This window comes from Macaca fascicularis, chromosome 16 (genome assembly GCF_037993035.2).
Source record: "Macaca fascicularis isolate 582-1 chromosome 16, T2T-MFA8v1.1".
Lineage (NCBI taxonomy): Eukaryota > Metazoa > Chordata > Mammalia > Primates > Cercopithecidae > Macaca > Macaca fascicularis.
This window is the reverse complement of record NC_088390.1, coordinates 36,177,092-36,249,180: the sequence shown is the minus strand read 5'-3', so window position 1 is coordinate 36,249,180 and position 72,089 is coordinate 36,177,092. Positions and strand designations below refer to the sequence as shown.

The window sequence follows — 72,089 nt, the reverse complement described above, 5'->3', positions numbered from 1 at the left end:
GGCTTTGCTGGAGAAAGGCTTTTATTGGGTGTCATTAGTAATAACGTCAAAGGGGGCGGGGAGGCGGGGAGGCGGGGAAACATTCCCTTGTTAGGAATCAAATCAAGAAACCCTCTCTGGGGAATAATAGGAGCCATGTTCTTTCTAATGTGATATGAAAGCATTGAATATTTGCTATTGCTTTTACAGAAATGACTAATTCTCAATCTATGTCAGGGAGATTCTCAGCCCTGATTTTGAGATGATGGCATTGGGAAATAGGCATCACTGCATGAAGTCACCCCTTGTGCCGGCCTCCCTGGTGGCCTGTGTCTTTGTCGTGGGCTTCAACTACTAGATTGCAAACCCCACCCCACCCCCAGGTGTGATCAGGAGCTGGAAGGCAGGGTCCACAGGGCCGCTGTGGAGAGAGGTGCTGTGCAGCTGAAAAAGAATGAGCTCCAGGGAGGGCTGGAAAAGCAATGAGATCAGCTCAGGCAAATTCAGTCCAGCCACAGCTTTTAGCTGGAGAGCACCGACAAGCTGTCCCAGGATGAAAAGGGGGTTTTAGTGAAGATCATCACTTTGGTGAGAGGCTCACAGGAGTCCTGCAAGACAAGCTAAAGGATACACAGGAATTACAGCAAGCTGCAGCAGGATGGCCTCCAGTTTCAGAAGGGCCGGACCAACTTGGAAAGGAATGCATCTGACCCAGTGCGTTGACTGAACGAAGGAGGCGAAGGAGCCATGTGAGGAGCCCACAGAAGAGGTCACCAAAAAGGGAAATGAAGCTGTAGCTTCCAGACACCTGAGTGGAGAAAAAGACCAGTCAGCAGCTCCAAGCCCTCAGCGAGCCTCAGCCTGGATGGCAGGATGCCGGCTAAGGTGCCACCAGGGAAGGGAATTAGGCCTGGCAATAATGAGCCCCAGACACCCGTCCCCAGTTCCGAGGTGGCTTTAGATTTGAAGGGACAAAGTGAGAAAGAAGAAACCAGTGAGATTCAGGTGGTCACTGAGGAGGAGCCTTGGAGGGGCAGCCTGGCCAGGAGCAGGTGGTGGAAAACACACCTGTGGTGGGAGAGGCTTTGGGGAAGCTGCCGCCCTGGGCCACACCCCACGGGTGCCGGCTGCCCTGTTGGTAAGCCAGGAAGCTCAGGAGACTGGAGGCGATAAGCAGGACCAGCCTGTCCTCCCCAAAAGGCAGGAGGAGGAAGCTGCTGGGGAAGGGAGAAAACTGCAACCACTGGGAGGAGATGCTGCCTACAGCATGGATGGAAATGAGGCAGAATCGGAAGCAGAGGATCAGGCAGCCCTTACAGAGGACGATGAACACTTGCAGCTGTTAATGCCAGAGATCAGCAAAGAGACACCGAAAATCATGACCAGCTTTTCATGGTCAGCCTTTCACACGGAATCACACACTCTGAATCTAAATGGAGTCACGTATTTCACATCAGGACTGAACAGAGATCACTACCAAATATTCATGAGGGACTGAATACGCAAAACCAGGGATGGTACTAGGTAACATGTACGTATAGTGGAGTTGTAGTCTGTACTTTATTAGGAAAAAATGGAACTATCTTTAAGACAGTTTGTGGGGGATGCTTTTGAAGTGTCTAATAAGATGTCAAAATTGGTCAAAGTCTTTTGGTTGATAGGTATTTTGTGAGAAGATCAACACCAAAACTAGAACCCAAGCTCTCTTTCAAGTAAGGTGACAGTGGTGCTCATTTATCCTGGAGTATAATTTTTTGTGGAAAAAAGCAGCTGTAGGAAAAGTCCCTCTTCCGCTGTGAAGGAGAGGCTGGTTGCAGGTAGAGAACGCTGTCTGGGTTCCCTCTGGAGTTCTCCTCTTCTCCACACATGGGGCAGAGCGCTGTTTCCAGCCTGTTATTCCTGTTTCACTGGTACCCACTGAATGACTGGCATATGCACTGTGCACTCCCGACTCTGACAACCAATGGTCTAGAACAGCAGTCCCCAGCTCTCAGGCCACAGACTGGTACTGGTTGGTGACCGGTTAGGAACAGAGCCACACAGCAGGAGGTGAATGGCGGGTCAGCGAGAAGCTTCATTTGTGTTTACAGCCTCTCCCCATCGCTGACATTACTGCCTGAGCTCCGCCTCCTGTCAGGTCAGCCACAGCATTAGATTCTCGTACAAGTGCAAACCCTATTGTGAACTGGGCATGCAAGGGATCTAGGTTGCTCGCTGCTTATGAGAACCTAATGCCTGATGATCTGTGACTGTCTCCCATCACCCACAGATGAGACCACGTAGTTGCAGGAAAACAAGCTCAGGGCTCCCACTGATTCTACATTATGGTGAGTTGTGTAATTATTTCATTATATATTACAATGTAACAATAACAGAAATAAAGTGCCCAATAAATTTAATGCACTTGAATCATCCTGACACAATCCCCCACCCCTTAGTCTGTGGAAAAATTGTCTTCCATGAACCCAGTCCCTAGTGCCAAAAAGGTTGGGACCACTGGCCTAGAGCACTGACTGTTTTTTTATTTTTATTTTTATTTTTATTTCAATGGTTTTTCGGATACCAGCGGTTTTTTCTTACATGGATGAATTGCAGTGGCGAAATCTGAGATTGTAGTGCACCTGTCACCTGGGTAGTGTATCTTGTACCTAATGTGTAGTGTTTTATCCCTAGCCCCCTCTCAACCTCATCCTACTGAGTCTCTAAAGTGCACTGTATCACTCTGTTTGCCTTTGCATACTCATAGCTTAGCTCCCACTTACAAGTGAGAACATATGGTTTTTAGCTCTCCGCTCCTGTGTTACTTCATTTACAATAACGGCCTTCAGCTACACCCAACTTGCTACAAAAGACATTATTTTGTTCTTTTTTATGGCTGAGTAGTATTCCATGGTGTATATATACCACATTTTCTTTATCCACTCATTAGTCGATGGGCCCTTAGGTTGGTTCTACATGTTAGCAATTGTGAATTACAGAGCACTGTTAACACAGACATTATTAGCAACAGTTTTAAACAAGTGTAAATACAAAGCTCTTTGTGCAGATTTTTTTTTAAAAGGCTACTTGTATACTAACCCTTGTCATTTTTAGTGTACAAAACACTTAAGTGATTTGTAATTTGAACATTTCTGGTCTATACATACTTTGCTTCCTATGTGTGGGCAAAGCAAAATCTTCTCTATTAAGTACATATTGCCAAGAGAAGCCATGAGTGGATTAGGCTTTTGACAAAAATGGGCCAAAAATGGGCACACCTGCCACAGAGCACAGTGAGGGAGGCACAGCATCCTGAGATGGATTTTTGTGGAGAGATCTGTGCCTACTTTACTAATAGAGTGAAAGAAGGAAAGTTAATTGATGTTGATGATTTATATGCTATTACAAATCAGAATATTTAGAAAGGCAAGAGCAAGACAATAATTGTTTTTGTCATGGTTTACACATTTAGCTTGTGGTAAATGACTCACAAAACTGATTTAAAAGTAAGGTTGATGTTAAAGCATGGGCAAAAACTTCATGACTAAAACGCCAGAAGCAATTGCAACAAAAGCAAAAATTGACAAATGGGATCTAATTAAACTAAAGAGCTTCTGCACAGCAAACGAAACTAACATCAGAATGAACAAGCAACCTGCAAAATGGGAGAAAGTTTTTGCAATCTATCTATCTGACAAAGGTGTAATATTCAGAATCTGCAAAGAACTTAAACAAATTTACAAGAAAAACAAACAATCCCATCAAAATGTGGGCAAAGATATGAACAGACATGTCTCAAAAGCAGGCACTTATGTGGCCAACAAACACATGAAAAAATGCTCATCATCACTGGTCATTACAGAAATGCAAATCCAAACCACAATGAGATACTATCTCATGCCAGTTAGAATGGCTATCATTAAAAAGTCAGGAAACAACAGATGTTGCCATGGCTGTGGAGAAATAGGAACGACTTTACACTGTTGGTGGGAGTGTCAATTAGTTCAACCATTTGTGGAAAACAGTGTGACGATTCCTCAAGGATCTAGACCCAGAAATATCATTTGACCCATCAATCCCATTACTCGGTATATGCCCAAAGGATTATAAATCATTCTACTGTAAAGACATATGCAATTGCACGTTTATTGCAGCAATATTTACAGTAACAAAAACTTGGAACCAACCCAAATGCCCATCGATGATAGACTGGATAAAGAAAATGTGGCATGTATGCACCATGGAATACTACACAGTCATAAAAAAGAATGAGTTCATGTCCTTTGCAGGCACATAGATGAAGCTGGAAACCATCATCCTCAGCAAACTAACACAGGAACAGAAAACCAAACACAGCATGCTCTCACTCATATGTGGGAGTTGAACAATGAGAACACATGGACACAGGGAGGGGAATGTCACACACTGGGGCCTGTCAGAGGGTGGGAGGCAAGGGGAGGGAGAGCATCAGGACAAATACCTAATGCACGAAGGGCTTAAAACTTAGATGACAGGTTGATAGATGCAGCAAACCACTATGGCACATGTACACCTATGTAACAAACCTGCACATGTATCCCAGAACTTGAAGTAAAATTAAAAAAAAAAAAAAAAAGAGGCCGGGCGCGGTGGCTCACGCCTGTAATCCCAGCACTTTGGGAGGCCGAGGTGGGCGGATCACGAGGTCAGGAGATTGAGACCATCCTGGCTAACACGGTGAAATCCCGTCTCTACTAAAAATACAAAAACTTAGCCGGGCGAGGTGGCGGGCGCCTGTAGTCCCAGCTACTCGGGAGGCTGAGGCGGGAGAATGGCCTGAACTTGGGAGGCGGAGCTTGCAGTGAGCCGAGATTGCGCCACTGCACTCCAGCCTGGGTGACAAAGCGAGACTCCGTCTCAAAAAAAAAAAAAAAAAAAAAAAAAGAAAATGACTATTTAATCATAGTTCCCAATGATAACAATGGCATTCGGTTTGACTTGAGTTGGTTCCTAAGATTTACAGTAAATAGGCTCTTACCACTTGTGAATGACTGGCGAGGTTGCAGTAATGACCTTCTTCCAGTGACGCTCTCTACAGGAAAAGTGGAAGGATCCACACAGTTCGAGATGCAGGGGCCTCTTCAGAGAGGAAATGGAGCCCAGAGGAGTTAGGGAGAATCCAGCTGGTGAGCCGCGGCACCGGGACTCACCGCAGGCTGTGCCACCTCCCTGTGCCCTGAGACCACTGAGGGCAGGCCCTGTTTGCACGCATGTGGCTATCTCCAATTTCAGTGTTCTCCCTGTGTGATATCTTTTTACCTAGTCACTAAGATTTAATGTTTCCACTCAGAAAAGGCAACTGAAGAAGAGTGTATTAGTCAGGGTTTTCTAGAGAGACAGAACTAATGGAATAGCTATATATATAAAGGGGAGTTTATTAAATATTAACTCACACGATCACGTGGTCCCACAATAGGCCGTCTGCAGGCTGAGGAGCAAGGAGAACCAGTCTGAGTTCCGAAAGTGAAGAACTTGGAGTCTGATGTTCAAGGGCAGGAAGCATCCAGCATGGGAGAAAGATGTAGACTCGGAGGCTAGGCCGGTCTCTCTTTTCACATTTTCTGCCTGCTTATATTCTAGCCATGCGGGAGCTGATTAGATTGCACCCAGGTTAAGGGTGGGTCTGCCTTTCCCAGCCCACTGACTCAAATCTTAATCTCCTTTGGCAACACCCTCCCAGACACACCCAGGATCAATACTTTGTATCCTTCAATCCAATCAAGTTGACACTCAGTATTAACCATCACAAAGAGTATGAATGTGGCTCTATAAAATTTTCTCTAAGTCCTTTTCCAACCTCCCTTTGTGTCCCAGTCATGGGGATCATATGAATTCTGTCTTGCTTTCCAATTAATAACATTTCTATCCATCTCATGTTTAATTAGTGTGCATGGAGTTACTGAGAAATAAAATACGCTGTTAGTTCAACTTTTTTAAAAAAGGAAGTGGAAGAGTAAGAGAAGGCACCTTGTAGATGCCTGAAAATATTACCTGGCCCATGCTTTAAGTAATACAGAAATGCAAACAGCCCCACCTGTGTTGAGGAGACTTCCTTGGACAGATCTTTGCCATCTGACTTTTTAAATGTCACTGTCTCTGACCTAACTAAGTCTCATGCTGGGTGACACTACATCTTGGTGCTCATCCTCAGTTTCTCATGAAACAGGACAAAGATGTAATCTGATCAAGGTCTGGGTGTGCAGTTAGGCGTTGGAAGGATTTGACAGGAATAGGAAGTGATTCTCTGCAACATAAAATTCCAGGAAAAATAGAATTCCAGCATATTCAGGAGTCTAAATACAGAAGCCATTTCATGCCTAAGGTCTCACAAGCCAGCCTGAAAAAAAAGGAATAAAACTTTGATGGCTCCAGATATGAAGGATGAGGTGAGTGGACTGAGGACATCCAGGGATTCCCAACGTCCGCTCAGTCTTCTGTTAATTTTTATACCTGTGAGATGGCTGCTGTGGATACCTAGCCCATTCAAATGATCATCTGTTATGAGACTTTGCCAAATGCCCAAATTTGTGATTGTCACCAGAGCTCTAGAAATCTTTTAATGTGCACTTTTTTTTGTTTTTCACAAAGAAACAGAGCTTTTATGAAGTCGATAGAGCATCTGCTCATTCCGTATGCATGCACGGCATCTGGGAGCTTTACCCGAACCCCACCCTTGGAGATTCCACATCAGTGGGTCTGAGGTGGGCTTGAAGCATTTGCAAGGTGTGGACTTCCTTTGAGCTTCACTTTCCTCACTTGTGACATGGGGATTGCAACGGAAAGGACCCCACAGGCTGGCGGGGCTTCAGGGACATGATGGGTATAAGGGCAAGCTGGGGAGCTGACCTACAAGCACATGCTTAACAAAGGTCAACTGTTGTCCTTATCATTCCCTCCTCAGCAATCCTGCAGCTGAGGGATTGAAATGTGCACCTCAGCAAAGCTACCACAGGCCGTGAATAGCCTGTGCTGCCCACTGGAAACTGCAAATGCTGGAGAAGCAAACACCAGGTGCTTTTGTCTTACACAGTTTCTGCTAATTAATTTCTTTACCTAATTGTTGTGAGAGTTCTTTGCTCAATATTCTCAATTGGGGTAGGTCTCAAGCCTGCCTCCTTTTCCATGGGGAACAGGGAAGTAGCTACAAGAATACACAGCAAGAAATATTCCACTACAAATTTAACTTGGGAAAGCGAGGTAACAAATGTATTGGGTGAATGTGTGAGACATCGGTGTCTCCTTCACTGTGGGTGGAAGTGCAAGTTGATACAGTCTTTCTGGTGAAGAACTTGGCAATATCTTCCCACTGTACAGTATGTACATCCTTTGTATTTCCACATATAGCCATTCTGGGGAAATACTGATGTATATAGACAAAGAAGCAAGTACGAAATCACCAGTATAGTATTGTTTGTGATAGCAGAAAGACTAGAAGCCACCTCAATGTTCAAAAACTAGAGCTTGGATAAATAAAATATGGGCCATTCATATGATGTAATTTTAGATAACAAGTTGTTTTATTTTTGAGATGGGGGCTTGCGCTGTTGTTGGTCAGACTGGAGTGCAGTGGCATGATCATGGCTCACCATAGCCTCGACCTCCCAGACTCAAGTGATCCTCCCAGTTCAGCCTCCCAAGTAGTTGACAGGCATGCCAACATGCCCAGCTAATTTTTAAATTTTTTGTAGAGACGAGGTCTCACTGTGTTGCCTATGGCTGGTCTCGAACTTCTGGACTCAGACGGTCCTCCTGCCTTAGTTTCCCAAAGTGCTGGGATGATAGGCATGAGCCACCACACACAGCTGACACTTACTTTTTTAAAAAGAAAAAAAAAAAGACACTAACCTGTTCTCCAAGACATAAAATTAAGTATATAAAGCAAAATAATACGTATCACTTCATTTATGCAAAAAGGAAATATTTATATGAACACATGTGTATATTTAAAAGCATAGGAAAAGGCTTTAGAAAAACACACAGCAAACTACTAATATTGATGATCTCCCGGAAGGTCATTCTGCACATCTGTATTGTTTGAATTTTTCATCACACGAGTTCATTCACTCTGTAGCCCAGGCTGGAGTGCAGTGGCGTGATCTCGGCTCACTGCAAGCTCCACCTCGGGGTTCACACCATTCTCCTGCCTCAGCCTCCCAAGTAGCTGGAACTACAGGCACCTGCCACCACGCCTGGCTAATTTTTTTGTATTTTTATTTTTAGTAGAGATGGGATTTCATCATGTTAGCCAGGATGGTCTCGATCTCCTGACCTCGTGATCTGCCTGCCTCGGCCTCCCAAAGTGCTGGGATTACAGGCATGAGCCACTGTGCCCAACCAAAAATGAACTTTTAAAGATTATGTTACGTAAGTTAACATGGTCATATTTAGGTCACTTTTAGAGAGGGGCATGGGAGCCCTCCCCTTGCTGACAGTGCTCCAGAGGGTCCTCCTGCAGGCTCTTTGGGGCTGTCCTGCCTGGCCCCACTCCCTCACCAAGGCCAGGCTACTCATCAGCCTAGAATCCAAGCAGCCACTTTGGACTTGGATTTGGGCTTGCCCTTTGCTGTCCTCTGTGCTGCCTGGGGTCATTGCTCTCTGTCCTGTACTGTGTTGCTGACACAGGATTTTTCTCAGATCTGCTTCACTAGCTGGAGACCTCCATGGCTGGTGACACCCCTGCCAGGGCCTCACTTGGCCCTGGGCTCACTGCAGGAGCTACCTCACCCATCAGCCCAGCGGGCTGTGCTTGGCTTGTGCTCCTGCTCAGATCCTGTGCTCACCGTGGGATCCACACTTAGCCTGCAGCTGGATTGAGCATGCCAGGACCAGTTTCCACCCTGGGCACCAGTGTCTGGATAAGAGGAACGCAGCGGTGCATGAACAGGGATGCCAGCAAACCCGAAGCCCCCAGAGGGGGTGTTACAGCATGCTAACAGCTCTTTTAGTCCTGTAATCCCACTCCAGTCCATGGCTCCAGGGCTGGCCTGGCTCCACCGCTGCTTCCTGTCACATGGGGCGGCTGCCCTCCACCAGCAGAGAGCAGAGAACCACAGTGTCACAGCCTTTGTCGCACCTGCATTTGGCAGGTCCCAAGTTCTTGTCCCACATCCAAAAAGAACGAGGTTATGCTGACAACCAAAGGATAAGGAGAGCTTTATTGAGTGACAGCTCTCAGCAAAGAGGGGACCCAAGAGGGCAGCCTCCTCTCCAAAGTTGGATGGTCTCTTCCCAACTGAAGGAGGGCAGTCCCCCAGTGTGGCTGAGGCTGAGGCTTTTATGAGCTCAGAATGGGGAGTGCATGCTGATTAGTTTGTGAGTACGCAAAAAAGGCTAAAACAAAGGCACCACTCAAAGGTGGGCATGGCATTGTGAAAAATCAATTAGGAAAGTGTAGATATGTGTAAAATAGGTGAAGGGTGGGGATGAATTAGATGAAAGTGTGCCAAATGGGAAAAGAGGGTCCTAGTCTGGTCCATGGATTTATGAAGGCTTATAGCTTGGCTTTCAGGCTTTAAACTGTCTTTGGTTTGAGGATGGGGTTTCACTGGGGGCCCACCCCTGTCTGCCTAGGGATTTGTCTGCCTCCTGCAGCTATCACTGCTCCATCTCCTCCAGGTGCCCTGGTCCCTTCTTCAGACTGAGTCATCCTTCCTGGGTGCTTGCAACTTTAGCACCTCCAAAGATTGTGAGATGCCAACGTGAGCTAATTACCAGGGGTGCCCAGTCTGAGCCCTTCTCTTGGCTTGCCGAGTATTTCTGTGCTGCTAGGGAATCTCGTCCAGGCCCCCCGTGGGTGGTCATGAGTGCTTGTCCCAGCTCCAACCACCAAGGACAAAGCAGGCTTGGTATTCACCTCCCTATTTTATTGTATTATTATTATTATTATTATTATTATTTTGAGACAGAATCTCCCCTGTTGCCCAGGCTGGAGTGCAGTGGCGCCATGTCTGCTCACCACGACCTCTGCCTCCCATGCTCAAGTGATTCTCCTGCCTCAGCCTCCCAAGTAGCTGGGACTACAGGCACACACCACCATGCCTGGCTAATTTTTGTGTTTTTAGTAGAGAGGAAGTTTCACTATGTTGGCCAGGCTGGTCTCAAACTCCTGACATCAAGATCTGCCCGCCTTGGCCTCCTAAAGTGCTGAGATTACAGGCATGAGCCACCGCGCCCAGCCTCACCTCCTTCTTTGACTGTCATTGGGGTTTTACCTCCACATTTCTTTCACTGACATTCTGTAATTTGGGTAGGAGAGAGGACAAGCATCCTACTCAGGCTTGTATGGAACATTCAGTGTTCTTCTCTTGTTATTTCGTTCACTCTTTAGCTCACCCAAGCAGCCTTTTCTCTAGGAACCTCTTAGTACAGAGCAGAGGTCAGAGACTGCCAGGCATCAGGGCGGACCCTGTCTCTCGACCTTCTAGGCCCTCAGCCAACTTGCAACTTTTGAACACCCATCTTCTCAGGGAGTGACTTCACTGCCCACCTGCAGTTGAGCGGAGGCCCGAATTTCATACCTGCATAGAGAGCTCAGCTGGGGGGTTGGTCAGCGGCTCCCAAGCACACATTCACCATCTCTCCCAGAAGCTCTTCAAATCCTGTTGTCACCGAACCTCCAGGCGGCCCCAGATGGGCCCCAGCACACTACACCTGGCCTCATAGCTTACGCGTTCACTCTGAGGTTCTAAATGACACAGAGACAATTGATTTCTTTGGCCACTTTTCCTAAAGGTACCAGGAAAAGCCATGCCATGTTGGGATGAGCAAAGTGCTAAAAAGTGTTCTTGAATGTCTCATGTTTGGCGATTACATCTCCAGGAAAAACTACTGTAATTAGAGAGAAACCAGCTGTGAGATGGAACAGGAACTGACTCACCTGGGGGCACTCCCCGGAGACCTTGTATTTGTATATACTTCCTGCCCTACTGTCTGCTCTGCCTTCCTTTCTGGTGACATTGAGGGTACAAATTGTTCCATGTGTGTGCAGCACAGCAAAGGCTAACTGGAAGAAGGCACATCTTCATTTTGGTGACTTTTATCACCGTGAGGATGAGGTGACCTGTGCTCACAGTCCTCCTTTCAGGATCAAGTGTGCTGAGGGGCTCCAGCTGAAAGCAAAGAAGTGTCTGGGCCCAGCCGTAGGCCTGTGGATGGTCTGACACAGAGGCAGGCGGTGTGCCCACTGCATTCATCAGACCCACTTCCTTTGACCTACAGGAGTGATCACCCTGCACTTTCCATCCTTCTCATCAGATCGGGTTGGGTCTGATGGAAGTTGGATGTGGAGAGTAGGGTCACTCCTCTAGGTGGAGACGTGCCCTCCATGTGGGACTCCATGGGGGAGCAGCTCCGGGGTGAACACAGGTATGTGCGGGGTGGGGAGATGGCTGGCTGTGAACAGAGATTTTATAATATCTTCTTATGAGGTGGAAAGATGGCGGTTATGACAACGCAGATTTCATTCCTGCCAAGACTCTCCAGACTTCAGAGCAGAGAGAACATTCTCCCAAGGGCCAGACTGTGAAAATGGGGGACTTAGAGTGAGAGTGGAACTGAAGAAGCTGAGGGAAGAGCCCAGAAGCATGAAGGAAGAAATGGGGTCCTGCCGACAATGAGGGCTCCTCACCGGCCAGCAGATCCGCTCGCTGGTATTGCTGGTCTCTCCGGCCCACCGTGACGTTATCACATCATTCCCACCCTGCAGGACAGGCGCAGCTGCTGTCCTCCTTACAGCCACAGTCTTCCTGGAACTAAGTGAGGAAAGAACAGAGCACAACCAAAAAGCTTTCCGTCTTATAACCCAGTGGCCTATGTCTTGCTCTATTTGGTTCATTAAATCTGATTCATCCAGACTATCTTGTTAAATTTGTATCTTTCTTTGACATCAGTAATGATCCTCAGATGTCTTGGAAGCCCCCAGGAGCTCATGCTCCCCTGGAGATAGCAGCTTCTGTGGCTACTCACGTGTAATTTAGGGGAAAGGCTAAAACAAGTGAAGTCCTTACTGGTGCCCTTCCTGGCAATTTTCACAGGGGATGGGGCAAACCACAGAACAGCCCAGCCTCTGTCTGTGGTACCCCGAGGCTTTTCTGCTCCAGGCTTTAGTGCCCCTTCCCATGCCAAAGCGAACTTGCCAAGATTTCTCCCAAGGATTGCACACAATCTTTCCAGCCACTGTTCGGGGTTCCAGGGAGTATCCAAAGATGCTATGAGTGACCTCATGAAGATGGAAGTAGGCTGGCCCTGCTAACTGCTGACCTCCTTCCCCGGGAGGAATGGTAACACCTGCGGTTGACTCTAGGTTTAATGGCTGAGAGAATAAACACAGGCACACCTCATTTTATTGGTACCTCACTTTGTCACACTTCACGGATACTGCACTTTTTCACAAATTGAAGGTTTGTGGCTACCTTGCATTGAGCAAGTCCATCAGCACCATTTTTTCCCAACAGCATGTGTTTACTCTGTGTCTCTGGCAATTCTCCCAGTATTTCAAACTTTTCACTATTATAATGTGTTATGGTGATCTGGGCTCAGCGATCTTTGATGTTATTATTGTCATTGTTTTGAGGTATCACAAATCATGCTCATGTAAGACAGTGAACTTAACCCATAAATGTTGTGTGTGTTCTGACTGCTCCACACACCAGCTGTTCTCCCATCTCTCTCCTTCTCCTCAGACCTCTTTATTCCTTTAAACACAAAAATATTAAAATGAGGCCAATGAATAACCCTACAATGGCCTCTAAGTGTTTAAGTGAAAGGAAGAGTCTCACATCTCTCACTTTAAATCAAAAGTTCGCAAAGCGTAAGCTTAGTGAGGAAGGCATGTTGAAAGCTGAGGCAGGCTGAAAGCTAAGCCTCTTGCACCTGAGAGTCAAGTTGTGAATGCAAAGGAAAAGTTCTGGAAGGAAATTAAATGTGCTGCTCCAGTGAACATACGAATGATACAAAAGCAAAGCAGTCTTAACTGCTGATATGGAGAAAGTTTGAGTGTCCTGGATAGAAGATCAAACCAGCCACAACATTCCCTTAAGCCAAAACCTAATCAAGAGCAAAGCCCTAACTGTCTTCAACTCTGTCAAGGCTGACAGAAGTAAGGAGGTTGCAGAACACAAGTTTGAAGCTAGCAGAGATTGGCTCATGAGGTTTAAGGAAAGAAGATAGAGATGTATGAGTCGTCTCCATAACATAAAAGTGCAAGGTGAAACAGTAAGTGCTGATGGAGAAGCTGCAGCAAGTTATTCAGAAGATTTAGCTAAGATCATTGATGAAGGTGGCTAGAGCTGCCATAGATAGTGATTCCTCTGAGGGGTCTGGGCAAAGAAAATTGAAACCTTCTGGAAAGGATTCACCATTCTAGGTGCCATTAAGAACATCTGTGATTCATGGGATGAGATCAAAATGCCAACATTAAGAGGAGTTTGGAAGTTTATTCAAGCCCTAGAGGATGACTTCAGTGGAGGAAGTCACCGCAGATGTGGTAAAAATAGAAAGAGAACTAGAATTAGAATAAGATGTGACTGAATTGCTGCAATCTTATATAAAACTTGAATGAATAAGAAGTTGCTTCTTATGGATGAGCAAAGAAAGTGGTTTTTTGAGACGGAATCTACTCCTGGTGAAGATGCTGCAAACATTATTGGAATGACAAGAAAAGACTGAGATTATTACATAAGCTTAGTTGAGGAAGCAGCAGCAGGGTCTGTGAGAGGATTGACTCCAGTTTTGAAAGAAGTTCTGCTGGAGGCAAAATACTATCAAGCAGCAGTGTATGCTACAGATCAATCTTTCATCAAAGGAAGGGTCAATCAGTGTGGCAAACTTCATTGTTGTCTCACTTTAAGAAATCACCGACTGGGCCCAGTGGCTCACGCCTGGAATCCCAGCACTTTGGGAGGCCGAGGCGGGTGGATCACGAGGTCAGGAGACAGAGATCATCCTGGCTAACACAGTGAAACCCTGTCTCTACTAAAAACACAAAAAATTAGCTGGGCGTGGTGGCACGCACCTGTAATTCCCAGCTACTTCGGAGACTGAGGCAGAATTGCTTGAACTCGGAGGCAAAGGTCGCAGTGAGCTAAGATCACGCCACTACACTCCAGCCTGGGTGACAAAGTGATAATCTCTCAAAAAAAAAAAGAAAAGAAAAAGAAAAAAAGAAATCACCATAGCCAGCCACCTCAACCTTCAACAACCACCACCCTGATCAATCAACAATCATCAACTTGGAGGCAAGACCCTCCACCAGCAAAAAAAAAAAAAGAATTGCTGAAGGCTCAGATAATTGTTAGCAGTTTTAGCACTAAAGTATTTCTTAAATATAATACTATTGCACACTTAACAGACAACAATATAGTGTCAACATAACTTTTATATGCACTGGGAAACCAAAAAATATTCATGTGATTCACCTTATTGTGGTATTTGCTTTGTTGCAATGGTCTGCAACTGAATCACAATGTCTCCAAGGTATGCCTGTAGTTGGATAACTTCCCTCCCTATGTTTTCTTCCTATAACTTACTATAACTTACGTAATTGTAAATTACATAAGCCCCTTTCCTTCTTCCACCTGGCAGCTGGCTGACCACAAGAGCACACATTATTCCCTTCTCTTTCTCAAGCAACAGGCTCTGTTCGCCTCTCTTTCTCAAGGAACAGGATCCTGCCTTAGTCTAACACTGCTGAATGAGACTGTCTGCTTAATTCTGAGTCTTAATATTTGTAATCTAAATTTTCTGAAGGTATTAGCTATATCCTCCAAGTTAGATTTTTATCAATGATAAAGGTAATATTTTGTCCCTTCTCTGCTGACTCCTTTGTCTGGCTTCTCATTTGGTTCAAAACTCAGGCAGTGATAAAATGGTGTTATTATTGGGCCTTCTCAAAAACTGAAACAGTGATTTTAATTGGTTGGTAATTTTAATGACGGCTGCCCTTTAAGGTGTGTTCTCTTTACTAGAGCTAATAAATGCATCTCTTGGTATCTGGAATGCTGCCAGCTATACATCTGGATATTTGAATTTTTTTTTTTTTTTTTGACGGAGTCTCACTCCTTCGCCAGGCTGGAGTGCAGTGACACAATCTCAGCTCACTGCAATCTCCGCATCCAAGGTTCAAGCGATTTTCCTGCCTCAGCTTCCCAAGTAGCCGGGACTACAGGCCTGCGCCATCAGGCCCAGCTAACTTTTGTATTTTTAGTACAGACATGGTTTCACCATGTTTGTCAGGATGGTCTCGATCTCTTGAGCTTGTGATCCGCCCACCTGGTCCTCCCAAAGTGCTGGGATTACAGACGTGAGCCACGGCACCCAGCCTGGATATTTGAAATTTTAAGCAGAAACATCAGAAGCAGAAAGTGAAGTGCTTTCACCTCACAGGGCTGTCAGTGCACTTTTGCTTTCTTGCTTCACGGTCAGTTACCTCTGTGGCTCAATGACAGAATCTAGATTACAGTGATGTTAACCACTTCACCGTCCCATTGAATATCCTCTGACCCAGTACATTTATGGCATTGTGCTGGCAGGGCCTAGAGACAGATGAGGCAGATACCCTAGATGTTTTGGTAAGATACATTAATTTCTTGGGATGAAAGATAAATTTTCTAAAAATTCAGGGAATTACCACCTCATGGAGGTTCTCCATGGGAGATGAAGGATCCCTGTGGTCTAAAACGTAACAAAATGTTAGCTTTGAGTTATGCCAAGAAAAATCAATGTCTCTCTGGTTGACTCAGACTGACATTTGTGTAGCTGTGACTCTTGGCCCTCATAAACCAATAGATTTTTAATACACAAAATGTCTGGAGTTGCTCAGGAATGCTGTATAGAGCTGGAAAACCCTGATAGGAGAATCACAGTGAAAGCCCCTGGGGTTTTGGAGCAAATTCCTGTTCTCTCTGTGGAAAGTACCTACTCTGTTTTGTAGAACCAGCTACTAAACTCTAAAAAGACTGAATGCCCAACCGTTCATGTGTGACATTACCACCCATGTGAGCTGGGTGTTATCTGATCCACTTAGCCATGAAGTAGGGCATGTCCAGCAACACCCCATCAAATGGAAAAGCTAAAAGTGTGACTGGGCCTGAGCAGACCCCAAGGCAGAAATGATCTGCGGTTGCTCACACTTTCTGTGTATTTACTCCTGCCTCGATATTATCTCTTCCTCAACCCATACTAAGTCCTATGGTGAGAGCAGAACGCTGTCCAGTTACTCCCAGTATTAGTTGATTCTGGGGCAGGGAGGACTGTGAGAACGTAGCACCCTTTGAGCATTTGGAGGAGTTCACAGCTCTGGGAGCTAACCAGGCAAAAGATTTTTATGCAAATAACTGAAACTGACCTACTTACTAGAATATTAAGAGTAGCTTGGAAATTGATAGGAAGGTTTGATAGACAGCAAATAAAGGTGTCTGGCAGTAGAGAATATAGCTATGTCCATAGAGCAAGAAGACTCTGACATGTGCCAATGCTGTATTAATACCCTGCATACTCACCACCGCTGCTGGACTCTTGGCTGCATCAGCACGGCTGGGAATATTCTCGAACTCTACCTGCATATTTGTACATTCCCTTGGATTCAAACTCTACCTAATATAATGCAGGTACTGCTGCATATGCCCCTGTACTACTGAAAATCCACTCGTCTTGTCCCCAGAGGGAGACAGCCCAACACTTGCTGTTTTCATTCAGCTCCAAGTTCAGGATGTCCTGATAGTGCCCACTTCATCTCTTGTTCTTCTGTGATCCTGTGCTGGTATTGTATACCCCATGAAATACACTAAAACCACCACCGCTAACCCACCTGGTTATAATAGTGAGAAAATGGGAGAAGAAAGAGAAAAGAAGATTAAATAAACATATACCCAAAATAAAAATGAAATGTGGGTAGATTGAGAGTCTTTATTTCTGAAACTGGTTGTGAGGCTGCAGCTTATTATAACAAGTTCCTGCCTCCACTTATCCAATCCGTGTTCCCTTGGCCTTCAGTCACCCTCTCAACTGATTGGTGCTATTTTTTCTAGTAAGTGACTCAGATTTTTATTCTGGAGGAGATCTGAGCCCTTGATGACCCAACCTGTACAGAATTATAGACATCTTTCACCAGCTTATACACACTGACACAGCAAAGCAAGGAGAGACCCCAGGAATAATCTCAGTTCCATTCATACTGTTTTTCCACATTGTCTACATTGTACAGCAGCAGTGCTATTTTCTTTTATAGCTGGGAATAGTTGCTAAGTCAACAGAACAACCACTTTTTATACTGCTGGCAATTTTCCAGGCTTTAAGCATGCTCTGGTGAAATTGTAAGCAAGGATTTTTCTTGTCCTGGTCATGGCTACCTTTTGCAAATCCATCAGCTATTTTTCAGTTAACTTCGGTCTTCCTCTTGGGGGAATCAGATAATTAAGATGACCCTCCCGTGATACTTGGTGCTCATGGAGAATCGGAGAGCTGCCTCTGCCCTGCTCATGTTTAGGCACACTGCACCTCCAGTTTTGATATAGGGATGCCTCCTCTCCATGGTTAGACTGTGGAACTTTTCTATAAGACTTTCTATCATTGAGGGCCCTGCCTAGGTAAAAAACCTGGAATCTTCTACTCTAAGACTCCCAAACATGAAGGCATGGTCTAATTACTGCCCATTCCAGGACTCTGGCTGGGGGGACAAGAGTCAGGACACAGCACTCTTACAATCACTTCTCACTCTCTTGCTCCTGATTACATCTTCTTCCAAAATATTTGTCTTAAATTTGGATTTTTAGGCCAGGTGAGGTGGCTCATGCCTCTAATCCCAGTACTTTGGGAGGCCAAGGGGAGGCAGATCAACTGAGATCAGGAGTTCAAGACCAGCCTGGCCAGCATAGTGAAACCCTGTTTCTACTAAAAATGCAAAAAAAAAAAAAAAAAAAAATTAAGCCAGATGTGGTGGTACATGCCTAATCCCAGCTACTTGGTAGGCTGAGGCAGGAGTATTGCTGAACCCGGGAGGCAGAGGTTGCAGTGAGCTGAGATCATGCCACTGCACTCCAGTCTGGGTGACAGAGCGAGGCTCCATCTCAAAAAAAAAAAAAAATGGATTTTTAGGAGCTACACATTTGCCAACCTTATTCTTGGGTCCCACCCTAACCATATTCACCTCCACCAGGAAACATATGGTAGCCCCATATCTTATAGCCTGAATGGGGCCCTGACACAGAGGAAAGAGAATGTTTGAATTTTTACGCCTCCACAACTGGCCTGATAGTATTTGTGTCCCTGCAAAACATATTATCTCTGTTCTGAGGTTCTAACATCCGTCTTCATGGTCAGAGAATTACATACTTGTCTTGAGTCTGTGTCTCCAGAAGATCTCCTTCCCAGTGCATTGCTGTGTGAGGGTTGTGTCTGCAGCCCCAACTGCCTGCCCGAGGAAAAGGTGAGTACAATTCAGTCCCCATTCACTAGGGGCTCCTATTTAATCCCACAGCCTCTATATCCCAGGAAGCTGAATTAACCTGGAGGGAGGATCCTCTACCCACCTGGAATAGGTTGCAGGTGGATTTTACACAATGGAAATTGGTGCAGGCGGGGTTGGAACACAGCCCAAAGTGTTGGGGGATCACTCTATTGTGACCTGACACCAGTTCTATGCTCTGTCTCACAGCCTGAGAGAGAGAAGACAAATTTTAGTCCACTTTAGCCCAGCTGCATTGTCATCAAAGGAGACTTCACTCAGCAACTTGATATTGGGAGGGTGGGCGTCCTCTTCCTTTCAGCTCTCCCCACCCCCAGCACAGAGCTACAGGCTGCCAGGCTATCCTCTCACAACTCTCAGGGTGATTGGCAAGTTTAGGCAGCAACTGCCAGTTAATAGCAGAAAGAGAAACTAGGAAGAGGGAAGTCAGGGGCCCAGTGTACGTCGATGTGTGGGTGGGAGAAGGGTGCAAAGGTGATAAGAGAAGGAAAAGAGAAGAGTGGCATAAGGACTTAGGTCTGGCATCATTAAGACCTAGTGTGAACCTGACATGCAGAGATGGAGGGCCTCAAGAGGGTCCTTATCTTGGTGGGATGGTTCTCTGATCACCTGTCCACTCCATCAGTGAAGGACGGGTCCCCCGCTCTAAATAGTATGAGATGGCCGATCACATGACACCTGACACTGAACAGATGAGATGAGTAGCACATAGAATTAGTGTCACCTATACTCACAGCCTGAGGGAGGAGGATACTGCATGCCATGCAGTGACCCACAGGGGTTCCACTTGGGAGCAGAGTGAACCAGCAGAGGCTGTGGAAGGCAAGCTTTGTATTAGGATGGTGCAAGAGTAATTGTGGGTTTTGCCATCAAAAGTACTGTCAAAAATCGCAATTACTTTTGCACCAAGCTAATAGTAACAAGAGGGTGAAATGCCCCCTGACTCCCACAGGAAGATGTGATTAGCTTTTTTTGTGGGCTGGCAGGGACTTGAGACTCATAGGTTAAGAAGCGGGTGGGTGCAGCTGATCTGATAATAGAGGAAGTAGCCAGGTGGGGAGCCTCTCCCACTGTGTGGAGGGCACATCCAAAGAGCAGGAAAACTCAGGGTTAGACCTTTGGAGCCTGTGAGCACTTGAAAGCACTTCAAGGCATTTCTCGAAATTTTAAGCCTTAAATACAAATGGACCAAATGCCTTTGCCCAGCCTCTTTCTGTGGGAATCATCTTTCCCTTGTTGTCGGGATCCCTTGATTCATAGAAATCATAGGGCAACCAGCAGATTTTCATGCCTAATAGCTGCCCATGGTACACACTGAAGGCTGATTTGCTTCTAAACAATACTCCATTCAACCAACGCTCGTGTGGCAGGGCATTCATGAGTGCAGGGAGATTTCACACGTTAGGACCTGGTGGGTGGGTAGTAGTGGATGAAGTCACAATGTGGATGGAACTTGAACAGTATCCAATTTCATTCCTAAAACAACCTTTTGAAATAGGTGCCTTCCTGGACCTGCCAAAAGGAGCCTACGGTATTTGTATTAACATGTGCCCAGGAGACAAATCCTGTCCAGGGGAAAGAGATGCCAAAGCAATGGCTCTGGCCATGTGTGCACAGTTGTTCCTGAAACAAGTCAAAGCCAGCCCCTGAGATGCTCCCAGGGAAAATGACGCTTTGGTCTTCCTTAGGATAACCACAGGGGAGCAGGAATTGTTTTGACTATTCCAGGACTTCTGGCCACCTTCTCTGAGCTCTTCTGTTGTCCTGGCTTCCCTGAACCATGCTTAGAAGCACACTAAGCAGTTAAGAAGAGGTAGCTTGATCCTGGACACAGCCCAGTTGTCAATACAGCTGTCCAACTTCCGTGGACTTTTGGGCTTATTTCAGTCTGACAACAGGGTGGGTGGTTGGGGAGGAGAGAAAGAAAAGGGACCAGCAATCACAGGGCAGCTGCTATGTGTTACATGCCTAAATAACAAGAAGAATATGAAAAGGTCACCATCCTCAAGTGCTTTCAGTCTAGTTAGAGAGATAGAGCCATGAAACAAATTAAAAAGCATGTAACAAGGGAACAGAGATCTGAGGAAGCAGCGCAGAGCCAGCAACTTTACCAAGAAGAGTACTCAGAGAGGAAATAATAATCTGAGCTAGATCTTGACAAACAGCAAGAGTTAACAGAGAGAAGAGGACAAGCCAAGCAGAGGAAGCAACAGTCACATCACCCTGGATGAGCCAAAGCCATAAAGATTTAGAGCAGGGGAGGATGTGGCAAGAGACTCCCCGCAGGGTAGTGGCAGGGAGAAATCTGCAAAAGGAGGATCAAGACAGAGTCCGAAGCACCTTAAACACCCTACTTGGATTCAAATGGGACACCGTGGTAGGTGTTTAAGCAGGGAATGACTGATGATAAATTCTGTATTTTATATCAACAGCACTGATGACCGTGCAGGTGGAGGCACAGACCTTTATAAGAGTTGTCAGGTCACTTTTTCAGAAGATTCTTCACCCATCCCCAAGCCCTGGTTGTCCTTCATCCTCGGAACTGCAAACCTGGAAGCAATAGCCTTGTTTTAATTATTCAATTTTGGAAATTTCCACAGGACAACTTTTATCCAGAAAATCTTGATCCTAAAACCTCTTATCCAGAATAAACTGTTCTGCCATTATCAAATCTGAGTCTTTTTACTATGTAAGATCTCTAAGAGGCCTTTTCTGGACTAGTGGCATCATAAATAGCACAAAAGTAGCATAAAAATAATAAGGCCCATGCATGTGGAGGCCTGAAAGCAATTCTGGGGATTCTAAGAACACAGAATCCCTCAAGTACCTTCCTACATCTTTAGTGGCATCTGGATATAACTTCTGTCTGTCTAAGGGTGAGCAGGGCTGACCTTCTGCTTAGCCTCCATGAGAGGAGGAAGATTGTATTAGTTTGTTTCATGCTGCTAATAAAGACACACCTGAGACTGGGTAAATTATTTTAAAAAGGATGGCTGGGGAGGCCTCACAATTATGGTGGAAGGCGAAGGAAGAGCAAAGGCACATCTTACATGGTGGGAGGCAAGAGAGAACGAGAGCCGAGCAAAAGGAGTTTCCCCTTATAAACCCATCAGATCTCGTGAGATGTATTCACTAACAGTATGGGGGAAACCCCCACTATGATTCAATTATCTCCCACCGGGTCCCTCCTAAAACATGTGGGAATTATGGGAGCTAAAATTCAAGATGAGATTTGGGAGGGGACACAGCCAAACTGTATCAAAGATGTAGGGTAGACAGTAGGGTAGACTGAGGGAGCACCAAAAGTGGGTGTCAGAGCGGGGTCATAGAGAATGAATGAAGAAGTCGGCTGTGTGCAGTGGCTCACATCTGTAATCCCAGCACTTTGGGAAGCTGGGGCAGGCAGATCACTTCAGGTCAGTAGTTTGAGACCAGCCTGGCCAACATGGTGAAACCCAGTCTCTACTAAAAATACAAAAATTAGTTGGGCACGATGGCGCATGCCTGTAGTCCCAGCTACTCGGCGGGAAGCTAAGGCAGGAGAATTGCTTGAACTCTGGGAGGCATAGGTTGCAGCCAGCTGAGATCGTGCCACTGCACTCCAGCCTGGGTAACAAGCTGCCACCAGACCCAGCCTGAATACTGATTTTTATTAGCTTTCAGATAGTCGGGGAATCAGCAAACTACAGCCCACAGGCCAAATCCAGCCACCTCCTGGTTCTGCACATTCCATGAGTTAAACTGATCTTCACATTTTCAAATCTTTAAAATACAAACAGACACATAGACTAATAATATTTAGTGATATGTAAAATAATAATGGAATTCAAATTTTAGAGCTCATAAAGTTTCATTTGAACATAACTACACTCAGTAGTTTCCGTACAGTCCACGGCTGCTTTCTAGATACAATGTCAGAGTTAGGGAGTCACAACAACGACGACTGAATGGCCTGCAAAGCCTAAATTATCTACTCCTGCCCTTCACAGAAAAAGTTGACTGACCCCTAGTCTAGATCCAGAAAATGAAAAAAAGATACAATTTCAGAAAACTACAGTGTGTGATATAACACAAATAGAAAAATGGGTTTTCTACCTCCAGTAGCATTTTTTAATCTTCCCTTCCTCCCACAAAGAGATTTATAATTAAAAAGATAAAAAAAGTCACTCCGAAAACAAAATAAAAAAAAGTCAGTCAGAGATCAGAAAACAGCCCAAATATGTATCCCGAGTTTTTTTTTTTTGGTGGGGCGGAGGGGACAGAGTCTTGTTCTGTCACCAGGCTGGAGTGCACTGGCACATTCTCAGCTCACTGCAGCCTCCACCTCCCTGGTTCAAGTGATTCTCCTGCCTCAGCCTCCCCAGTAGCTGGGACTACAGGTATACACCACCACACCCGGCTAATTTTTGTATTTTTTAGTAGAGATGGGGTTTCACCATGTTGGCCAGGATGGTCTTGATCTCCTGATCTCATGATCCACTGGCCTCGGCCTTCCAAAGTGCTGGGATTACAGGCCTGGTCATATCATGACTTTAATTCAAATATGTATCATCACAAATATACATTATAAATGATCTTGACATTAACCCAAGCATTAAATTGAAATGTTATCAGAATATTCTCAGGACAAACACACATATAGAAAAATGTATATAACTACTGATCAGATGATTGATAGATAGATAGATAGATAGATAGATAGAAGTACAATATCTCTAGAAGAGAAATTGTAATTATAATAGTGGTTCTTCCTGGAGAGATAACAGGGTGGGAAGTATTGGAAGTTAGAATGGGGAGGAAAATTTCTTTTCTTTTTCTTTTTCCTTTTTTTTTCTTTTTTTTTGTTTTTGAGACCAGGTGTCACTCTGGTTGCCCAGGCTGGAGTGCAGTGGCACGACCTCAGCTCACTGCTGCCTCCATCTCCCAGGCTCAGGTGATTCTCCCAGGCTCAGGTGATTCTCCCAGCTTAGCCTCCCAGGTAGCTGGGACAATAAGCACACATCCCCAAGCCCAGCTTTTTAGTAGAGATGGGGTTTTGCCATGTTGCCCAGGCTGGTCTTGAACTCCTGGACTCAAGCAATCTGCCCACCTTGGCTCCCCAAAGTGCTGGGATTACAGGTGTGAGCCACTGCACCCAGCCATAAAATTATTACTTTTCACTGTAAACTTTTATTTATGTTTAAATTCATATATTTTTATTTTTTAAAATCACAAATAGAATCTATAGAGGTCCAAATCCACTTACACCAGGAAGGACATTATCAAGACAAATTGTGCATGCTACTTTTAAACCAGACAGAATAGTTGTTGTATTCGTATTCCATGTTGTGCAGAGATCTAAAACAGCATGTAAAAATCCATTAAATCACAGAGATAACTGAACAAGGTGTAACAGCCCTATCTCTACTGAGGATCAAGAGAAATCACAGCACCTTCAAAAATGAGACATCTCACAGAAATGGCCCCTTTGCTCTTGGAGTGGAAGGCATGAGGGGTGGAAAGCAAGAGGGTGGCCTGGAGGCGTTTTACAAAAACCCACATGGCTGATGCAACAATGGCTAGGAGGTCACCCCACACCCAGCCTCCCATCTCCCAGCCGTGCTCAAGATTGAGGTGATACATTCCACAAAGTCAGCCCACAAAACATGAATGCTCCCATCAATAGCAGTGCAAAAGGAAACAAAAGTCCTTTTGTAAGAGTTGGCTGAACAAGACTGTAAAGAACCAAAAGTAATTATGAAATATGAATTTTCAAGTTTAAAAATGTCCCTCCTATGAGTTAGTAACATGAATTGGGTGGGGAGAACCTTCCAGGAAGTCTGGGGTACCCCTGTCAGAGACAGAGGCAGGAGAAATGGAGGAAGCGGCTTTCTACCCGTCTTCTCCAGCCAATATCTCACAGGACTTCTGAGCCCTGTGAGGAGAGAAGCAGTCTCCCCATTGCTGTCCAGAACATGATGTGACCGATGCAGTGAAGACTAATGCGAACCCAGCACCATCCTGTCACTTAGACTCTCAGCTTCAGGGCCACCTGGAGAGACTGTCCTGCTGCACAGGGCGGCATTTCCATGAGGACACAGGCAATGGTGAAGCGGGGGCAGTGATGGGTCTCCGGACTCAAGTGGCTTTGCAGAGAGGCCATATGAGAAGGACTTGAGTGGGCTTGTTTGTGAGCACATGAATAAAACCTAAATAAATGGAGATTTATACCACAATGACAGACAGAAAGATTCAACAATATTAAATGTTCATTCTCCCCAAATTATAGATTCAACTTATCTCTATCAAAATTATAGTAATCTTTTTGGCCGGGCGCGGTGGCTCAAGCCTGTAATCCCAGCACTTTGGGAGGCCGAGACGGGCGGATCACGAGGTCGGGAGATCGAGACCATCCTGGCTAACACGGTGAAACCCCGTCTCTACTAAAAAAAATACAAAAAACTAGCCGGGCGAGGTGGTGGGCGCCTGTAGTCCCAGCTACTCGGGAGGCTGAGGCAGGAGAATGGCATGAACCCGGGAGGCGGAGCTTGCAGTGAGCTGAGATCCGGCCACTGCACTCCAGCCTGGGCGACAGAGCGAGACTCCGTCTCAAAAAAAAAAAAAAAAAAAAAATTATAGTAATCTTTTTTTAAAGACTGAGACTTATTCTAAAATGTTTGTGGAAATGAAAATGATCTAGAGTAGCTAAAACAATCTTAAAAAGGAAGAACAAAGTTAGATGATTCATATTATCTAATTTCAAGATCAACTGTAAAGCTACACTACTCAAGATACTGTGGTATTGTCATAAAGAGTGTAATGTTATTTCCTTTGTCCAGTGCCAAGTCCAAGGATGGACCTCTAGCATCCTGAGAAGGCAAGGCTTTCCACAGTCTTTCCTGCTGTTCTCTGCACCCTGGAACTACAACACTAGAACAAAAAGATCCACAACGGGACTAGGTTAAAGTCTGATTTCTGAAGATTTCAAGGGGAATGCTTAGACTGGCTGATTTCTAGAATATTTTTCCTGAATGAATTCTTGATATATCTTTAGACAGTCTGGGTCCTTCTTACTATTAAATGTGTGAGCTGCAATTCTGAAACAGCATCCTCCCAACCAGCGCCCACTCATTGACAATACAGACACCATAGACACCTGGCTCTGGACTAGTGCAGGTGCTATAGAGGGAAAGCAAGATTCCAGGAAACCACACCATAAAGATGGAAATCTGGGAGAGGTTATCTCTGCTGCTTGTATTTAAATGGCCACATTACCAGTGGAAAGTAGGATCCCGGGAGTCCAGGGCACAGATTGGCAAATAGATACTGAAATTATCACCTATAGTTGCTTTTGATGAAATGCCTTTTAAAGGGAAGTCTTTGGGAACCCAAGGAGCTCTTAAAATAGAACATTATGGTGGTTATACGGAGTGGGATGGTGCCTTCTAACTGCACTGGAGAGTCTACAGAAAACAAATAAGCTCAGGGCTTTCAATTCTTAGTTGAAGACAAGGTCAGAGAAACAGCTGACATCTATTCTGCCTTAAGGAAATCTGTTTCCATTATATCTGAGATCAGAACCAAATTTGACAGGGTGACTATGAATTACAAAGCAAGTTGAATCTCAGCTTTGCCAGGTCTGTCATATTTAAACTAAGACATGAAGAGGGGAAAGTGGGCCTTACAGATTGCAATGATTCTGACAAATATGAGCACCTTGACTTCCCAGAGTCCCACTGAGTCTCCCGACCAGCAGTCACAGCCCCAGCTCCCCTGAGGAAAATGCCGCCCCCTTGCCTGAAGTGTGTATAATAATTTCTACTGAATGTCTTGCAGAGCTACAGTCCATTGCCTCTCATTGCCTCCAGAATACTGGTAGTGCAAGAGTCATATCCCAGCTGCATTCCAAAGGTCAAGTTCAAAATCTGACCTGGGAGGAGATAGAACACGTGAAAATACTGAAATATTTTTGCCAATTTATATCAGCACTAATCTAGGGAATATGTGTATGTTTTTGGCAAGGGCTAACTAGGCATGGTGTTCTTAGGATGGAAGATATGGGCAACCTACTGAGGCCTTTGTGGATGTATGTGCGAGAAGGAAAGACAGAGAGGAAGGAGATGAGGAGGAGGAGGGAGGGGAGAGAGAGACAGGAAGAGAAAGAAAGTGAGAGAGCAAGAGAGTGCACACAACTTCTTGGTCTAGGGAACAGATACATGTTATGAACCACCATACTGGAAAGTAATGACTTCTCATCCCAAAACCCAAACTAACCAGTTTACAGACCAGAACCCCTTGAGTTAGGAGGAAGTCGGCTCCCGCTAAGAGAGGAACATGGGACACTGCCACAAGTGAGTGCTGTAAAGTTTCTTTTATAAAGGCCCCAATTCCATTCATGAGGTCTCTGCCTCTAATTCCTAATCACCTCCCAAAGGGCCCAGCTCCCAGCACCACTATCCTGGGAGTTAGGATTTCATCTTATGGATTTGGGAAGGACACAAACATTCAGCTCATAGTAACTTCAGTCCTGGGAAATCACCAAGATTTCTGTTACTATCAAGTTTGTGCTTGCATCTGATTAGCTGTGCAGAAAAGATAACATAGCTGGCCTGAGATTGCAGTCCTTAGAAAGGCCTGCTTGCAAAGTCGGCCCTTGGCTGACATCTGGGAACTGGAATGTTACACAGTTCCCTACACCGATACAAAATTTTCCCTAAATGACGAGACTGCCTCACTGTGCCTAAACTTTTTGTGCAAACAATATGCTTCATGCTGAATACAAGTTTTATTTCTGAAAGTCTGGAATTTTGGCACATGCTAGGTAGAAAGAGTGCCTATATGACAGGCCTCCAGTAAAAATCTTCAACTCCTGGGCTCAGGCAAACTTTCCTGGTAAACAAGATTTCACATGGGCTGTCACAACTCGATGCAAAAGAAATTAAGTTATTCCTGTGTGACTGTACCGGGAGAGGACTTTTGGAAGCTTACACCTAGTTTCCTCCAGACTTTGCCTATACACCTTTTCCCTTTGTTGATTTTGTTTCATATCCTTTCACTGTTATAATTCAGAACCATGAGTATGACTCTATGCTGAGTCCTGTGAGCCCTCCTAGCAAAACTTTGAGCCTAAAAATGTCTTGGGAACCTTTAACACAGTAGGTATTTCATCCTGCTGCCTGTCTGCAGAAATTTGAGAGCAACAGTTTTCTCATGATTTTGTCTTAGTCCCTTGTAGTCTGAGTGGTAGTGCTTTTAACAATACGATTATTTTAAAAACCTCAAAGGTTTCCTATGAAACTGGTTCAGATCTCCATGACCCAAAAGTCTACCATGATTCTTCCGTGAACAGGTCTCTCTCTTCCTTGAGAGTTGCAAGCATCTGCTGGACAAGTCCCCTAAAATTTTTAGAAGCTATTTTGTGTAGCTCAAAGTATCTACTAAGCACCACCTTAAATCTTACAGTGCTCTTAACAGAGTGTCCTACAGCCATACCTTTTATTAAACCTGCACTGCTGAGACTATATACTACTTTGAGTTTCCCTTAATGGCTTGAGGGACTGCAGGTGAGAAATAATTTTATTTTCCCACTTAGAAATCCCTAGCTTTTCTATAATCCAATTTCTCATGAAAATCGAGCCATTCTTTCTCCAATTCATCTCTTTCTGTCTTAGTTCATCCTGGCTTTTATAACAAAATGCCATAGCTTATAAATAACAGAAATTTATTTCTCACCGTTCTGGAGACTGGAAAGTCCAAGATCAGGGTGTCAGCGTGGCCAGGTTCTGGTGAGGGCCCTCCTCTGGGTTGCAGAATGCTGACTTGTTGCTGTGTCCTCACATGGTGGAATGAGTGAACTAGCTCCCTTGGGCCTATTTTATAAGAACTCTAATTCCAATAGGGCTGCACTATTGTGATCTATTCACCTCCACGACCCCTCCATCATCTCCTAATACAATCATGTTGGTGATTGGTTTCAACATACGAATTTGGGGGGACACAAACATTCAATGGACATAGCATGTGGAATGACACAGTAGAGACTTGGAACAGTGGTGGAGGGTAGGAGAGGGTAGATGATGAGGAATTACCTGATGGGTACAATGTACGTTATTCAGGTACCCAGACTTCACCACTACACAATCTATGCATGTAACTAAATTTCACTTGCACCCCATACATTTATACGAAAAAAGAAGAATAAGGTCAACCCATGTCCTTCCATAGACTTCCCTGGTGTTGTCTGCTCACTGCCAAGCCATCTGTGGGTGGAGTCCAGTGCATTTTCTCCAGATGCTTTCAAAGATACAAGATCCTCCAAGGGTGACAATGGCATTGATTCTCATTCCTCCTCAGTCTACTTGTCACACTGTGTTCTGGGAAGAAATGGTGTGAGAGAAGATGATACCGCTCTCTAATGGGGTTCAGAAGTACCGTGAGTCATTGCGCTAGAGAACACAGGCCGGTAACCATCTCTCCAACTTCCCTTCTATCTGTCTCTAGCTTGCACACCCCATGGCAGACATTAGCTTTATTCAATTTATGCAAATAACCAGGGGCTATCACACCAGTCCATCAGGTGGCTCTGCCAGGTACCTGTTCAGACCTGAGGAACTCAGAAGCAATTGGGAACAGACTCACCCTGAAGGAAAGAAGAAAGTCTAAGCCCAGTAATGAGGCCTTGTTTGCTGCAGCAAAGGGGACTGATCAGGCTTGGAAACTGCGGCCTGGATTCATCCCCAGCTTCTTGGATTATGCCGGAGTCACTGGGGCCGAGGGAAAAAGGGAGAAGCAAGCCAAAAATAAGTTTTCCCTAAAAACTGTGAGAAGACGGAAGCCTCTGGAAATGAAACCACAATCTCAAGCTAAATCTCAGTCCAGCACCCAACAAGTTCCTGGCCACTGCTGCTTTCTGGCATGTCTTCCAAGACACACAATTTGGGACCAGAGATGCCCTATCTGAGACGCTGATGTATTCTAAATCAAGATTATATGTGTGTATACACATACAAATTTACCCGAGTTGCCCTGTAGACTTTGTCAAAAATACGTGTACAAGATGTGGGGTATATGAGAACTCTCTGTACTATCTTTGTAACTTTTTGTAAATCTAAAACTATTCTGAATGAAACACTCATCAAATATGTGAGGGAGCGGGTATTCCCCACGGCCCCTCCTCAACTGTAATAACAAAGCCGTGCCATGTGGGCCATAAGCAAGGGCTTTGAAGTCACACAGGTGAGTTCAAATCTTGGCTCTGACATTTTCTATCTTGGGTATCATGGTCAAATTGAATATATATCCTAAGTTCCAATGCCTCACTTAGCAAATGGAAATAATAGTTTCTGCCTCTGGGGTTGTCTGTTAAATGGAGAAATACAAAGAAAGTTAAAGCTTATTAACAGCCTATCAAGGCCGGGTGCAGTGGCTCACGCCTGTAATCCCAGCACTTTGAGAGGCCGAGGCAGGTGGGTTACCTGAGGTCAGGTGTTGAAGACCAGCCTGGCCAACATGGTGAAACCCCGTCTCTACTAAAAATACAAAAAATTAGCCAGGTGTGGTGGCGGGTGCCTGTAATCCCAGCTACTCAGGAGACTGAGGCAAGAGAATCATTTGAATACAGGAGGTGGAAGTTGCAGTGAGCTGAGATCGCGCCATCACACTCTGGCCTAGGCAACAAGAGCGAAACTCCGTCTCAACAACAACAACAACAGCAGCAGCAAAAATAAAGAGTCTGACCAGCCTGTCAAAAGGTTAGTGCTCAAAAATTGTCGTTAATAGTATCTGCAAGCTACCAAGTCCATGAACCTTTGTCCCCTCTAGCAGGAGGGCATGCCTCCTCTCATCCAAACGTGGCACAGGAAGACGTGCAAAAGAACGCTCAGAACCAGAGACAAAATGGAGTTAATGATTGTCCTTATTACATATGTGGTCTTTCACTGAGTAATCTATTTTATTTGTGTAATCTCTCTCGCTCTCTTTCTCTCTCTCTTACTATTCATTTTGTATTTTTAAAAAGGTTTTAAGCTGGGCGCAGTGGCTCACTCCTGTAATCCCAGCACTTTGGGAAGCCGAGGTCAGGAGTTGGAGACCAGCCTGGCCAACATGGTGAAACTCCGTCTCTACTAAAATTACAAAAAATTAGCTGTGAGTGGTGGCCGGCACCTGTAATCCCAGCTACTAGGGAGGCTGAGGCAGAAGAATCACTTGAACCCAGGAGGTGGAGGTTGCAGTGAACCAAGATCGTGCAGCTGCCCTCCAGCTCAGGCGACAGTGCAAGACTCTGTCTCACAAAAAATAAAGGAAGGGTTTAATTTTGTTCTAATGGTTGCCTTACACTAAGACTGTTAAGTACAATCCTTGGTCTCTCTTGTTTTGAATTATCATCTGTAGGTGTCCTGATATGAGTCATATTAATAACAAAACTAGCTAAGGCTAATTCTTTTCCTTCCACCATTCCCCGCCCCCTGCCAAGGCAGCTGATTTGAAGTAATATCCTTTCTTCCCCTTTTAATCATTCCAAGGTACTCATCAGCCTTGCTCTGCTTCTCATATACTCTTTCCAGACCACTCCCACTCCTGCTTATTTTATTTTTAGAATATAATGTTCCTTTTTAGGTTCTTTACAATTTATTTCCTACGGTATCCATTTTATAAATCTAAAGATCTAGATTTTATATTTCATTAGTATGAGGGTAATTTTATATGAAACCTGTTATGGAAATCCCCCCTAGGCCCAAGATCTTCTAGAAAATCCCCATGTTTAAGAAGATCTCAACTCTGACGTGGAGCCACATTTGGAACACGGCCTTCTTATGGCTCGTGTGATTCTGCTGAGTTTTGGTAGAATGTTCCAAGGTCTTTGAAATTCTAGTAATTCTTCTGTTGTTGCCATTTCCAATATTCTGAATCAGTTTAGTGGAATAACTTTAAAAGGCAAGATAATCATTGAAAAAAATCCTACAGTATGTGCAATTGCTTATTTACATTAACCTGTGCTATGAAAATTGTTCACATCTTATTTTTTTTTTACATTTACATCCCTAAATAATTTGGCAATAAAAAATTATGTTTCCCTGCCTCAACCTTCAATATATTATGTTTACATTTGTCAGAGGCATATTGTGCTCAGATTGTCAAAGCATAGAGCTGTTGCAAACACTCTCTTCTTAAACTGTTATTTGGTCTTACTTCTACAGTAAATATATATTTAATGGCCTACCTGGTTCCCATTTTGATGTCTCGCCAGTTGCTTGGCTGGCTGAAGCTCCATCTCTAGTGGATTCCTCAGGGAGTTCTCATGGGAACGCTCTTCTTCGTCGTCTCCATCATACCTCATCACCTGCCTCAGTTTCCCCGGTGCAGATGCAGAGACCTCGTGGGTCTGGTGGGTGATGATGATGGCCTTTGTCCCCGCCCCTCCACTTCTATTTTGGAGTTGGAGGGGAAATCTTCCTTCTAGTCTTACTGTCTTTGTGCTTTGTTTGACTTTTGCTAGTTTAATTGTTCTGCGTGTTTTGAATGGGGAGATTTTGGAAGATTCAAAAATTATGCCAACACTACACAATTAAAAACACCTTCCCAGAATTTGACTTTTTTTTTTCTTTTTTTTTGAGACGGAGTCTCGCTCTGTCACTCAGGCTGGAGCGCAATGGCGTGATCTCAGCTCACTGCAGCCTCCACCTCCCCGGTTCAAGTGATTCTCCTGCCTCAGCCTCCCAAGTAATTGGGACTACAGGCGCCCGACACCATGCCCAGCTAATGTTTTGTATTTTTGGTAGAGTTGGGGTTTCACCATGGTAGCCCAGATGGTCTTGATCTCCTGACCTCATGATTCACCCTCCTCGGCCTCCCAAAGTGCTGGGATTACAGGTGTGAGCCACCGTGCCTGGCCTATTTTTAACAACTTCTAACTCCCACCTTTGTGAATTGTCTATTCAATCCTTTTGCCCATTTTTCCATTAGGTTGTCTGTGTTGTCTTTATGGGCTTGTCACAGATTCTGGATACAAGCAGTTTGTTGTGTGCATGTGCTATAAACATTTTCATCCAATGGGGTTTCCCTTTTCACTCTCTTAATCATGTCGTTCAATGAAGAAAACTCCCCATTTGTAATGAGATCCAATTTATCTACCTATGTTTATAATCAATGATGTTTCTGTAACATTTAAGAAATCAGCCAGGCGTGGTGGCTCACACCTGTAATCCCAGCACTTTGGGAGTCCAAGGTAGGTGAATCACCTGAAGTCAGGAGTTTGAGACCAGCGTGGCCAACATGATGAAACCCCATCTACTAAAAATACAAACATTAGCTGGGCATGGTGGTGGGCACCTGTAATCCCAGCTACTTGGGAGGCTGAGGCAGGAGAATCACTTGAACCTGGGAGGCAGAGGTTGCAGTGAGCCGAGATCGTGCCATTGCACTCCAGCCTAGGCAATAAGGGCGAAACTCTGTCTCAAAAGAAGAAAAAAAAAAAGAAACAAAAAGAAATCTTTGCCTATCCCAAGATCAGGAAACTACTTCTACACTATCTTCTTCTGGAAGCTTTATTGTTTCTTCTTTCACATTTAGGTCCATGATCCATTTGGAAGAGATTTCTGTGTGTGGTATGAGGTAGGAGACAAGCTTCCTTTTTGTTTATATGAATAAGCTAATTAAGCCAGCTACCTTTACTGAAAAAGCATTCTTTCCCTCTTTGAACTACAGTGGCTCCTTTGTCATAAATTGTGAGATGGTGTGTTTTTGTTACATTGGTCTATTTGGTATCCTGCACTGCTTTTCCATTTACTGCCACATTATAATAAATCCTGATAAATGGTGGCTTAAGTCCCTTAACTTTATTTAAGACTGCCTTGATTATTCTTGCCTTTTGGAATTTTCATGTAAGTTTTAGAATCAGTTTATCAGTTTTGATGAAAAATCCTTCTAAGACTTTGACTGAGGTTGTGTTAAATTTATTGTTGAATTTGGGGAAAACTGACAGCTTTATAATAATGAATCTTCTAATCCACAAACATAGCACACCTCTCTATTAAGGCATCCACAAATTTTTCTTAGTAATATCGTGTCGTTTTCTGCCCAAGATTTGTTAGATTTATCTCTAGGTAATTGATGGTTTTGACGATATCTTAAAAGGCATTAGAAGCCAGGCGCGGTGGCTCATGCCTGTAATCCCAGCACTTTGGGAGGCCAAGACAGGCGGGTCACGAGATCAGGAGATGGAGACCACAGTGAAACCCCACCTCAAGATGTTCAGTTGGGGAGCTTTTGAACCAGGATGAGCCAGGAAAAGGAATTCCACAAGGTAATGTCATTAGTTAAGGCAGGAACAGGCCATTTTCACTTCTTTTGTCATTCTTCAGTTACTTCAGGCCATCTGGATGTATATGTGCACGTCACGGGGGATATGATGGCTTGACTTGGGCTCAGAGACCTGACAATGAGTTTGCAAATTTAAGTCACATACATTAAAAGCAACAACAGCAACAAAACACCTCAGTTATGTTTGTGAAATATTTACTTGTTTGGAGGAATGTTTCAACAATCTTTTGTAATAAGTTGGAATCCCCCAGAGTAAGAAAAGGATGAATGAATCACATATTTGGCACCCTTTTTGTGTCAAGTCTTTTCCAGTACATTTTTTTTTTTAATCTTGAGAGCTTTTCATGATGTGTGGATTTATAAGCACCCACATTTTACAGATGAGGAAAATGAGGAATCAACGAAATGGTTTTTTCTTTTGCTCACCTTACCATGATTCCTCTCTACTCTCTCCTTTAAGCCACTGGGATTATATTGCAAATGGTGACGCCAGGAGGTCACCGTAACTAATGGTGCCCCCTCTCCTGCTGGGTTCAGAAACAAAGCCTGGGATGGCGGCAGGCCCCTTGCGCCATCTACTGGCAATCACTGTGCAGTGCACGACCTTCCCACACTGCAGTACTGGCTAGAGCAGATGAGGTGGAAATATCTGTAAATTTCACATCTGCATTTGCTCTTCTTACCACCTTTCTGAAGTAAATAGTATTATCCTTATTTCAAATGCATGGAAACTTGGTCTCTGAGAGATGAACTGTGTCCCACATCAAGCAGTTGGTAAATGGCAAAGCTGATCTTTGCCGCCAAAGCCAGAACACTTTTCAGCACAGCGTGCTGCCTCCCGGAATGAAGTAATCATGAGGAACTGCCGTCCACATCGTTCTGCATTTTCTTCCAAACCACTCAAACTATAAGATAACAGCAAAAGAAACACCCAGCATCTTTGCACAGAGCGGCCACAAATGCTTTCTGCTGTGGCAGCTGCTGACTCATGCACAGGACCGTTTCTTCCAGCTCAGACGCATGCGTTCCTGCTCTCTGCCAAGTCCAAACTGGAGCAAATTCTGTCCCAGTGGGATTTCCCATCTCTGGCTGGCTGGCTGGCATCCTCCACAACCACTCTCTCGCCCTCTAAGCAGCAGCTGGGTGAGACATGAGATCATGGGGGCTTCCGACTGGGCCAGCCATTCCTGGAGCTGCCATCATAGTCCCAGCCTCACCAAGGCGGGCAGCAGCATAGCATTGTGAGGGGGGCTGAAGTCACATAGACTCTATTCAAACCCTGCACCCTCCTGTTCCTAGTTCTGTGGCTTTGTGCGAGTGAATCAAACTGCCAGCGCCTCTTTCATCCTAAAATGGACATAATAGTTTCTACTTGTAGGTTTGTTCTGAGATTTGAATGAGATTGTGCGATCACCCAGCTCTTAGTGCTTATTTAGTGAGTACACAGCAAGTGCTCAATAAATGGTCGTGTGAAGCTGGCACTAGGTATGGACCTTCTCTGAACCTCCCTGGGTCAGTAAGGAACATGAGCATTGTGTGGGGTTAAGATCCTGAGGTCTGGAGTCAGACAGACATCCTTTGGATCTGGACTCTGCCACTTGCTAGCCTTGGGACCATCTTGTGACCTTGTGTCTCCTCTCTGTGGACCTCAAAACAAGTCTCTATTCAAAGCCCAGGGCCCTGCCTAATACTAAGGCTTTAGATACGTATTTTCAAATTGCCTCATGAGGGCCCTTTTAAAACATCGGAAACATTAAATTACTCATAGGATAGCTAAATGTGTAGTATTAAAGTATCTGCCTACCTGCCTAATGGATTCAGTGATGCCACTAAATAGGAGTTTGTGTTATTTACAGCAGTCTCTACGTATATTTGAAAAGAGTAACACATCACTTATTAATTTTACAGACAGTGTGTGGGTTACACATGGACTTGTGAATCTCATGCATTACCCCTGTTGTCCCCCAAATACATATAGTGACTGTAGGAACAAACACCACCCTGAGTGCCTGCTGCTTGCTAGGGATTTTCATGGAGATGATGCCATTTAAACCTACAACAGGGCCGGGCACAGTGCCTCATGCCTGTACTCCCAGCATTTTGGGAGGCTAAGGCGAGCGGACCACTTGAGACCAGGAGTTCGAGACCAGCCTGGCCACCATGGTTAAACTCCATCTCTACCAAAAATACAAAAATTAGCTGAGTGTGGTGGCGTATGCCTGTAATCCCGGCTACCCGGGAGGCTGAGGAATGATAATTGCTTCAACTCAGGAGGCAGAGGTTGCAGTGAGCTGAGATCGCACCACTGCACTCCAGCCTGGGCAACAGAGCGAGACTCCATCAAAAAAAAAAAAAAAAAGAAAGAAAAGGAAACCTAAAACAACTCTGCAGAATAATTGATATTATCACCACTTTATACACGTGGAAACAGGCTCAGAGGGGCTCAGTGATCTTCCCAGAGTTCTACAGAAAATAAGGGGCAGAGCCAAGATCCTCACCCTGATCTGTCTGTGTAGCATGAGAGAAATATCCACTGTGGACTATATTTGAAAATATTCACAGATACTATGTTAATGCTATATAAAGTATATTATACCTAACCTTTTATAACATATTTTTTCATTCAACAATACTTATGAATAAATACTTCTATCAACCTATAAATCTACCTACTTCATGCTTTTAAAGGACTATGCTCCATTAAATGAGTAACTCTATAACTCCAAATTCAGACTCCATTAAATGAATTTACTATAATCTATTTAACCAGCGTTCCTTTAGTGAACACTTTAATTGTTTGCAATTTTTTGCTCTTGAATATAATACTGAAATGAACAGGATCATATGTAAGTATTTTTGTACACCTCTGGAAGTGATTTTTTAAAATTCCTAAGAGTGAGATGATAAAATTAGTTATAAACATTTACTAACACATGTTACCAAATCAGGCAGCATAATAAAAGATCATCAAATTTTTATTCATTCACTTAGCAAATACTTACATCATGCTTGTGCTGTGCTGGGTCCTGTTCCTAGAGCTTGACCCTTCTCGACATCCTGAGGTGAGAACTATAATGACTCTGTTTTATACATGAGAAGACTGTGGCTCAGAGAGACAAGTAACTTGGCAGAAGTTACACAGAAAGTAGCTGGTTTGGAAACCAGGGTCTGCAGCGCCCAGGCACTTGCTGACTGTGTTGTCCTTCCTGATTGATTTAGGCTTTGTTCCCAGAATCACTCCAATCCTAAAGAATAAATTTTTTTTTTTTTTTTTTTTTTTTTTTTTTGAGACGGAGTCTTGCTCTGTCGCCCAGGCGGGAGTGCAGTGGCCGGATCTCAGCTCACTGCAAGCTCCGCCTCCCGGGTTTACGCCATTCTCCTGCCTCAGCCTCCGGAGTAGCTGGGACTACAGGCGCCCGCCACCTCGCCCGGCTAGTTTTTTTGTATTTTTTTTAGTAGAGACGGGGTTTCACCGTGTTAGCCAGGATGGTCTCGATCTCCTGACCTCGTGATCCGCCCGTCTCGGCCTCCCAAAGTGCTGGGATTACAGGCTTGAGCCACCGCGCCCGGCCAAGAATAAATCTTATTGGATGGGAGAATCAAATGAGATTTTAAGGGGGAAAATATCTCATCAATGTTAACATTATATGTTTTAAAATAATATTTTATTATTTTTCCAGCAAAAAGCTTATAAACTATATCGTTTGTTTCATTTTTTTAAAAGCAAACTATAAGCCCAATATTTTTAGAAACGATTTTATTCACTTAACACTTTTGAGCTGAGTCTCTCCTCTCATCAGTTCTCTGCGAGCAGAAAAGAGGGAGGTTTAGGGCCTTAGGGGATTAGGGGTCATGGTTGCTGGGAAATGCGACAGAAACCTGTCAGGGCTCCTAGAACCTAGAAGAATTAGCCATAGGAAATCAGTCGGTGCATATCCTTACAGAACTTTCATTTTGTAAGGGTGTATGCAAACTAGCTACTACTTTACATTTTACATACATTTATAATCTCCCCTTTTTTACCTAATGTATATTTTTCCATGACCATGATTGTATTTTTATAACTTTTTTTTTTTTTAAGGTTTCAAGGCATTTCATTGCTAAGTTGCATCTCCTAGATTTGGGAAAGAATCTGAAAAACACATATGTGGTGCCTTCTGTGTGCTCTGCCCAGCCACACGTGTTATTCTGTTTAACCTTCTGATGACGTAGGTATCTTCACCACTCTCTTTTGGAGACTTGCTCCCAGCAGTCATGTGACTTGTCTAAGGCCATGTTGCTACAGGTGGCTTCCAACCCAGGTTGGCTGAACATCCAACTACATTCTCTTTGCTGTGCACTGTCAAAAAGTAGGGAGAGTTTCCTGCCTCTGGAATTCTCTATGTACAGGTGCCCCCCGTTGTTTTCTTTGTGCATAGAAGAAAGTAAAACCCAGAGGCCACCATTGGTAATGGAAATGCATTGTCAGGAGAGGACAGAAGATGGGTAGAAGTTGACAGAGCTCTCATTTCCCCCACATGGGCTCGTACCATATGCAAATGGTTTGATAAGCATCTGGTAACAGTGTGTTCAGCCACAAGAGGGAGAACAAATTGGAGCTGGAGATCCTTCTTCTCATGCCTCACTGTACTTTTGACTTTCTGAAAGAGAGGATTTGAATGGCTCGTTTTGGCATCTTGCAGTACAGTGTATTTCCACTGGGCAGGGAGTCTCAGTCTCTCTTACGCTCAGGCTGGCCACAGCGGCTTTCCTGGGTACGTCTTCGTCCTGCTTCAATCCTGGGGCGGGGGAGCAGGGATGCCCGCCCCTCCCTAACAGAGCCAGCCTCTGAAGTAAAGCAGCTGAAGAGGGAAAATAGTCACTGGGGGCTGCAAGACTCGTTGTCTGGAGCAATATCTGGGGGCTGGGGCAGGTCCTCTGCCCACTGTGGTGATGAAAAGCGCTCAAATCATCAAAGGGTAAAAATTCTACACCAAAACCCACACTTTCCACAATAGTCATGTGGGTTTCTCCTCCTAGCCTGGGGGCACTTCTCAGGGTGCTCCTTTCCGTGCATGATTCTTCGCCTCCAGGCAGCCCAGCTCCAGCACACTCAGCACAGGCGTTGTCTGCTTCTGCCTGACATGCACCAGGCTTGGGAAACTGGCTCCTGTGAGCCTGGGCTGCCACCCCTCTCCCCGGCTCTGGGTTCCAACCCTGGCTTCCTGGGGTGCTTGTGGCACGGGCTGGAGTTAACAGTCAGCCTGGGAGTTGGACCTTCCAAACTGTGTTAACCTTTAAAACATCAGTTGCAGTCAGGAACTCAGAAAAGATAAAGACCCCAGATTGTCCAAAGCCCCTTCTCTTAAAGGGATGAGTCAAAGGCTTTCTTCCTTTCCCACATCCCAGGCAGGAGTCATCTCTACCCTATTCCCAGAATAAACAGAGTCCCAATAGGTTTTCACTCCTACAATTGTCCCCAATTTATCCTAAAGAGTAGTTGGTTCCAGACAGGAAAACCATAGCCTCAGCTCTATAGAGGGTGAGAAATGTGTGTGTAAACAGTCTGCATTCAGATGCAGAAAGTCATGGCAGGCGGGGTGAAGACCACCACTAGCTTAAATGACGCCTCTGTGAGAATTAGAAAAAGACCCCCTTCCAGTAGACAGAGTCCCACGGGTAAACAGACAGCACCTTTATCCTATTCAGGAAAAGTGCCCCTCCCTCTGGGTGCAGGCATTGCCAGCGTGTGGCACTTCAGAAATGACACTGGAGGTGGATGATGGTCCCACTCATCCTGGCCACCAGACATAGTTGTTCAGTGCACAGCCTGTAAAACCATCCATGTCAGCCCTGGTTAGAGTGGATGAGGTGAAAGTATAGGGAGATCTTATACTTGTGCTTTCATTTCCTGTTGTATCTTAGTTATAATGTTATTCTCTTTGAGCAGACGTGGAAATTAGGGCCCAGAAGGTGAAGTGATCTGTTAAAAAAATAAATGGCAAGGCAGTTCTCTTCAACTCAAAAACCAGACCGCTTCCCACCATGCCATAATGCCTCTTGCGTGAAGCACTTTTAAAGAGCCACCTTCTGCCCATGTCTGCATCCTTTAATTTTCTTAAGGCACAAAATCTTTAAGAACCAATCACCCAGCATCTTTGCATATCGTGTGTCCTGGTATGGCAGCTGCTGACCACGCCCTGAGTCATGCTCTCGGCCAGGCTCCGCACTCGGGCCCATTTCTGTCTGTCCAGAATCATCTTTTCCTGTTCCTCGCAAAGCCCAGCTAGAGCAAGCAAGTTCTTCCCAATGGGTTTTTCCCATCTCTGGTTGGCTGGCTGGCTGGGCATCCTCTACAAACTCCCTTCCTTTCCCCTAAGCAGGGCCTGGTGGCCCCATCCTGCGGAGTTGAGTTCATGAGGGCATCTGACCAGGAGTAGCTATTCCTGGTGCTATTGTCATTGTCCTGTTTCTTGTGTGAATGTGGCTGCAGGCTCTGCAGAGATTTGGCAGGTAGCAAGGAGGTTTCTTTTCAAATCTTCCTTTGGAAGTCAGACTTGGTGAGGATCTTATGCTTACCTTTTCCTAGCTCTGTGGTGTCAGGCAAAGTCTCAGTTTCTGCAAATTGGGGTTAAGAATTCCTACCTCACAGCAGTCTTTTGGCAAATAAATAAGATCTTAAGTGTAAATCATTCCACTAGAAATTGCACAATTACTTTGGTCTTCATCCTGGAGGTCCACTGACAAGTCTCATGCAAACCCAGGGCCCTGTTCATCTTAAAGTGTTTGATTCATACTTTCTAATGGCCTCATGAGGACCTTTGATAAAGTAAAAATGTTGGGCAGCCACAGGATATCCATTGACCCAGTGAGCCTGTTCGACCCAGTGAGGATATAAGAGGTTTGATCCAGCGCTTTTGGAGGCCGAGACCGGCAGATCACTTGAGGCCAGGAGCTGGAGACCCGCCTGGCCAACATGGTGAAACCCCTTCTCTATTTAAAATACCAAAAAAAATTTATCTGGGCATGGTGGTACCTGCCTGTAATCCCAGCTACTTGGAAGGCTGAGGCACAAAAATCGCTTGAACCCGGGAGTCAGAAGTTGAAGTGAGCTGAGCAGACAAGGCGCCACTGCACTCCAGCCTGGGCAACAGAATGAGACTCTGTCTCAGAAAAAAAAAAAAAAAAAAAAAAAAAGTGGGGGTGGGTTTGAAAAAATAGTAGCATGTGCTTGTGTTTCTACAATATTTGATGTATATAAGGATTTACCAATCTCAAGCATTAAGTGCTATCCCCAAAAGACATGCAGTTGCTGTAGGAAAAAACTTCAAGTTCGGAGCTCCTACTGTTTGCCAGGCATATTCTGAGACTATCACGTTTAAATCTCAGTTACCCTGCAGAGTAGTCAGGGTATCACTGCCTGACAGATGAAGCTGAGGCTTATAGCAGTTAAATGACTTACCCTAGGCCACATGGATAATGAGTGGGAGAGCCCAGGTCTGTCTGTGAGTTATAATGAAATTAGCACAAACCTTCCACATCGGCGCCACTTGCATAAATTAACATATATTCTCTCACAGAAAGTATTTTATTGGGCATAACATTTTATATCTTTTACCATTTAACATTAGTTGTGGATCTTCCCATGTCACACAAATATGCCTCATTCTTTTTGGATTATATGATTAGTAATGAATGGATTTACTATAATTCATTTAACCAATACCACTTTTGATGGCCATTTTATTTGCCTGTCTTTTCCTTTTGCACAGATTGATGTAATAAACATGATTTTATAGTAATATTTTTGTCCCCCTGTAAAAATGTTTACTGGACAATAAATTCCTAGGAGTAAAATAAGGTCAAAGATTATAAATACAGTATTTATTTTCATAAATATTACCAAGTCAGCTACAAATGTTTAAATCACTAATGGTTTTAGATTATTGTATGTAATGAGTAAATACTTTTATAGGGTTTACTTTTATAAACACTTTTATTTGCCAGATATTATTCTAAGTGCTTTGCAAAATTAACTTTTTCAATTTTTAATGTAACCCTGAGATATATATTATGATTATCCCCCTTCTACAGATAAGAACACTGAGAAGTTAATTAACTTGCCCCATATCTAGGAAATGACAAGGCTGGTTGCACAGCCAGGCAGTCTGGCTCCTGAGTCCACATTTTAGACAACGCTGTACCTCCTGGTTCTTTTGAGGCATTGCTACTGGAACTACCCCAATACTCATAAGCAAACATTTCTTTTGCAGGGGGGTCAAATAAAATTTAGAGAAAAGTGTTTCATCAACTGTCAAGCTCATAAAGTTTTACATTACAAACTTTTTTCATGATGCCCACAGATAATTTATTAATGACATCATCTATTTTAAAAGACATATATAAAACCCAACCCTTAAGAAAGGACTCCTGTCACTGTTCTCCACAGGCCCCTCCCCAGCCTTACACCTTCCCACCCCCAAAACAAATCAGTCAACATATTTCTTTCATACTGTAATATAGGAAATAGCTACTTTTTAGGTTTTTTTATAGTATTAATTTTGATCATACAAACATGGAATAGAAGTTCCTTATGTTTTATCTGGATTTAAGGTGCTACATAATGGAATATATTTCTATCAAGTCATACACACTGGAGATAATGAAATGAATTGTGTTCTAGTTTAAACATTATGGGAATTTCAGAACTGCAACATAACAGATAATCCTCGGATGAAAACTAAACCTCTGTGCATCTATCTATGTGCATCAGTGAAGAGAAGACGGGGACTGTGGAAGGGAACACAGTGGGTCAGGAAGGGCTGTGGCCACATCTGTTCTCTGGTCCCTCAAGCAGTTAAATCCTGACCTCCTCTACCCCAGTCTGTCCTGGGGTATGGCCAGCACTGGCCTTTCACAACTGTGTGTTACTAGAAATGCAACAGAAATCCAGCTGAATCCCCAGGGCTTCCCTTCTGCCCTTCTCAATGGAAAGATCTGTCCCAGGACCATTTGTTCCAACATTTTCAATTATGAGAAATCTGGGAAGATAAGATTATTTTCACATTTCTTAAGAAATACATATTTATTCATACTCGTTACAGGAAAGTCAGAATCCAGAGAAAACCAGGAAGATTTGTAAAAATCCATAACACCACCGTCGAAAGAGCCGCACTTGGCATGTTGGCCAAAGGCTTCCCAGCACCCTTTTCTGTTGGTGGACGCACAAAATGCACAATCACACTCTGTCTATATTTTACAGTTTGCCTGGTTTTTTGATTAACACTATATATTGAACAATTTTTAAGACCTGCAACATATGTCGACAACATTATTTCCAAATAATATATTTACAAATAAATGCACACACACACTGTCTTTTATGTACAACATATCTTACTTTCTAATTCTCCACTCTTGAAGATTTAGGTTTTTCCAACTATTTCTTAATATACTCACCAGGAGTCAGCAACTTTTTAAATAAAAGGCCAAAGAGTAGATATTTTAAACTCTGCAGGCCAAAGGTTTCTATTGCAACACTCAACTCTGTGGTTGCAGGGAAGGAAGCCATACACAGTTTGTAAATGAATGGACATGACTATGTTCTGATCAAGTTTACAAAAACAGGTGGTGGGCTAGATGTAGCCTGCTCCTCTGGCCATGGTTTGCCAGCTCCTGACATGTACCACTACAGAGGATGCAGTTAGAATCAAATCTCTTTACACATCTCTGATGATCTCCTTAGGACTAATTGCTAGACATGACATCATGGTAGCTGTGAGTCAAAGGGCGTGCATGCTCTGGGATGTACATTGCCAAATTGCTCATGATCAGCCCTTCTCATGTCAAAATGTTTTGTGACCACCAGAAGGCTGGTTCTGCTTTTAGTATCCATTGAATGAGAAATAGAAATGACATTGCATGTACACAGGATATGTAGTCATCATATAGTTAATGCTTTGCGCACAAGTGTATTCTACATTCTTTCCCAATAAGTCTACATCTGCCAGAATTGAAATAAAATAAAACAAAACAAATCTATTTAGCACCTTCTGTGTAGCAGGTCCATTCACATATGTTGCTGTATTTAATTCTCAGAATTCTTATGATCCAGGCATTTAAAATTTTTTAAAATATTTAGTTGACAAGGATTATATATACTTAATGCATACAACATGATGATTTCATATATGTATATATTGTGCACTAATTATCACAATCAAATTTATTACATCCATTACCACCTATGCTATACGTTAAATCTCCAGAATTTGTTCATCTTATAACTGAAAGTTTATACCCTTTGATTAATAGCTTCCCATTTTCCCCACCCCCAGCCCTTGGCAACCACCATTCTACTATCTGTTTTTATGAGTTTGACTCTCTTAGATTCCACATATAAGTGAGATCATACAAAACTTGTCTTTCTGTATCTGGCTTATTTCACTTAGCGAAATGTCCTCCAGTTTATCCACGACAGGAGTTTCTTCTTTTTCATAGCTAATAGTCCGTAGTTTATATATATTTTATTTATCCATTCATCGGTTGATAGGCACTTAGGCTGTTTCCATATCTTGGGTATTGTGAATAGTGTTGTAATAAACATGGCGCTCAGATCTCTCTTCAAGGTTCTAATTTGATTGCTGAATCGTATGGTAGTTTCACTTCTAATTTTTTGAGGAACTTCTATACTGTTTTCCGTAAAGGTTATACCACTTTACATTCCAACCAACAGTGTACAAGGGTTCTCTTTCCTCTATGCTTTCGCCAACACTTGTTATCTCTTGTCATTTTCTAGAATAGCCGTCCTAATCTATGCGGCAATATCTCACTGTGGTTTTGATTTGCATTTCTCTGATGATTAGTGGTGTTGAGCATCTTTTCATATACTGGCCAGCCATTTGTATATCTTCCTTGGAAAAAAAAGTCCATTCAGGTCCTTTGCCTATTTTTAAATGAGTTATTTATGTATTTATTAATTTTTGCTATTGAGTTGTGTGAATTTTTTATATATTTTCAATTAACCTCTTATCAAATATATGGGTTGCAGATATTTTCTTCCATTCCATAGGTTGCCTTTTCATTTGGTCATTGCTTCCTTTGCTGTGTAAAACATTTTAAGATTGGTGTAGTCCCATTTATGTATTTTTGCTTTTGTTGCCTGTGCTTTGGTGTTATATCAAAAAGAAATTATTGCTAATTATGACCAATGTCAAGGAGATTTTCCCTGTTGTCTTCTAGGAGTTACATGGTTTCAGATATTACATTTAAATCTTTAATCCATTTTGAGTTAATTTTCTGTGTATGATGTAAACCAAGTATGCAACTTCAATCTTTTGCAGGTACTTTCCCCAGCAACACTCATTGAAGAGAGTTTCCTTTCTACACAGTGTATTTTTTTCTTAGATTAAAGTGAAAGCAAGTCTATTAAGAAAGTAAAGGAATAAAAGAATCTGCATTGTGTATCCTTGATGACCTTCTCAAAGTTCAGTTGACCACATATGCATGTTATTTCTAAGTGAGCTTGGCATTTTTATCTCCCTCATTTTACTGATGAGGAGGCCAAGTCTCAGAGAGTTCACAGACCAATCTAAGGTCACTCAGGTACAGGTGGTACAACCAGGGTTTGAATTGAGATCTCCCAAGTTTCTGAGTTTCTTCTCCTTCCCCCACACCAGGGTTCCTCAACACAGCATTACTGACATCAGGGACCAGATAATTCTTTGTGATGGGGCTGTCCTCCGCCTGGCATGATGTTTAGCAGCTTCTCTGGCCTCCACCCATTGGATGCCAGGGGAATGCAGAAGAGGCTCCTCATTCTCCCATTTCATCCTTAGGACAATATCTGACATAAATGTTATGTCTTTTATTTTATAAATGAAGCAAATGAGACTCAGGAAGTTTTAAGTGAGTTACCTAAGAGCACACAGACAGCAAGACGTAGAACTAGAAAGTGAACACAGGAGTCCACATGGGACAACAACAAAGTTCAGGTTCCAGCTTCCTTTGAGTCTCTCATTCCAACAATTCCCATCGTCTGCATACGAGCTGAAGTACAGGAAACCTGGGGCAGAACTCTCCTCCCATCAGGCCTAGGACCCCAGACCAGAACCCCAGCCCATGGTCTCCCAGTCATCAGGCCACTGGAGTGAGCTGGCATCCACACTAGCCTGGTTTCCCAAAGCTAAAGGGATGCCAGTCTCACTGCGGATGAACAAAATGAAGGGCATTTGCTTCTCCTGCAGGTTGCCAGGATTTAACACAGATTCCTTCTCTTGCTCTCTTCTCCCGCAGCACAAAACAGGGTGATCCATCCCCCTCCCAGTGTCCCAAGGCTTTGTTGCATGTTCTCTTTAATTTCTCTCACCCTCACAATGCACCGTACCCGCATCTCCCTGGCAAAATTTCTGCTCTATCCTCTTGACACCTGGATCACAAGAACACCTGTGAGGCCCCTTAACCAGCTACATCCAAAATTGTCCTTCCCCTGTGTCCTCAGCCAGTGCCCAGGCCCAACTTGCTCTCCTGGGGTGACTTCCTTTCCTGCCCAGTATGGCTTCATCATCTGTAAATTGGGGATAATTAAAGTCTTTATCCTGATATTTGGCTCTCAAAGGAGAAGTAGCAAGCTCAGCCAAGTCAAGTAAACAAGAGGAGACGTTCCTTGTGAACTGAAAAAGCACTGGTCACAAGGGCCGCTCCTTCTCTCAGGCCTCTCCAGCACACGCTTGTCTCAGAAGAGACTCAAGGTGTGCTTCTGTGCTGTCGGGATAACATAGGAGGTACCTAGTCTTTGACCCTGCGACTTTAACAGTTTCCTCCTGTGGCTCAGTTCTACAGCTTCAGTGACACAAGGTGGCTTTTGCTCAAAATAGCCTTTGACAGGTTAAGTTAGTCCTCTGCCACTCTAAGTCTGTGCGGAACAGTTCTAAGTAAGAGACATTTATTCCTCTTATCCCGAGGAAGGAAGGGAAAGGCAATGACATTAACCGTGTGTTGGACTTTAGCCTCTGGAAAACCCTGGTGTTGGCTGCTGCCAATGCAACCTGGGATAGTGTCACAAACATCAAGCGATGCATACCTGTTCTTATTCAGCAGAGACACTTCCTCTTTATTTCTGGGTGAGAACCAGCACCATTTCCCTGGTAACAGGGGCCCCAGCTAGGAACCATACAGGGTAGGATGCTACCCTACCCTAGACACCCAGCAGGGAAAATGCCATTTTGCAGATGCAGGAGTGGTTAGAGTTTGAAATGGTCATGCTGGACTGCAACACCACGTGGGTCCTCAAATGATTATGAATTTCTGCCCTGAGGTACATAAGGCCCCAGCAGAAGCAACCTGAGAGTGGACCTGAAACGGCATGGCTATGTGTGTCTACTGGGGAATCATAGAGAAGGTTTCTGCTCAATATGAACCTTAGGGCCAAGTGAGCCTGGCTCCAATCACAGCACCGCCACTCACCAGCCTTGACTGTGAGCAAATCACTTATGTTCTCTGAGTTCCAGCTCCCTTGTTTCCCTAATGGGAATTGGATATCTCACTATAACCCTGCTTTTGTGCAACTGGCACACATGAGCTGCTTGCTAAGTGTGAAAATCCCTCTTCTCCTTCTGTTTCCCTGCTGATCAACAGCTGTGGCCAAAAGCTGACTTTAGCCAAAAGCTAAATGTTTGCAAAAATTTAATATACATTTATATTAAATATAGAAATAGAAACAAAAGGGCTAAATCTGCCTGTATTACAGGATCTCGGTTAATGCTAAGAGCTCAAAAGACCTGGGTCAATTACATAGTCTCTTTCTCTGCCAAGCTGATTAAAAAGTCCCTAAAATAAGGCTATGGGTCTTGGGTTCTCCCAGAACTTTGAGAAATAAGAGGGGACCTCTATGCTGGGTTGTGTGAATTGCACCTCTCACCTGACAGTGGCTTGTGGTGTCCTTGGAGTCTAAAAGCTACATGATGCTCCCTGGGAAGTGGCTGTTTTCTGACTGGTATGCTTGGATCTGTGCCATGGACAGTCACTGGTGGCCCAGAAATCTTTACTTGTTTCAGGCTCGTCCAACTCCAAAAAATAATGTGTCCACTCTACCATTGTTCTCCTCTTCACTGAGCTTCCCTTTCTCAGTTTCATGCTGAAACCCAAAGACTCACAAATATCACCTTCTCCTACACCAACAAAATACACAGTGATGTAACCCCTAAGTCTTCTGGCCTCACCAGCCTATAGGAAGGAATGAAATTACATCTGAAACACAGCAGGGGCTGGCACTCCCTGAATGTAATGTGACTATAGTATTCCACAACTATAACACCACCATTCTTTCGTAAAATACTCATAGTTGTTCCATGGCAGGCAAATCTATGCAAGCCTACATCCAAAGTACAATGAAGCTGAGAGGCTGAAGAAAGCCACTGACAAATCCTATCTCTTAGAAAGTGGCTAGGCGCGATGGCTCACACCTGTAATCCCAACACTTTAGGAGACTGAGGCAGACAGATCACCTGAGGTTGGGAGTTCGAGATCAGCCTGACCAACATGGAGAAACCCCGTCTCTACTAAAAATACAAAAAATTAGCCAGGCATAGTGGCATATGCCTGTGGTCCCAGCTACTCGAGAGGCTGAGGCAGGAGAATTGCTTGAACCCAGGAAGCGGAGGTTGCAGTGAGCCGAGATCACGCCATTGCACTCCAGCTTGGGAAACAAGAAAAAAACTCTGTCTCAACAAAACAAAACAAAACAAACAAAACAACAAAAAAATAAAGTGATATTTAATAGGGACTTACAAACAGAAGCCGTGTCACTGTCTGGTGGTGGAGAGATGAGATCGTGGATGCCTGCACCATTACCCTGCAGACCCAGGGCTGATATACCACGGGGAAAGGGTATACTATGATAACAGCAAAGCTGGTTTGACCTAAGGGGAGCATTTACAGTAAGTATGTGATCTTACACAAGGAGTACTAGACAAACTGGAAATCTTAATGGCCTTCCCAGAGCAGAGGTTAATGTGAAGTCAACATGGCAGGTTAGCATCCAACATGAAGTTGCTTTGGCCTCCACATAGTAACTTCAAGACATTAAGAATCCCCAAAAGTAGCCACTCTCTGATATAACATGTCCTAGTATTTACATATAAGCTATGCACATCCTCCAGTAGACATTAGACCATTACTAGATTATTTGTGATATGTAATACAATGCAGATGCTACATAAATGGTTGGGATACTGTATTCTTTAGGGAATGATGACAAGAACAAAGTCTGCACATGTTCAGTAGAGACATAACCATGCAATTTATTTTCTGAATATTTTCCATCTGCTGTTGCTGAATCCACAGATGCGGAGCTCCCGGATATGAGGGCCAAGTGTGCTTTGAGAGTAGGGTGGGTGAGGTTGCTAAAGAGTACAGGGGAGCAGGTGTCGATCAGAGGTCCCTGCATTGGGGCATCTGGACATCCTGCCTCAGGACTTGAAACTGTATGGCACAGGCAGACTCAGCCCAGGTCAAAGCCCAACCCTTGAAGTTTCATTTTATCCCAAGCTCTTTCTGGACCCTGGAATTTGGCATCCCCTAGGCCCTGGCAGGAAGGAGAGATGAACCAGATTTTAGATAACATGTCTAGAATAGAGTGAGGCCCTACTGTGTGCCCGGCACTTTCCCCACGAGATCCTCTAGCTAGAACATCCAAGGGTCATGGAGAGAAATACCCAGTTAAAATATCAGAAATGAAAAAAGAGATACCATTAGAGACACTAAAAAGACCATTAGGTAGTAGTATTAGCATTTGTATTCTGAAATTCAACAGCAGCAGTCACTTCCCTCCACCCCTATGTGTGTCCCAGATCACCTTGGGCGGGGAGGGTTGAGGTCAGGGAACACCCATGGATGCTCTGATGCTGGTCCTGGGCCTCGGGGGTGATAGTGATGAGGAACTGGGTGCACACATGAGTGGGGCAGCCAGGCATGGCCAGAGAAGCCACACACATGTGCACAGATGTGTTTACCCATGTACACGTGTGCACGCATGTGCACAAACACATTGCAGGCAGGTGTGTTGACGCCTCAGGCAGCGGAGGACCCTGTCTCTGGGCCTTGCTGACCCGGGCAAGGCCCCACTGTGATGCGTGCCATGACCTCAGAATGTCACTGGTGCTTAGCACCAATCCGCTCTCCGGCCTGCCTCTGTGTTCTACAGCAGCCACACACACACAGTGGTATCTGGGAATACTTTTGTGGACTCAAAAGTTTTCTACCTGAGAGGCATAACGCAGGCCAGCTGATTCATCAGAATCAGGTGAGTGTGACCTGCTGTCTTCCCTCCAGGCTGACTTGGGGACAGTGGCTATGCTGTGGGTGGTGTTGGCCTCTGGGCAGCTACCGAGGAGGGTCATCCCTGAGCACTCACCGGTCGCCCGTTCTACACTGCCAGTGTAGACGATTGGCTCTTTCGTCCTCATGGTGGCTTCATAGAGTGAGTGCTGTTCCCTAGTGTACCCATTCGACAGGTGAGACGTCTGGGGTCAGAGAGGCGGTTACCGGCCTGGGAATCCAGACATGAACCTGGGTTTTGCTCTCAGCCCTGCCGTGCACTGTGCTGGAATTCAGGCCTGAACCCTGTGACCTCCCTGCTCTAGATCCTAAATCTGCCCAGGTTTCCGATCCCGATGGGGCAGAGCGTGGTCCTGGCAGAGCCACTGGGATGGATCCACTGTGGATGGGATGGATAAGAGGGTCCTCAGAACACCTCTGTGCCCTAAGCTGGGTCCTGATGGTGGCTGTGGGCCCCCTGAACACACATGGTCCCTTGTCCTGGGGAGCCTTCTGCCCTTGGGCAGTTGTGGAAAATGAAGGACCCCTGGAGGGCTGGCTAGGGGGAGACCATCTTCCCTTCTATTTAAAGGGGTCCAGGCCCTGGGGTTCTATCCATGTATTTCTTGCTCTGTCTGGTCCTCTCGAGGCCTCGCCCTCCTTTTGCCCCAAGTGTTCCCAGGAGGGACGGTCCATCCAGGTGTTCTCCAGGACCAAGGACTCACTGTCCTTCCTCAGTGACCTGGGAAAATGAAGCCCCCTCCTGTAGGGACAGCTCAGAATGGTGGAGTCCAGTCCCTCCCCGAGTGAGGGGTTCCCCTAGCACAACCGATCATTTTCATCCTCCAAACCGAACACCCTCCTGCTCAACTGGCATTATTCCTAAAGTGGCTTCACTGTTCAGACTCAACAGCCACGGGAGCCAAAGTGATGAGTGGAGAAGAACAGAGCAGTCAGGAGAGATCTTGTTCCCTGTAGGAAACTGGACATCTCTGTGGTCCTGAGCATCCCAGGAGGCCGATTGTACAGAGACCTCTGGTCGCTGACCCCAGTCTCCCTCCATATCCCTGGAATAGCCCATCATGGGCCCTTCACCCTTAGCAGGTGGACACTATTCAACCTGCTGGGGCAGGTGTGTCCCCATTTCATGGCATTTGGGGACGACGGGATTTTCTGTCCAGGTCCCACTGTCCTCAAGTCCTTGGGATGATGCCCACCCCTGCTTGGGGCTTGAGACTCCAGAGACTCGTGCAGGTGTGGGCCACTGGGTCTGGTCCCCTTTTTACCTGGGGGCGGTGGTGGAATGGGGGTTACACAGCCAGCATCTGGGAGCCCGGTGGGAGCGGTTCAGGTTTTCCCCGAAGCTCTCAGGCACAATGCAACTTTTAGATGATTTTATCCCACAGGATAGAAATCATAGAGGATACAGATAGTTTGCGGACACAGGAGCGAGAGGACATCATTATGAACTATGAGAAGGTACAGGTCGGTCTGCTCCTTGGAGGGAGGCCTTTTCCAGTGCACCCTGATCAACTGGTCCTGGGCCCCCTAGGCACACAGGGTGGGCACGGGTGGCCACTACCCCCAGGCTCTTGCACCCTTTACCTTGGACCCCTCACCAAGGCTGCCTCTGAGTTACAGGGACACCTAGCTGGGCTGCCAGAGGACATGGGGCCTGAGCCTGTTGGAATCTACAACAACATTGATCACTTCGGGATTCTGCAGTGAGTCCTCTGTGCTCCCCTCACCCCTGAAGCACCTGTCTCAGCTCAGGGATGGGTTTGCTTTCAGAAAGGCCTTTCTGAGGCAAGACTCTCTCACCAGGTCAGGCCAACCTCCTTCCCAGGGTCAGAACTCCTCCCTGGTTCCCCTGCAGGTCCAGCCCGAGGTTGCTGTTAGGCCAGAGGTGCGGGGCCCATCTAGGGAGCGGGTGGGAATGGAGACTGGGCTAGGTCAGGTCCCTGGGCTCTCAGAAGTTCTGTCCACAAGTTAGCACTAGAGGAACGGGGCAACCTGAGGGTCTGACCATGTCCACTTGGAGACAATCCCAGTGAGATCCAAGGGTTGTGGCCGCGGGCTGAAGGGACGCCTGGCCTAGCATCAGGGCTGTTGTCCAGCATGTCTCTGAGGGCCCGCTTGCCCCTATCATCCCCCGTTTCCCTAGAGCTACAGCCCTAACTGTCCCCATGGGGAAGGGGGAAAGGCATGGAGACAGTGGGGGCTGTGGCCCTAGGGGAATGGGGGAGAAGACGGGCAGGGCCCTGTTCTGGCCATCTCACGGTCAGGCCAGGGAGGCAGCAGGGCTTGTGGCTAAAGACCCTGGGTGTGGCGCTGGGAAGGTAGCTGGGGCCATGTAAGAGGAGCTGAGCCAGGAGCCCAGCTGTCAGGGATCATAGGATAGAGAGACAGAGGATCCCAGGGGAGGTAGGGTGGGAGGGAGCTGATGAGCAGTGCCACTTCTGAAATGCAGGGTGTGTGGGTCAGGTGCAGGGAGGGGCAGGTGGATGCTGGGAGGTCAGAACCTGCAAGGGCCTTGGGGCTGTCAAGTGGGATGGGCCCCTGGTGCACCAGGAGTGCATCGGGCAAGTCTCTGGGCAGGCTCCCTTGACCCTGGTGGGGTGATGTGGTCAATCCCTGAGGGACTACGGTCAGGGCCTGGTTGCCCACCCTGGGCGGCCCCCATCCCATCTCAGGCCTGACCTTTCTCAGCTCCAGCAGAAAGCACCACCTCCAGTCCAAGACGGGCAGCCCCATTGTGCAGCTTGACCGCCCCCCACACCAGAAGCCCCAGTAACCCCGCCCAGGCTGGCCCCGCACTCCCTCTTCTCCCTGGTCCTGCCCTTCCTGGGAGTCAGCCCCACAGGAAGGCCCTTGTCCTCCCTTCCCTGTGTCTTCTCCTGGGCTGAACCCTGAGCTGTACAGGGACAGAGCCAGTCCTTTCTGGGGGTTGTCTCCCAGTCTGGGGTGGCTCCAGGCCCTGTGCAGGTCCTCAGTTCTGCCTGGGTTGTCTTACAGTGAGACAGAGCTGCCTCCTGCCACTGCTTGGGAGGCGAAGGTAAGAGCCTGATGCACAGTGGTGGGGGCTAGCTCAGGGATGTGGGGACTGGGAGGGTGGTCGGTGAGGCAGAGGAGGCAGCTGGCCTGGGCAGTTGCTGCTGTCACTGGGAGGGGCAGCACTCCCTGCTGGAACTGACCCCAGGTTGCTGTAACTTGGACAGTTTGATAAAATTCCCAAGTGAGAACCACAGTTGTGGCTTGGGGGTGGCTGCCCGCCTGTGTCAGGACCTCACCTAGAGGCTGGGACCTGACCTAAGACTGGTGTGTCTGTGGCCTGAGGATAGCACGTCCCGGGGTCCCAAAGCCAGCCCACTGGCGCTCATTTGCTCAAAGGTTCTCAGCCCTCAGGGTCTGCCCTTCCCTGGCTCCCTCCAGCTGGGTCCCAACAGGGCTCCAGAGCCCAAGACCCAGCATCCACCGGTGGCTCTGGGAAGCCTGGCAGCTCCCCTAACTCCAACATTCCTCATTTGACAGCAAATGCGGCGGGAGATAACACGAAAGAGCAAGTGGATGGAAATGCTGGGACAGTGGGAGACATATAAGAACAGTAAAAAGGTAATGTGTGGAGGGAGAGGCCCCCAGAACCACTCTCTGCAGAGACAGGGGACGGGCACCCATGGCTGTGGCCTGGCACCATCAGCCTCTCAGAGGGTAGGTGGCACACTGTCCTCACCCAGAGGACTGCAGGCCTGGGCAGTGGTTTGCCTGCCTATTTGTGCAAGCGTCACCTTGCTGGGAGGGAATCTGAATCTAGGGCTGGGACCACCGAGAGCTCAAGGCTAGGGATACCCTGGTGACCCGAAGGAAGGAAAAGGTTCAGATCACAGTCCCGACTCTGAGTGTCCATCCACTCTTTCAGTCCTGGGAAGGGAGACTGTCTCCCAGCTTAATGTCACCTCTAACGAGGGATCATGGGGCAAAAACCAACCATTTCCAGAATCCTCGGGCTCTGGTCCTCACTGGGGTCGCCCCGTGGCCTGTGACACCAGGTTGTTTTCTGCCCACAGCTGATAGATCGAGTATATAAGGGCATTCCCATGAACATCCGGGGCCAAGTGTGGTCAGTCCTGCTGAACATACAGGAAGTCAAGTGGAAAAACCCCAGAACATACAAGGTACGCTCAGCCAGAGCACAACAAACAGGACAGGCCGTGTCAGGGGCCCAGGTCTCCAGCTGGAGGGAGCATTAAGCCCAGCCTGGGGGGTGGGTGGGTTGGTCAGATGCACATCGTGGCACAGACGGTGACATAGTCACCACAGACAAACTCGGCTCTAGTGACCCTCCCTGGCTTCAGTATCAAGCCAAAAAGCAGCTTTGTGCAGAAGGAAACCTTCCTGCTTTCCTTCCTTCCCGGAGTGCTGACAGTGGGTCGACTGCCATTTGGGGCAGGGAGTCTTCCATCTGTTCTGAGGCTGCTTCCTCCTCTTGGCGCTGCCCTACAGGTCATGAAGGAGAAGGGCAAGAGGTCATCTGAACACATCCACCAGATTGACGTGGACGTGAGCGGGACACTAAGGAATCACATCTTCTTCCGATATCGATACGGAGCCAAGTAAGCCTATGGGAGCCACAGGGTCCCAGCAGACATGGAGTGAACGAAAGGGATGGGGGCTTCCCTGGAGAAGAGGCCAGGGTCACCCAGGAGGGATGACAGAGCTGCCAAGAGGTCTCCTGGCCCAGGGAGCAGCTGGCACCATGGACCGAGCACCTGGTTCCAAGCCCTGGGCCAGACTGGAACATGTGGGGCCAGAGCCCAGGAGGATCCTGAAGAGACAAAAGGCAGCAAACAAAATCATGCACAATGGTGAAAGGTGCTCTCCCTGACCCACGGGGACCCACAGGGACCCACGGTAGGACCCACGGGAGGGTGGCAGGATGGAGGGCCCATGAGCCTCCCCAGGAAACACTGACAGCACCAAATGCTGGGTGGACTAGGGGTCCTGGAAACTGTCATCCTGGTCTGCTGGGAACGTGACATGCACAGCCACTTTGGCAGCCAGTTGGGCAGTGGCTCACAAAGCTCAATGGACTTGAACCGCACGTCCCCAAAGTGTCATAGATATTGAACCCACTGATTTGAAAACTGACATCCACATGAGACCTGCATGCCATGTTCACTGCTTGATTCATCGTCACTCACACAAGGAGCCTTCAGGGACAGCCTTCAACATGGGAATGGGGAGAGCAAGTCTGGTCCTCCCTTCAAACGGAAGACACAGTGAGAAAAGGGAACAAGCCAGTGATGCCCGCACGAACGTGGGTGGATCCTAGATGCATTTTGCTGAGGGAAAGAAGCCAGACTCAATATGCTACCACAGTAGGATTCTCATTCCTGGGCCATTCTGGAAAAGGCCAAACCATAGGGACTGAGAAGCAGTCTGGGTGGCCGGGGGCTGACGGATCAGGGAGAGGCCGGGTGCATAGGGGCCACCCTGGAGACTTGGAAGATGAAGGAATTGCTTCAGTAGGGGCTGGAGCAGTGGCCAGGAAACTCTGCACATTGGTTTAGAACCATGGAGGAACTGTAAGGCCAAAGACTGAGCTGGCATGTGTGCAAACTGAAAAAAAAAAAAATCATTCAGAGTGAAAAGGATCAGGCAAGTCACTGTACAACTGGGCTATCTGCATGTCACAGATGTGGATTTTACTGAAACATTTCCTCAAAGTCAAAGACCCTGAAGAGCTCACTGCTTATCTGGTGAATCATCTGAACCTGAAATGGGATTTGTTGTTAGGCTTTGTAGACAAAGTGAAACTAATGGCATCTGCACAAAACAAACAAAAGCCTCATTTCTCTGTTTCCTAGGCATCGGGAACTATTCTACATCCTCTTGGCATATTCGGAGTATAACCCGGTGAGTATTCCCCGCAGTGATGTTCCCGGGCAGTATTTCCCTGTTCACAGGAGTGGGTGTCTGGTGGGGTGTCGCTGCTTCTTTTAAAGTTAGTATTTGTGACCCCCGGGGATATAGGAGGTAGGACTCCAGCTCACTGCTGGCATAAACCTCCAAGCAAGGAGGTGGCCTCAAGGGGTCAAGCTGAGACACAAAGGAGTCAGGCCTGGACTCCTGGTGTCACCTGGGTCTGACCACCACTTCTCAGAACAAGAAATGACGCCCTCCTCCTGGGGCTGCCCCAAAGCCCAGGAGCTTGGCAGCGTTGCACGCAGGACGGTGCTATCAGGAGACATTTTGGACAAGGTGCTGAAGTGCCTGATGGACTTGGCTCTTGTCATGAAATGAATTTGCATCCTGAGGAAGCCTCTTCTTCAGAGGAAGCCTCCCCAGTCACCTCTGCCCTCTCCAATGACATGAGTCCTCCCAGGTGACCTCAGCCTTCCCAGGTGATGTCCTTCCACAGTGACTCTGGCTCTTGCAGGAGGTGGGCTACTGCAGGGACCTGAGCCACATCGCAGCCTTGTTCCTCCTTTATCTGTCTGAGGAGGATGCATTCTGGGCACTGGTGCAGCTGCTGGCCAGGGAGAGGCACTCCCTGCAGGGTAGGTGGACAGCTGCCCCTGGGACCTCATGCAGCCAGACCCTAGGATGGCCACCCTGGCCAGGTAATCTCGGATTTCAGCCAAGGCACCTTCCTTGTGTCGCCAGCTCCTTGGGAGTCTTTAGGATGTCTTTGCTGAGGGTCCCACAGGAGTCTGCGGCTGACCCCCAAAGCCAAAGTTAGATGTCTTTCATCCCCATCAGCAGAGGGCATCTCATCCTCCCCGTGGCCACCCTCTGTGTCCTGCAGCCACGCCCTCTGGATCTGATTGTGTGCAACTGACTCTCCCCTCCCTGAGAGTCCTCCTCCCCTCCAGCTGCCCGGGCTCCTGCTGCCCTTGGTGCCCACGAATGGGCTGACTACGCCCAGGTGGCAGCATCTCCCCAACCCGTGTCCCCTGGCCCGACCCCACTTCCAGGAGACGACCAGGAAGCCCAGCACCCACTCTGTCCTGGCCGCCATGTGGTGGCCTCAAAGTCAGGCTTGCCCTTTTTGCACTCTGGTCCAGGAGGCGTCCAGGGGAACCTCCAGCCAGGCTCCAGGGAATGTACCTGCCCCACCTCCCCAGGGCAAAGGCCACCTGGTGGGGTCACCAGATGGGAGGGTGGGAGGCCTTGGGGTTTGGGGGCCTCTCCAGCTGCCCAGCTCTTCCAGCTGATGGCTCCACATCTTGGGGGAAGGCTGTGATTTCTTGATGGGCTTGGGGCTTCTCAGGATTCCACAGCCCAAATGGCGGGACAGTCCAGGGGCTCCAAGACCATCAGGAGCATGTGGTCCCCACGTCACAACACAAGACCAGGTGGCATCTGGTGAGTTTATGGTCCCCTCGGTTCTTCCCCAGAGGCCTTGCCTCCTGTGGGGATGGAGGAACGGAGGCTGGAGCCCCTCATGGGATTGGTGACTGGCTGAGTCTAGCCAGCTCCTGACCTGGGACGTCGGGCTCTCCATGGGCTGGGAGTTGGATTCCTTTCCTGCTCTGGAGGAGACAGAGGCACAGGGATGGGGGCCCAGCTCCCGCAGAGCAGGGCAAAGGGCAGTGTGTCCACCGGGAGTGTGGGAAGGGGCCGGTGTTGGGGGGAGCCCTGGACACCGCCCAGTGTTCTGCACTAGGGGAAGGCTCTTCAGAGGCCCTGGAAGAGGGAGGTTTTTAGGGCAGCCCAGGGGGCCCTGAGCACCTCTGTTCCTCCCATCAGGACAAGGAAGGTCTATGCGCGCAGGATTCCTCCTTAGGCTGGCTTCTCCAGATGTTGAATGATGGAGTAAGAAGGCACAGGGAGACCCTGGCTCAGGGACCCTCTTTGTCCTGCAGTGCCCTGCTTCCCCAGCCCGGGGATGTGGCTCACCCACAGCCCACAGGAGGCTCAGCCCACATGGGGGTCCCCACAAGACACCCAAACAAAACCCTCTGCCCAAGAGGGGTCATCCCAGGGCAATGACTGGGGCTCAGGCCCCGCCTTATAGGCAGACTGGGCCAGGACCCGACTTGGGAGGGCTCAGGGAAGCCTCAAGCCCTGGGCAAGCCCCTTTCTCCAGGAGCCACAAACCCACTCCAGTGAGTGTCCCCATGAGGAGCTGCAGGACCTTGCCTGATCCAGCGCCCTGGAGGACTCAGGAAACCCTCATGGGGAAGGTCACTGACTCTGGGGACTGAAGCCCCAGTGGGCTCAGTTCGAGCCACCAGCCCCAGCCTGGAAGGGCTACAGTCTCCCACACCTGCTATCCCCACAGATCTCTCTTGGGCTCATCCTGCGCCTGTGGGATGTGTATTTGCTGGAAGGAGAACAGGTGTTGATGCCGATAACAAGCATTGCCTTTAAAGTTCAGAGGAGTAAGTCTACATGTGCCCAGTGGGGCCTGGGGAGCCCTGGGGTCAGACGCCGACTTACCCGAGGGCACCTTCCTCACACTGTCCTCATGATCCTCTGTTCTGGCCCAGAGGGAGGTCTGGCCAGGTGGGCTGGGCAAGGCACAGTGACGCCGAGTCTGTCCCCCACAGGGCTCAGATGAAAGTCAGGAGTGTCGTGAGTACTTCCCTGCCCAGGTCGCCCCCCAGCCACAGCCTCCTGTGCACATCAGGGCCCCTGGGGTGGCCACAAAAGGATCCTGCACCACCCAGTGGGAGACAGAAGTGGCCACAGGGTATCAGCTGTGCCCCCTCCCAGGGAACTCTCCAGGCCTGATGTCCACCCTGTCCCTAGAGCACCTCATGAAGACATCCAGGTCTGGCCTGTGGGCACGGTTTCGGAACCAGTTCTTCCACACCTGGCAGTTGGATGATGACACTGTGCTCAAGCATCTTAGGGCCTCTACGAAGAAACTAACAAGGAAGCAAGGGGACCTGCCACCCCCAGGTGGGCTCCAGTGCCATGTCCCCTCCCATGTCACCCTCTGGGGCAGTCAATAGTGGGGGAGTGCCCGAGACCCACAACCCTCCTACCTGGGCCTTCCTCTTCACCTTTTCTTCCTCCTCTTCCTCCTGGACTCTAAGATAGTACAGGAGGCCCACCGGTCCTCACGGCAGGCGGTCAGTGCGTGTGTACTGGATGTGATGTGCACGCAGGAGTAGGATGTGGGCATGACCCTCCAACAAGCCGCCTCCCACATTCCACAGTGTCTCTGTCTCCCCATCACAAGGCCCTCAAGGACACTAAAGGAGCCAGACCGATTTGTGGGAAACCCCGCTCCTCCCTGCAAGCACCCACAGCCTCAGAGAGCAGCAGAGGCCCCTCACTGCTGCACGCTCCTCCAAGGTTGCCAGGACAACCAGCCTTGAGCCAGGGAGACAAGGGAATTGGGTGTCCCTGACCCCAGAGCATTCAGGGAGAGGGCACAGGCAGGACCCCAGGAGAGAGCCAGAGCGAAGAATTCAGACATATGTGGGAATGGTCAGTCCTGGCATGGACTGGGCAGCCCAGGAGGGCAGAGGGTGACCCACGTCCAGACCCAATCAACCACTGTGGAGACGGGTCCTCATGTGAGGTGACAAGGGGCTGGGTGACATCCAAGTCCCCTCCCACCTGAGTTCTCACTGGGGGCTGTATCCCTGGCCCAACAGACCTGGGATGAGGGTGTGTCATAGGAAGCCCCCAGCTAGTTCGAACCCTGGGGACAGTCCCAGGAGCCACCTGCCATGCCCTGACAGCTTCCCATGCCAGGTGGCACACACCCCTCCCTCTTGGATCAGCACACTACAGGCGTGTCCTCAGTGTCGGACCACGGGGCCACACAGAGACCCTGAGGACTCCAGAGACCCAGGCAGGTAGGACCCGGCCCGGAAAGGCCTGCATGGGCTCACTGGAGACGCTGACCACGTCTGTTTTCCTTTCAGCCAAACCCGAGCAAGGGTCCTCAGCAGCCAGGCCTATGCAGGCTATGCAGGAAGACCCTCTGCAAGGGGACAGGCAGACCCCTCCAGGCCCACCAGCCCGGTTCCAGTGGCCCATTTGGTCAGCTTCCCCGCCATGGGCACCTCGTTCTTCTACACCCTGTCCCGGTGGGGCTGTCCGGGAAGACACCTACCCTGTGGGCACTCAGGATGTGCCCAGCCCGGCCCCAGCTCAGGGAAGACCTTCAGGACTCCTGGAGATTCCTGCAGTGGAACTCGATGCCCCATCTCCCAATGGACCTGGATGTAGGGGGCCCTTGGTTCCCCCATTATGATTTCGAACAGAGCTGCTGGGTTTGTGTCCCTTCTGAATGTGTCCTGGACAGCCCCGGGACTGTGGGACAGGGCCAGCTCGGGAAGCCAGTGAGGACCCTGACACCAGGCCCTGCCCAGGCCCATCAGGACTGAAAGAGGTCGGGAGACATCCCACTGCAACAGGTCACCCTATCTACAGACAAGAGTCTTGCACCCAATTTCTACAATGGTATCATATCCCAGGAGGACCAGCTGGCCACCTGCTGGCAGGCGGAACACCCTGCGGAGGGGGTGAGATTGGCTTTCACTACACTGAGCCACAATGTGGACATGGACTTCCAGCCAGCCCTGCACTGCACCCAGCACTGATTCCAACCAGGACACCCCCTTCGCAGCTAGTGACGAGAAGCAGCGCGCTCCCACCTCAGGGCCTTGCCTCTGCTCCTCTACTTGGAAAGTTCTCAGTTCCCTCCAGGCTTCTAGAAGCATCTGGGGCAGGGCTCATGGCTGGATAACTTCCCGAGGCTTAACAACCCAAGAAAGCTTCACATCCTCGTTTTATTTTTTGTTAAACTTATGAAAATTTATTAAGAAAGTGTGCAGCTCGAAAGACCTTCACAGATGGAACACACCAGCCCCCAGATCACAAAGCCAACCATGCCCAGCCCCTCCCAGCACCCCCAGCTGTGTGACCAGCGTTCTGAATTCTGACGACACCGTGAGCCTGCCTTTGTACTTCACACTCATGGAAAGATAACAACATTCATGTTTTAAAATAAATGTTTCCTGTTGAAATGATTTTAGATATAAAGATTGAAAAGACACTACAGTGACCTCCTACACCTTCCATCCAGCTGCCCCTAATAATGATGTTTTGCAGTCCCATGGCACATAAGAAATTTAGGCCAGGTATGGTAGTTCACACCTGTAATCCCAGCAATTTGAGAGGTTGAGGCGGGAGGTTCAGGTTCACTTGAGTCTAGAAGTCTGGGACCAGCCTGGGAAACACAGGTGGACCCTGTCTCTAGAGAAAAGTCAAAGAAATTAGCCAGGCATGGTGGCGTGTGCCTATAGTTCCACCTAGTCAGGAGGCTGAGGCAGGATTGCTGGAGCCCCTGAGTTCCAGGAAGCAGTGAGCCAGGACTGCACCACTGCACTCCAGCCTGCGTGACAGAGTGAGACTTTATCTGTTAAAAAAAAAAAAAAAAATTAGCAATTTAACGTGGGTACAATCCTATTAACTAAATAATAATGTGAACTATTATCTAAGGTTATTAAGGCTGGAATTATCCCATTTTTGCCTAACTTCTCGTGCCTGTTCCAAGATCCCACCTCGGACTCACCCTCTGCCTTCAGCTCATGTCTCCTCAGCTTCCTCCAGATGGTTCAGCAAACACACACCTGGGCTGAATGGTAGAGCTGATTGCTCATACACAAGGGGAGACCTGTGGGCAGGGGTTTTCAAACTTATACAGCAAATGAGTTTTCCATGGTGTTCTGGAGATCACCCTCTGAGAAACACTTTGACAGTGAATCCAGGCCTCAATATCCATCAGCTGCTCTAGTGAATTTTGTGGAAGCTCAGTGAACACCTGCTCTGCAGGGTGCATGTGAAAGGGACAAGGATGAGTAAGCGGCAGATAAAGAAGACAGGACACAGGGGGTCTGTCTGAGCTCTATCCTCTGCCTTCAGCACTGACGGATCAAATCCAACTCTGATGGAATGGTGGCCACATTCTGGGCCAGCCCTGGGCTCTGAGGATATGACAGTGAGTGGCGCAGAGCCAGGCCTTGCCCTTGGGGGAGCTCTCCAGTGTACACCTCCCTCTACCCTCCCAGTGCCCTGCAAAGCAGGCGTCAATGTCATTGTTAATGCACAGAGGAGGAACCTGATGGTTAGACAGGTTGATGGGTTTTCCAGTGTCACATGGCTTCTGACCTAGTTGGCAAGGACTGCAGAGTAATGTCAGGCCCAGGGCCTGGTGCATCCTGGTGATGTCACCACAGAGCAAACACGAGTTTGCTGGCTGGGTGGATTCTTGTCAACAGAAAGATACATGGATTAAAGGCAAATAGGAGCGAGATCCCTGGCATGGAAACAGGAAGAAGTCTGGCTGCTGGCTCTGTTTGGGAATTTGTTTATTTATTCTATAAAACAGTTTTACTGATAGTAGTTCTCATACCATACAACTCACCCATTTAAAGTGGACACAATCTAGTGCTTTTTGCTCCATTCACAGAGCTGTGTGACCATCATCATAAGGAATTTTAGAACATTTTCATCACCCAGAAAAGAAATGCCGTACCCCTTAGGCAGTCACTCTCCCATGCCCGCCCTCTTCTTTTTAGTCCTAGGCAACCACTAATCTACTTTATGATTTGCCTGTTCTGGACATTTCATACAAAGCAAATCATATAATATAAGGTGTTTTTTGACAGGCTTCTTTTACTTAAGCATAATGTTTTCAAGGTTCATCTATGTTGTAAGATGAATCAGTACTTCTTTCTTTTCATCACCAAATAATATTCCATTGTATGCATATAACACTTTTTTTATATTCATTAGTTGATAGACATTTAGGCTGTTTCCACTTTTTGGCTATTTTGAATAATGCTCTTCTGAACATTTCTGTGGACATATGTTCCGTTTCTCTTGGGTGTATACATAGGAGTGGAATTGCTGGTCATGTCGTAACTCTGTGTTTCACCTTTGGAGAAACTGCCAGACTATTTTCCAAAGTGACTGCACCATTTGATATTCCCACCAGCAGGGCAGGAAGGTCTCAATTCCTCTCACCCTCACCAACCCTTGTTTTATTTCTTTCCCAGTTAATCCTTTTATTTCACTTAAAACATTTTAATTTTAGATTGGGGGTACATTCACAGGTTTGTTACAAGGGTACATTGTGTGATGCTGGGGTTTGGGTTTCTATTGATCCCATCACCAGATAGTGAACATAGTACCCAATAGAAAGTTTCTCAGCCCTTGCCCCGCCACCCTCCTTTTGGAGTCCCCGGTGTCTATTGCTCCCATCATTGTGTCTGACCAACATTTGTTATCTGTTGCTCTGACTGCAACCATCCTAGTGAGTGTGGAGTGGTATCTCACTGTGGTTTTGATTTGCATTTTCCTGATGACAATGATGTTTAGCATCTTCTGATGTGCTTATTGGAAATTTGTATATGTTTTTTGTAGAAATGTCTATTCAAGTCCTTTGTCCAGTTCTAACTGGGTATTTGTTGTTTTATTGTTGATTATAAGAATTCTGTATATATTCTAGTGGGGTGTCTTATTTTAATCTTTTTGAAATTACTGTTTTCTCAGTCATACTCACACTCTCTAGAGCAGCAGTATGTTTGAATCTAAAGAACACACATAGGTGAGTTTATCAGGAGGTAAAAGTGCTTGCAAACTGGTACGATATTGTTACATTAAGTCTGCAGATTGTTTTTGGTAATAAGGACATTTTTTTTTTTTTTTTTTTTTTTGAGACGGAGTCTCGCTCTGTCGCCCAGGCTGGAGTGCAGTGGCGCTATCTCGGCTCACTGCAAGCTCCGCCTCCCGGGTTTACGCCATTCTCCTGCCTCAGCCTCCCGAGTAGCTGGGACTACAGGCGCCCGCCACCTTGCCCGGCTAGTTTTTTTGTATTTTTAGTAGAGACGGGGTTTCATTGTGTTAGCCAGGATGGTCTCGATCTCCTGACCTCGTGATCCGCCCGTCTCGGCCTCCCAAAGTGCTGGGATTACAGGCTTGAGCCACCGCGCCCAGCCAATAAGGACATTTTAATAATAGTAATTCTTCAAATCCATGAACGTGGTATATCTTTCCATTTATCTGTGCCCTCTTTAATTTCTTTTATTAGTGTTTTATATGTTTCAATAATTCTGTATCTTGATTGTAGTGGTGGTTACACACATCTACATATGTGATACACATACCAAATGCTGATTTTGACATGATACCCTGATAATGTGAGATGTGACTATTGGGGGAAACTGGGTGAAGATATTCAGTTCTCAAGATCCACATTGGGCCTGATCCAGCCCCTGTACAGGCTCTCAGATGGTATATAATTCTACTTCCTGTGAAAGAGACAGACAGAGGGACCAGGCCCTGGGAAGAAGGGTGGGTTTGGCCCTGAAAAGGGGATTGGTGAGAGTAGGAGGGAGGGGACCCAGAAGGTGTGCTCTGTTTTATTAGACACCTTTGTTTGTTTCCATATCTTGCCCACTGTCTACAGACTTATAATGAGTAACTAAATAAATGACATCAAAAGCTGAGCCCTTGGTGTAAAACAGGCACTTTTCTTCAGTTCCAAAGTGCCAAAACCCATCCAGTTGCCTCTGGACCCTGGTCCTCTGGAAGCTGGAAGGAGGATAATCATGCTTTTCCTAGAAGCTCCAGGCAAGCTGCCAGTGTTTTGGGCATTTCATCCCTGCAGCCCTTGCCTGGGCTGGACCTGCTGCCCCAGGTACGTGTAGCCCTGGTACTAACCCCAGGTACTGTACCCCAGGTACAAGTTAGCCCTGAAGCTTCCTGATGCAAGCCACTGAACGCTGAACTCAAAATGGCTTGAGCAATAATGAAAAGTATCCTTTCACATAAGAGGAATTCTGGAGGTCAGGCAGTTCCAGCGTTGGTTCATTTCCCAGCAAAATTTGGTCATCAAGTACTCAAGTTCTTTCTACCTCATCTTCAGTGGATTGGCTATCCAGCTTTTCATATTTGCCAATCTGATACATAAAAATGGTATGTAATAAACAAGATATGTAAAAAATGGCATGTGATAAACAAGACACAAGTTTACTGACATTCTGGAGTAGTCACTAGTAGGCAGGGTTCTGAAAGTGTATCCACCAAATCAACTCCTGGGATCTCCAAACAGACTGGATTAAAAATGGAAAATAGCAAAGTATCTTGGCAGAGAATTCTGTCTGACTTAGTCAGATACAAGATTTTTTTTTTTAAGTTCTTGTCTGGTTTCCTAAAACAAATTCTGATAAACACCCCTAAGAATCCAAAGTCAATTGAACACAGAAAGTTTAAGGCAAAGGAATTTCCCTACATCCTGCCAGGAAGAGGAATGTTTACAATCTCTGCACATGGCCTAACACAGCTCCCCTAAGAACAGGCTTTCCTTGTTTCAATTTCCATTAAAAGAGGAGCATAAGTACTTATTTATTTACTTATTTACTTACTTATTTATTGAGACAGAGTCTTGCTCTGTTGCTCAGGCTGGATCTTGGGTCATTGAAGCCTCTGCCTCCCGGGCTCAAGTGATTCTCACGCCTCAGCATCCAAGTAGCTGGGATTACAGGTGAACACCACCATGACCGGCTAATGTTTGTATTTTTAGTAGAGATAGGGCCTCACTATGTTGGCCAGGTTGGTCTTGAACTCCTAGCCTTAAGGGATCTGCCCACCTCGGCCTCCCAAAGTGCTCACGCCTGTAATCCCAGTCTCTACTAAAAATACAAAAATTAGCCATGGTGGCATGTGCCTGTAGTCCCAGGTACTCGGGAGGCTGAGGCAGGAGAATCGCTTGAACCCTGTAGGTGGAGGTTGTAGTGAGCTGAGATGGTGCCACTGCACTCCAGCCTGGGTGATACAAGACCCTGTCTCAAAAAAAATAAATAAATAAAAATTATTTTATATTTGAGAGGGTCCTAGTTTAAATGCCATTTACTACCCACAGTCTTTAAATTTCCTGCCTTCTTTCCTTTTTTTCTTCTTCCCCGGTAACAAGCTGAGAGATTTAAGTTTCTTGACAAAGAAAATTATTAGGATTTTTTTTTCTTTTTCTTTTTTTCTTTTTTTTTTTTTTTTTGGTGTGTTAACGTTGAGGGTGAAATGAGTGGATGAATGGTAGTGGAATTATCCAAACTCAGTAGTTGCATCAGACAAGCCACTGAAAAATAAGAGGGATCTATCACTTGCTGGTTCCTTGTGTGTTATGGATCCAGTAACTTTTGGCTATATTTCAATACAGGAAATGGGAAGAACTCTAAGACATTCCCCAGATGTTCTATAAAATGTGCACATTAAAACATATGACACCGGCTTTTCCAGTTGTGGTGCTGCATGCTGAGGATCTCTTATCTACGCCCATAGCCATGCAGTCCAAGGGCCTGCTGCAGTCCGTGCAGGTCTTTGGATGGAAGAGGATGGCCACAGCCATGGCGGGCTGCAAATGTGTCAATGGCCTCATCGAAGTGAATAGGCAGCCCCTAGAGATGATGGAACCGTGCACGCTGCGGTACAAGCTGCTGGAACCAGTTCTGCTACTGGGCAAGGAGTGATTTGCTGGTGTGGACATCCACATCCTAGTGAAGGGTGATGGCCACATGGCCAAGATTTTTTTTTTTTTTTTTTTTTGAGATGGAGTCTCATTCTGTCACCCAGGCTGGAGTGCAGTGGCACGATCTCGGCTCACTGCAATCTCCGCCTCCCGGGTTCAAGCGATTCCCCTGCCTCAGCGTCCTGAGTAGCTGGGACTACAGGCGTGCATCACCATACCTGGATAATTTTTTGTATTTTAGTAGAGACGGGGTTTCACCATGTTGGCCAGGATGGTCTTGATCTCCTGACCTTGTGATCCACCCGCCTCAGCCTTCCAAAGTGCTGGGATTATGGGCGTGACATGACCCAGATTTATGCTATCTGTCAGTCCATCTCCAAAGCCCTGGTGGCCTGTTACCAGAAATACATGGAAATGGCTTCCAAGAAGGTTAAAGATGTCCTCATCCAGTATGACTGGACCCTGCTGGTGGCTGACACCTATCATTGCAAATCCAGAAAGTTTGGAGGCCCTGGTGCTTGTGCTACCAAAAAGCCCATCACGAATATCAGGGTCCACCTGTGTAATAAACAATGTTTGGATTTATATATATATATATAAATGGCTTACGGATCACCTGACCTCAAGTGATCCGTCCGCCTAGGCCCTCCCAAAGTGCTGGGATTATAGGCATGAGCCACCGTGCCCAGCCCCTTCAACTTTTATTTTAAGTTTCAGGGTACCTGTACAGAATGTGCAGGTTTGTTAACTAGGTAAACGTGTGCCACTGTGGTTCGCTGCACAGATCAACTCGTCATCTTGGTATCAAGCCCAGTACCTGTTAGCTAATCTTCCTGATGCTCTCCCTCCACCACCAGGCCCCGGTGTGTGTTGTTTCTCCCCTTGTGTCCGTGTGTTCTCATCATTCAGCTCCTACTTATAAGTGAGAACATGTGGTATTTGGTTTTCTGCTCCTGCATTAGTTTGTTGAGGATAATGGCTTCCAGTTCCATCCATGTTTCTGCAAAGGACATGATCTCATGCCTTTTTATGACTGCAGGGGTATTACTTAAATATGCATAAAATACTCATGGGGAGCAGAGGAGAGGTGACCTCGGGTTGCATACTGAGTGGATGGGAACATCCTTATCTCAGATAAGCATACTCAGACTGACTGACCCACCGGCTTCTCAAGCCCAGAGACCTACTCTGCTTGCAAAGGTAATTTGCAATGTGCTTACAAAACTATACCCTTAATAGACTCTATATAAAGGCTGGAACAATGTCGCTGAAAAATAAATGTTACCAGGGACCTGGAGAGGAGGAATGGTGACAGCAGAGGAATAGAATGAGCTTGGAATTCAAAGACACACAACACCAAACAGCAACGTGATGACTCCTCTAGGTCTTATTTTCAGAGTAAAAGAAGCAGCACGCGCACCTGTAGATTCAGGTGAAGGTGCAGAAGGAGACTACGCAGCCATGGGTAACAACTTACAAGGAAATGGTCGTGTTATCTGTATAGTGGTGTCACTCTGGCTGAATGTCAATTACAGTGATTACTTAAAGGCCATTCACATTCACCTGATAGGGCTGGGAGTCCTGTGGGTGAGAGGTGGGGAGTGGATTCCTGCTCACCTTGAAATTCGAGCTCTGCACCAGGAAGCAGAGGTCAAAGGGCATCCCCTTCTGGAGGGGCATGTGCATCTTCCTCTCCTCGGGCCCCCATCTTCTTTTCTGCCTCCTGTTGCACACCACGTACCCTCCCTCTTCAAACCGAGGGTTGAAGTGGAAGGCAAGGTTGTTTCCACTGAAGCCGGTCTGAAAGTCCACAGCAAACCTAGGCCCAGGGAAAGCAAATAGTCTTCTGTGGCATGGCCGAGGAGGGCCTCGGCGCCTCTGCCCTGCGTTTGTCTGGGATCTTGCATAGAACCTGCCTGGCAGACACTGCTTGGTTGGCATCCTTTTTGTTTCTCTAATTTGAATCCAATGTGTTTTTGTGCAATTATTGCATTTTGCCTTTACAGCATGATTTTCTAAAAATAAGTAGAAAATGGTTAAGGAAAAGTGCTGGCATGAGCAAACAAGAAGCATAGGTCTTGGAAAGTGATTACCAATTGGTACCAAAGATGGAAGTTGCTAAGCACACCTAGAAGAGACAGCCTTCCATGCCAGTGGACACTTGTTGGAGGCCAGCACTTGCCTGACTAAGTGGGAAAGAAGAGAACAAATGTAAAGAGCATGTGAAATTGGGTCCGGGTGCAGTGGCTCACGCCTGTAATCACCACACTTTGGGAGGCTGAGGCAGGCAGATCACTTGAGCCCAGGAGTGGAAGACCAGCCTGAGCAACAAAGCGAGATCTCATCTCTACTTTATACATATATATATACACACACACACACACACACACACATATATATGCATATATGCACACACACATATATACACACACACATATATACACACACATATATATACACATATATACACACACACATATATATACACACACATATATATATAAAATTAGCTAGGCATCATGATGCATGCCTATAGTCCCAGCTGCTTGGGGGGCCGAGATGCGAGGATCTCTTGAGCCCAGGAATCCGAGGCTGCAGTGAGCTATGATCGTACCACTGCACTCCAGCCTGGGTGAAAGAAAAGAGTCCCTGTCTCAAAAGAAAACAATTAATTAATTAAATGAATAAATGGAGAAGATTGCATTAGAAATATCTCTGCTTGTATTTTTTCCTTTGGAGTCCTTCAGCTTCACCCCTGTAGTCCTTTGGAAATTCCTGCCCCAAGGAAGGGAGAGGCAGAAAGCTCCTGAGAGGAGAGCGCCCTCTGAGGTAGGATCTGTCTGTTCCACAGGGTGGGAGTGGGAAGCCCTCCTGGTGCTGGGAGGTGGGGGAGGCGGAGGGACAGGGAGAGAGGAAGGGGTGGAAGATGAGAGGCTTGGTCCTGATTCCCCTCGTTGCAGGGTTCACGGGGATCGGGGCCTCCCTGCCCTTGGCATCTCCTGGGGGCACTGCAGGCTCTCAGAGAAGTCCCACAGCAGCATGGCAATGGCAGAGGAGGTCACCAAGAATCTAGGTGGCCGAGCTGAGGTTGAACTGGGATCTGTGAGGCCCAGAAGGTCTTAAGGAGAGGTCCCCTGGGACTGAGGCAGAAAGGCTTCCGAGAGAGAGCCATGAGACCAGAGGCTCTTCTGTGGGCCCCGCAGACTTCAGCAGGCAGCCACCCGTGGTCTCCCACCAAGACAGGAGAGAGCTGTGTGCCACGTGGTCGGGGTTCCTTGGCAGGGGTCAGCCAGGCCTGCGTGAGGGTCTAGAGCCCTCCTAGCCCCTGAGAAGCCATGTGAGCTCGTCTCTGTTCCCAGTCAGCCCACCTTGGGAGGGAGGAGGGGGTGGGAAACTGCCCTGATACAATGTTAGTATTTTGAATTGACTTAGTAGTTTCCAGAAAAGGCCTTGAAATCAAAAGAGACCAAATTACTTTGGATGTCAATTTTCAGTATTTTCACGTCAGCAGAAGGAGAGCTTCAGAGTGGATGAGAGCAGTATGGGAAATGGAGGAGGTTTGATTTTTGTAACTCTTAGTCACAGTGTGCAAGGTTCAACTCAGAACATAATCCTCCAACTCTGACCATCCCTCTCCCTCCTTAGACCGCCAGCTCCCAGGGCCCCATTCATCCCGGAGTCCAGGTTAATGGCGCCCCTGGCTGCAGGTTGTGCCTGCAGAGTGCTGTCCTGTGACATGGGTTAGGTACGCACTGGGCCTCCCCTGAGCCAGGCACGTGAGCTTGGATGTTGTTGTTTGAACTAACCCAGGCTCCCAGGCAATGGTTTACTAAGGGATGAGGCTGCAGTGAAACATTTCCATCCATTACACACACATCTGCTTCCACTGGAGCTGAGAACAGTCCCATTGACAGTGATCTGAAGTGTGTCCTGGAGACCCCCTTGCATAGTCCCAGAAAAGGGGACAGCCTGCAGGGAAAAGGTGTGGGGCCATCAGTCAGGTGGCCGGCCTCCTGTTTGCTCCCCTCCAGCGCTAGTCAGTGGTCGGCCTGGGTGTGACAGCACCATGCGAAGGGATGGGGTGGGGCTGTGACCAGCATAGATGAAGTCTCAGTCCCACGGGTCTTAGGGTCCCGTGTGGAGGCAGACACAAATCCAATTAGTTACTCAGACAGTCTAAGCTTGTGATAAGGAGAAGCCTGGCCGTGAGAGACGCGACAGGGAGCTGAGCTTCTGTGAGAGTCTGAGAGGCGGTGGAGGCTGCATCAGGAACGCACCAGGCTGAAGGCCTTCCTTCCAGGCAGGGAAGAGGCAGGCGGATGCCCCGGGCTGGTAAGGAACTAGGTAGTAATGGGGGCTGCTGGACCTCATGCCAAGCTCCCAGCAAAGCGCCCAGGGCCCTGGCTGGAGACTCGGGAGGCCCAAGGGAACAAAGGGACCCATCAAGGGTCTGCAGGTTCCACGAGAGGGTCACATGAGAGGCACAAGAAGAAGGCATGTCCATCTCCCCACCACCACCATATAACGATGGCCACCGTGACCTTTGCCCTCCTGGCCACCGTCAGCAGAGCCTCTTCCCAGGTGCCGTCTGCAGCCATGGGGCAGCCGCCTCCTCTGCTTCTGCCCCTGGGCTCCCCATTCCTTCCCTCAGGCCCTCAGCAGCCCCAAACTCAAGCGTAGTTTCCACACCCGTCCCAGGCCCCACGGGCTACCACTTTGTCAAATTCTCTGTCCGGGGCTCTTTAAAGGAGCGATGGGCCATGGGGAGGATGCATCGCTTCAGAGTCAGGTCTGAATCCTAGCTCTGCTGCTCATGACCTGAGTGGCCTTGGGAAGCCTACTTCACCTCTCTTTGCCTCAGTTTTCTCATCTGTAAAATGGGAAGGTGTTTCTCCTACTGCATGTGATTGATGATTTCATGAGAAAAGGCCTGTGGTGGAAGAGACTGGCACATAGGAGATGCTTCTCCACTGTCACCCACCCCCCACCTTGGTCTCTCTGAGCAAAATTCACAAACTGGTACTTCCAGTTTTCAAAGTTTATTCCGAAATGCCTCATATCCAGTGTGGTTCTATAACCTGCATTAAAGCACAGTTCTATCTCCTGGCTGATTTTCACATTCTTCAAGTTTTTAATGTCTTCTCTAATATCTCCTTTAGGTCAATTTCCTACCCAAATTAAATGCCTAAAGGAGCCAGGCAGGGATGTGTTATGAGTCAGAGGGCCAGGTAGGGAGTGGTGGGGACTGTGGCAAAGTAGACGTCACACCCCTCACCTGAAAAGTCAACATCTACTCAGCACTAACCAGTGATTACCATCTGGGCCCAGGATTGGCAGAGCCTCCACATATTTAAGATGAGATAGAAACCTGGATTTTTTTTTCTGTAACATTTTCTAATTTCTTGGAGGAAAATTTTTGTCAAAACAGATTAAGTAAAAGTTCCTGGCTAGGCACAGTGGCTCACATCCATAATCCCAGCACACTGGGAGGCCGAGGCAAAACAATCATTTGAGCCCAGGAGTTTGAGGCCAGCCTGGGCAACATAG

At 46.8% G+C, this 72,089-nt stretch overlaps 2 pseudogenes; both read left to right on the top strand.

Annotated features, from left to right (window-relative positions):
- The first annotated feature begins 28,834 nt into the window (after positions 1–28,834).
- LOC123569375 (TBC1 domain family member 3B-like) lies at positions 28,835–60,783 on the top strand (annotated as a pseudogene).
- A 5,574-nt stretch (positions 60,784–66,357) lies between these two features.
- On the top strand, positions 66,358–70,277 carry LOC102118600 (small ribosomal subunit protein uS9-like; annotated as a pseudogene).
- Positions 70,278–72,089: the final 1,812 nt, after the last annotated feature.